Genomic DNA, 72089 nt, shown 5'->3' on the forward strand with positions numbered 1-72089 from the left:
CTAGAGGTTACCCCAATTCCCACCCCCAGTGGCTGTGTATTTCCATTCATTCTCCTGGCCCTCTGGACTTCTCTACAATCTTACCCACATACCTGATCCTGCGCCACTTTTCCCTCCCCCCTCCCACCTCCCACTCAGATACTTCCATCTCTCTACCCCCATGATTATTTTGTTCCCCCTTCTAAGAGGGATTGGAACATTCTTGCTTGGGCCTTCCTTCTTATTTAACTTCTTAGGGTCTGTGGGTTTTATCATAGGTATTGTGTGCTTTTTAAGCTAATATCCACTTACCAGTGAGCACACACCATACATGTGCTTTTGAGTATGGATACCTCATTTGGGATGATGTTTTCTAGTTTTATCCAATTGCCTGTGAAATTCATGATATCCTTGTTTTATTGGAGCATGTATCCTTGTGATATTGTAGAGCATCTTTTGGGTATATGCCCAGAAGCAGTGTAGCTGGGTCTTCAGGTAGAACCATCTACAATATTCTGAGGAAATGCCAGATTGATTTCCAGAGTGGTTGTGCCAGTTTGCAATCACAGCAGCTATGCAGGAAGAGTGTTCCCCTTTCTCCATAATCTTGCTAGCATGTGCTGTCACTTGAGTTTTTTATCTTAGCCATTCTAATTGGTGTAGGGTGAAATCTCAGGGTCATTTTGATTTTGCTTTACCTCATTACTAAGGTTTTTGAATTTTATTTAAGTGTTTCTTGAGATTCCTCTATTGAGAATTGCCAGTTTTGTTCTGTACTCTATTTTTAAATTGGGTTATTTGGTTTTTTTGAAGTTTAAGTCCATCAGTTCTTTATGTATTTTGGATAATAGCCCTCTATCAGATGTAGGGTTAGTGGAAATCTTTTCCCAATCTGTAGCTTGTCATTTTATCCTATTGACAGTGTCCTTTACATTACAGAAACTTTTCAGTTTCAAGGTCTCATTTATCAGTTGTTGATCGTAGAGTCTGAACCATTAGTGTTATGTTCAGAAAAATTTTTTCTGTGCCAATGTGTTCAAGAATATTTCTTATTTTCTCTTCTCTTTGATTCAATGTATCTTGTTTTAAGTTGAGAGTTTTGATCCACTTAGACTGGAGATATGTGTGTGTGGTGATAAATATGGATCAGTTTGCATTCTTCTACATGCAGACCACTAGTTAGACAAGCACCATATTTTGAGGATTCTTTTTCCCCCACTGTATGGTTTTGGCCTGTTTACCAAAGATCCAGTGCCCATAGATGTGTGAGTTTATTTCTGGGTCTTTGATTCTATTCCAATGATAAACCTGTGTGTCTGTAACAATATCATGCAGGTTTTATCACTATTGCTATGTATTACAGCTGGAAGTCACAGATAGCAATTCCTCCAGATGGTCTTTCTTATTGCTCTGAATTGTTTTGGCTATCCTGCTTTTTGTTTTTTCTTTTTTTCTGTGTTTAGTTTCTTAAATGAAGGTGAGAATTGTTCTTTCCATGTCTGGGAAAAATTGTGTTGGAATTTTGATGGGAGTTACATTGAATCTGTGGATTGTTTTTGGTAAGATGGCCATTTTCACTATGTTAATCCTACCAGTCCATGAGTTTGAAAGGTCTTTCCATATTCTGAAGTCTTTTTCGATTTCATTCTTCAGGGACTTGAAGTTCTTGTCATACAGATCTTTCACTTGCTTGGTTACAGTTTCACCAAGATATTTTATATTATTTGTAGTTATTGTGAAGGGTATCGTTTCTTGACCTTATTTCTCAGCCCATTTATCATTTGTATAAAGGAATACTACTGATTGCAGTTAATTTTTTATCTACCTACTTTGCCCTGGAGCTTTAGTTTACAAAGAGATGATTCTGCTCCTGCAGCTTTGCTGCATCCAAACATGCATTTTCCTGAGTTGTTTCTTCTCCCTTTATGTATCTCTCCTTGACAGATTTCTCATGGCTCAGGCATCTCCATTATCTTGAATTTCTAGTGCAATTCAATCTTTGCTTGCACAGCTTTGTGCAAAGGTCACTCAGGGATTCCTTGTACTCTCAGGGTTCTTTTAAAACAACCTCAGTCATGTCACACACTCCATGTTATCATTGTATTGTTAACACCCTGTAGAACTAGTCTATGCTTTTTCCACTCTTAACATTTTCATGTCTCCAAAGCCAGTATCAGGTAAGTGACAGTGCCAAGTTTGTCTGCCTACTTGAGACAGATCCTCATATCTTCAAATTACATTAGCTGCAGCTTTGGTATGCAATTTCTCTTTAGAAGAATATTCTTAGACACTCTTAGAAAATTTGAAAGTTTAGCCGAGTAAGATGTTGCTTTCAGTGTACCGTTCTTAATGTTCCAATGCAGAGTAGGAGGTCTCTCCTTAATGGTACTAACATTTTTAAAACAATTACAAGCTTATGTTTAGTATATATAATATTATGTTCATAGTGTTCTTTTGCTCTCCAAACTATAAATTTTGTACTTCTTTTTGTCCTACTTGTTTTTCTTAAATTTTATTCCTGTATAAGTGTAATTAGTAATAACTACTCCACACACTCAACATTATGCTGTCTTGCAATTCCTTCCACTAAGTAAGCTAGTCCATTAATTTTTAACACAGCCTATGTTAATTCACACACATGGGCAGAAAAGGTATCTTTCTAGAATACAGTACATATCCTCACTAACCCAGTTGCTAATACAGTGTTTACTCCCTATTAAAATGTGATAAGCCAGGTCCCCACAGTAAACAGTATTTCAGCACTACTGCTTCTAGGCTGTAGACCTCATAGCCAAAGTTAATAATATGCCTTGAAATCACTTAAGACTTATGACTGCTAAGTACTTCTCCTGTTTGTTACGCCATATTCTAAGAGAACTATGTAGCTATCAACACTTATTGCCTTGCATTTCCTATCTATACATAGGCGTATCTTAAATTATGTACTCTTCCATATCTCTGATACAGAATAATGCACATGTGACATTTGTTGAAAGCAGTAAATACAAATGTTAAAAGCAAAGTTCTAATGTCCACCATAAAGGTTAAACTCATCTTTTATGGGAATTTGGATTTAAACAATGATGTTTGTAGTACTGCTTGTTATCTGGGTCAGTTGGGATCAGTTGGAGCCACTGAGTTAATCACTTACAAAATTCTATCAATGATTTCTATAAAATATCACTTTCCATTCTTCTACTTAAAAATTCTATTAATTTATATAAAATACCATATCCCTCCATTCCACTGAATGTTGGTGTCCTTGCTGTTGAAAAAAGGAGAGAGCAGAGTCCTTTTTTATGGACAAACAGATGCAGACCTACATAGATATAGACAACATACAGATATATGAAGGGCAAACACAGACAGAGACATAGGGCAACCTTCTTCAAATTCACATAGTAGAGAGTCAGAAGATAGAAGTCACCAGGAACATGAAACAGATAATTCAAATCTGGACTTGCTCTTTTAAAAGACCCCAAAGATAAGTGCTTTCAATTCTTTCCATAATGCGGCACGGATGCATTAAGGGAGACTCAAAGTTAATCATTAGTATGTTAAATCCAAGTACTGGGCTTCTGCTGTAATAACCTGCTAATCTCCGCATTTCACCACTTTTATATTCAAAAGTTTGAAAGTCTTACAGACTTATAAGAAATACAGATGGTCAGGTTCTTTACATGGATACCCCTTGTCTGGTTCCACCTTCCATATTAGTTACAGAAGTATTGCTGTGATAAAACATCATGACTAAAAGCAACTTATGGAAGAAATGGTTTGCCTTGACTTACAGTTCCAAAGGGTCAGAGTCCATGATATCTCGGTAACCAGAAACTGAAGCAGAAAGCTAGCTGATCACATTTTGTCAGCCTACCAGGAAACAGAGAGAACAAGCTGGAAGTAGAGCAAGACAACAAATTATCAAAGTTCATCCCTAGTGATTTATTTTTTCCAGCAAATCTGTTGTCCTAGAGATTCCAGGATACTTACAGACAGTCTTCTCAGCTGGGTATCAAAAGGCTTAAATACATGATTTTGGGGGGCCATTTTTATTCAAATCACCATAGAAAACAATATTAGGTATTTTTTAAGTAAAATCATCTTAAGTCATAAAAATGATTGAAAATTTTATTTGGCCATTGTCAAAGGAAGATAAGAAAATTAAAATTCAAAATTCTTTGAACAATTTTTAAAGCATTAAAAAAAACTTACAGAGAAAAATGTGACATTTTTAATACTAAATCAAACCTCTGTGAGGGCTAAGCCTTTTTCTTTAACACCTTTTTCAGAGAATCCATTACTTGCTTGTTTCTCAGGCTGTAGATAATTGGATTTAACACAGGAATTATTACCGTGTAAAACAGAGAGTCTATGATATCTTGACCATCTGCTTCTTGGGACACGGGGAAAATATACATGATGAGAAGAGGCCCATAGTACAGAGACACAGATAAGAGATGGGCACCACAGGTAGAGAAAGCCTTCTTCATGCTTTGGACAGACTTCCTTTGCAAAATCGTCAATAGCACTAGTGTATAGGACACAAGAACAATCACAACGGTGAGGACTTGAATTATTCCAGCTAAAACAAATATCAGTTGAAAATTAAGAGTAGTGTCAGTACAGGAAATCTTTAGCAATGGAACGATGTCACAGAAAAAGTGATGTACTATATTGGAATTACAGAAGTTTAGTAGTAATAGAAATCCCTCATGTATTGAAGAATGAAGAATTCCACCTACAAAAGACAGGACTAAGAGACATATACATAGTCTCTTAGTCATAATCATTGGATAAAGTAAAGGTTTGCATATGGCTACATAGCGATCATATGCCATAGCTCCCAACAAGAAACATTCTGTAGTAGCACAGATTGCAAAGATAAAGAATTGTGTCATGCATTCAGAGTAGGAAATCATCTTATTCATCTGTAAGAAATCGAGTAACATCTTTGGTGCCACTGTGGATGATAGGGAAGCATCCACAAAAGCCAGATGGCCAAGAAAGAAGTACATAGGGATATGTAAGTGAGGGTCATTCCAGATAAGAGCAATTAGACCAAGGTTCCCTACAATAGTAATGAGATAGATCACCAGAAAAAACAAGAACAAGGGCACCTGTAGCTCTGGAGACTCTGTGAGCCCTGTAAGCACAAACTCTGTCAGCACAGTTGAATTTTTCATTTCTGAATCCTCAATGGATAATCACTGAAACAAAACACAGGAAAAAGAATGTTGATCATGATTTGTAAATCAAATATCAGGAGAGTACATTTGATACCATGTATGGTTATAGACTAATAACCATATCAATATAACAATTTACTTCTATATTTTTAAAAATGGCATTTGAAGGATTTATGGGGAAGAAGTCAAAAGCATCTATAAAACTAATTTCTTATCCATCTTGTACTTAGTGGTTCTTGACTAAAGACAGAGTATTTGTCTCACAAATTTGTTCACTCAATCTTACATTTCTTAGATTTTGTTATGAAAAGTTAGAAATGAAAAACATTTCACATAGACTAAAACAAACCTCCTAGCAAAAACATGAATAATTTAGCCCCTGCATACTGCATCTCCAGAATATTCTACAACATTATTAACTGCCTTCCTCGATAAAGAATTGGGGGTATGGTGTTTCTTCTTTAATGGAATTTTTGAATCCTTTTGGTCCTTTCATGTCATCCAACTGGATTCTAACAAGTTCTGTAAGACATTCAAGTTAGAATCAAAAGGAATATAAGAAAGAAAACCTCTGAGAGGCTCTGCCTAGCAGCCAATGGAAAGCAATGCAAAGACTCACAGCCAAACTTTAGAGAGAACTTGGGGAGTCCAACAGAAGCATTGGAAGAAGGGTTGAAGGACCCTAAGAGGACAGGGACTCAACAAGAAGACCAATAGAGTCAATTAACCTGGACCTTTAGAGGCTCCCAGATACTGAATTACCAACCAAAGAGTGAGCATGAGGTAGACATAAGACTCTGCATATATGTAGCAAATGAGCAGCTCGATCTTCATGAAGCTCATCCCCAAAATTGTAGGAGGGGCTGTCCCTGAGCCTGCTGTCTGCCTGTCTACTTGTGGCTCTCACACCCTGAAATAGCCTTATCTGACTTCAGTGGGAGAGGATGTGCTTAGTCTTGTAGCAACTTGATGTGTGGAAGTAGGGATAGGGTGGGAATTGGGGTGGAGGATAATAGTGTGTAAGGTGACACGCAGACAAGAATTACCTGACTCAAAAGAGAAGGGGAAGGTGGAATGTTGGGGAGGACTTTCTTGGGTGGGTACTGAGAGGAGAGGCTGACATTGGGATGTAAAGGGAATAAATGAATTTTTAAAATGACTGAAAAAAAAAATGAACAGAAAACCCCTGATCCAAGTCATACATACCTGTATTCCCCACACTCAAAGGATGGGAGAATGAAAATTATACCTGGGATATGTAGAAAGACACTGCTAATTTAAAAAAAATAACTAATCAGTAAAACAACCTAATCTAAATTCAACTAGAGTGTTGAGAATTGTGACCCAAAAGAAAAGACAGGCATTAAGAATTACCAAATAAAATTATACTGTCAGAAGTCAAAACCAATGTTCTAGTAGGATAAGCAATAGAGATCCCTGAGTGCTGAAATTAAGAAACTTAGAGGCTTTGTGAGACTGTAGGTAATGTCAAAGAGTAGCAGAGACTGAGTGGCATCAGGAACTCCACAGTGAAGAAAGATGCTCTCCGGGAGCCAAAGAGAGTGGGACAAGCTGTGGACAGCTTGTTTGCCCTTTCACAATTTGCAAACTGATATCTGTGGAACATGTTTGATAAAAAACATCAGAGTGGATAAAAGGAAGTTATCAAGAAGAGAAAAAGTCCAGGAAAGGGAAAATTGGATGAAAAGGAGGAAGAGAACTAGAATTTCTTCTGCCTGTTGTTCTTTGATTTCTCGATTACTGCCAGTTCTGAGTATTTTTATTTTCCTTTTTAAAAATTTAAAATATATTTCTCTATAAATTTTTGCTTCAAAAAGGCATTGGATTTAAATTTTTTGTCCCAAACTGTGTGCTGCAGTAACACACTTACATGTTTGACTGATAGTTCTTTGCATATTTAAACCATACTTTATGATGTTAAAACTAAAGTTAGAACTTTTTCTCTAGGTATCTCTCTGGATTTATTTGATAGCATTTTCATCTCTAGTGATTTTTTTTCTGGCAGAGTAGGATTCAGCCAACCATTGAATATTTATACAAGAGATACATAGGGTGTCAATATGTTCAGTCATTAAATGAATGTGTTTCTTTACATGTAGTCACAAATGTGCGTATTTATATATCAGTTGTGTATGCCTTCGTGAAACATACATCCTCTACTGCTACCTCTCCCTTACATATGTGCATCTTTCTCTCTGTGTATATACATATTTCTTTCAAATAAAATATTCTCAGAACTTGATAATATAGGGTAATTATATTTAAGTAACCAGTCTGAAAGATTTTAATTAAATAGGCAAAGTAAACATTTTTATTGGAATTATGAGAAAAAAATTCATATACAAGAACAATAGCTACTTAGGTCTTTAAAATCAGTATCTTAGTTCAAGAAAACTGGATTTACTGTTCAAGTTATAACATCACTAGCACAACAAATTATTTGAAACTACTGTATTTCTTCATATTTGTAACCAAAAATTAAAATATCAAGACATTATTTATTGTTCTTATGTTATTTTATACCAAGCTGAGTTCTGGTAAGCTAAATATAAAAGAATCACAACTTAAACATCATTTAACTCTTTACACAATACATTCATATTACTGCATAAATTATCCCTCTTACCCATATTGTGAGAGATGTGGTAGAGGTCTTTAAAAAGTGTTGGGAATTTGAAGGCAGCCAAGAACTTAGCAGTGTATATCTATTGGAAGGCTGGTAGCAGTTCTTATGGCAGTGGGTTGTTTCGAAGCTTTTTATTCCATAAACACAGGGAGAAAAGCGTTAACTGTGTATTTTCCTTGGACCTGATATCCACCCAGTGGCAGCCCTGAGCAGAGACCTGAAAGTCCCCTCTGCGATCACAAGCTTTCCCAGTAGACAGTGCAGCACTGCCCTGCTGTCCACTGTGGGTTGGACACATGTGAGGAGTCCTTAATGGCTACATGAGCTCCACACACTTTTATACTATGAATACCCATGCAGTGCCCGAGTCTAGCTTGAAAAGATGGAATCACTGCTCATACTACCTCTGATCACTAGTAACACTCCGGATAGGTTTAGACAATAATTAATTTTTTTTTTGTCAGTACACAAACGATACAGGAGAGTTGGGCTGTCTACTAGAGGAAAGGAAGCTTTCTTTATTTCTTTTTTTAAAAATTAGATATTTTCTTTATTTACGGGCATATATCCAGAAGATGTTCCAACCGGTAAGAAGGACACATGTTCCACTATGTTCATAGCAGCCTTATTTATAACAGCCAGAAGCTCAAAACACAGACCGTGATATAGATTTTGCTACTTTTTGGTGTAAGGAAGTGCTGGATGCAGTAGGTCTGTCTGTCTCTATCTCTGTCTCTGTCCCTCTCCCCTCCCTCCTGTCCTCTCCCTCCTTCTCACTCTCTTCCCCTCTCCTCTTTCTCTGCTTACTTCACTTCTTTTCTTTCCTCCTCCCTCCATTGCCTCATGAACTCTCACCTACAAATATTTAATACTAAAATTTTCTTAGCAGTACAACTCTTTGGTCTCTGAATTTCATTCTCTGAGCTTTCTTGACCCAAACCTGAAAGCCCAAGGCAGTTTTGGAGACCGTTGAGTTTTCTAAAATCTACACTCCCAAACCAGGCTCACCAAGAGGTTCTGACTGAAGGGGTTTGAAATCCCATAGGAAGAACAATACCAACCAGGACCCCACCCCACCCCCCCGAGTTCCTAGGGACTAAACTACCAACCAAGGAGTACACATGAAGGTACCCATGGCTCCAGCCACAAATAGAGCAGAGGATGGCCTTGTCGGGCATCAATGGGAAGAAAGTCCCTTGGTCCTGTGAAGGCTCTATATCCCAGTGTAGGGGAATGCCAGTGCATGGAGGCAGGAGTGTGTGGGTGGGTGGGGGAACAGCTTCATAGAAGCAGGGGGAGGGGGATGGGATAGAGGGTTGGAGGGCAGACCAGGAAAGGGGATAACATTTGAAATGTATTCTTTTTTATTTTATTAATTAGGTATTTTCTTCACTTACATTTCCATGATACCCCATAAGTCCCTAAAACCCTCCTCCCTACTACCCCCACTCCCACTTCTTGGCCCTGGCTTTCCCCTGTACTGAAGCATATAAAGTTTGCAAGACCAAAGGGCCTCTCTTTCCACTGATGGCCAACTAGGCCATCTTATGATACATATGCAGCTAGAGACACGAGCTTCAGGGGTACTGGTTAGTTCATATTGTTGTTCCACCTATAGGGTTGCAGATCCCTTTAGCTCCTGGGTACTTTCTCTAGCTCCTCCATTGGGGGCCCTGTGATCCATCCAATAGGTGACTGTGAGCATCCTCTTATGTGTTTGCTAGGCCCCGGCATAGCCTCGCAAGAAACAGCTATATCAGGGTCCTTTCAGCAAAATCTTGCTAGTGTGTGCAATGGTGTCAGTGTCTGGAAGCTGATTATGGGATGGATCCCTGGGTATGGCAGTCTCTAGATGGTCCATCCTTTCGTCTCAGTAACAATCTTTGTCTCTGTAACTCCTTCCATGGGGGTTTTGTTCCCAATTCTAAGAAGGGGCAAAGACACTTTGGTCTTCTTTCTTTTTGAGTTTCATGTGTTTTGCAGATTGTATCTTGTATCTTGGCTATTCTAAGTTTCTGGGCTAATATCCACTCATCAGTGAGTACATATCATGTGAGTTCTTTTGTGATTGGGCTACCTCACTCCGGATTATGCCCTCCAGGTCCATCCATTTGCCTAGGAATTTCATAAATTCATTCTTTTTAATAGCTGAGTAGTACTCCATTGTGTAAATGTACCACATTTTCTGTATCCATTCCTCTGTTGAGGGGCATCTGGGTTCTTTCCAGCTTCTGGCTATTATAAATAAGGCTGTTATTAACATAGTGGAGCATGTGTACTTATTACCAGTTGGAACATCTTCTGGGTATATGCCCAGGAGAGGTATTGTGGGATCCTCCGGTAGTACTATGTCCAGTTTTCTGAGGAACCGCCAGACTGATTTCCAGAGTGGTTGTACAAGCCTGCACTCCCACCAACAATGGAGGAGTGTTCCTCTTTCTCCACATCCACGCCAGCATCTGCTGTCACCTGAATTTTTGATCTTAGCCATTCTGACTCATGTGAGGTGGAATTTCAGGGTTGTTTTGATTTGCATTTCCCTGATGATTAAGGATGTTGAACATTTTTTAAGTGCTTCTCAGCCATTCTGTATTCCTCAGGTGAGAATTCATTGTTTAGCTCTGAGTCCCATTTTTTAATGGGGTTATTTGATTTTCTGGAGTCCACCTTTTGAGTTCTTTATATATATATTGGATATTAGTCCCCTATCTGATTTAGGATAGGTAAAGATCCTTTCCCAATCTGTTGGTGGCCTTTTTGTCTTATTTACAGTGTCTTTTGCCTTACAAAAGCTTTGCAATTTTATGAGGTCCTATTTGTGGATTCTCGATCTTACAGCACAAGCCATTGCTGTTCTATTCAGGGATTTTTCCCCTGTGCCCATATCTTCAAGGCTTTCCCCCACTTTCTCCTCTATAAGTTTCAGTGTCTCTGGTTTTATGTGGAGTTCTTTGATCCACTTAGACTTGACCTTAGTACAAGGAGATAAGAATGGATCAATTTAAACCCTGATATAGCTTTCTCTCGTGAGACTATGCCAGAGCCTCGCAAATGCAGAAGTGGATGCTCCTGGTCATCTATTGTATGGAACACAGGGCCCCCAATGGAGGAGCTATAGAAAGAACCCAAGGAGCTAAAGGGGTCTGCGACCGTATAGGTAGAAGAAGAATATGAACTTACCAGTACCCCCAAGAGCTCATGTCTCTAGCTGTATATGTAGCAGAAGATGGCCTAGTTGGCCATCATTAGAAAGAGAGACCCCTTGGTCTAGCAAACTCTATATGCCCCAGTACATGGGAACACCAGGGCCAAGAAGAGGGGGTCAGTGGGTGGGGAGCTGGGCAGGGGGTGAGGGGGTATAGGAAACTTTCCGGATAGCATTTGAAATGTATACAAAGAAAATAATAAATTTAAAAAAATTTTAAAAGTAGCAAACCACAGAAGTATTAAATGTGGAAACAATATTAACCTCATTTGTTCTTGCTACACTAGCCGATTTGAAAAGTGATAGAAAAGAAACAGCTTTTATGTGCAGTTCAGAAAAAGGAAAAAAAATGTATAAAGCAAGCCCCTGTGACTCAGCAACTATTGTTACTCCAGGAAGCAACAGCTGAAGGAGGCACTGTTTGAGGTTACTGACAAGTCCTTGAGGATGAATGACAGTTTAGGTCCTCATACATTTGCAGCAAAGCCCTGAAATCTTTGGCAGGAATAGGCGGCTTTTGGGAAATATTATCCCCACTCATCATGGGCCTTCACCAAGCCTGAATGTACAACCTCAGGCTGCCATGTGACCATGTGACCTGAGTTCCCTGTCATGAATTAGGGGTTATCTGACATACAAGACATTTGTTGTACACCATAATTAGTTATAACTGGGCTAAGGTATATTCAGGTTACTGATAAGTATTATTTATATAATATCTGTGTCAATATTTACATAAAATATGAGCATCATCTTATATCTTAAGGTTATCATGAATGGTATTCTTTCCATGACTTCTAATTCTTTCTTGGTTTATAGAGGCATCATGATAATAATATTATGTAAATTATTGAACATTATATATTTTACATATAATGATACATATCATACCATATATATATATATATATATATATGAAAGATTGAGAGAAAGAAGAGAGAGAGAGAGAAAGAGAGAGAGAGAGAGAGACTTTAAGTGAAATACCTTATAATGGGGTAACAAGACTCCTATTAAATACCACAGGCTAATAAAAGTTCCAGTGGAGGAATAGTTTATCCTTTTTGGAGTTGTTGAACAGTGAGATCCCATAGGTCCGCAAAGATTAAAGGCTATTGTCATGGCTTCTGGCTAACCCCAGAATATGGTAAGACCCAACTGCTAAAATAGCACATATTTAAACCACTGAATATTGGGAAATTGAGCTGTTACTCCCCTGGAAGCTTCACCTCTTCCAGCGAGCCTTCACTGTTCTGAAAGGTGCTACATACACTGCTGTAGGATAAACATAATTATCAGTCTTGATCAGTGAACGTTTGGAGCTGTAGTTATATATTATAACTGATCTAGTAAGATATGCTCACCTATGCAATAATGGCCTGAATCACTTTTTAATTGTACCTAAGTAACATTCCATAATTCCTGTGTTGAAACTCATATCTGTCATTATTACCCTGAACCAAGTACCTATGGCTAGACAGATCATAGGCCCTAGAGGGAGAATCTACCACTAGTATTGTCCTAAATTGGCATAGTATTAAACTGAGTCAGAGTGAGTTGTTATACCTTCAGATTAGTGCCTCTCTTAATCCTCATCAAACAAAACATGTTTTAGCAGTGTATAGCAAGTATCAAGACACACAACTGCTTAAGGGATAAAGAATAAAAGACTACAAAATTTGCCACCTTACAAGGGGAATCTATAGCATACTCTGCTTCTTAATTCTCTGAGATTATTGCAGGTGAGGAAGTGAAGAGATTAAAGAGCCGAAGGTAGTGAATAACTTCAAGGTAACAATGTTTTCTGAATACAATAATGAAGTTGTATATGTGATATCAAAGCAATTTGAACATTCCTTTCCTGAGATTTCTTAATGTTCTAGTAGCTATTATAAAACCTGCTCTAGTATTGTAAACCTGAACTCCAAATTAAAATCAATAATAATACTTGTTAAAATGGTTTTTTATTATTCAGTATTAATATTGAATAGCTTCCTGATATATAAAATCAACATATAAAGGGGCACATTCAATTATAACAGGAATATTACTTTATCAGTGTATGCTGCTTTTGGTTACCAAAAAGACTAAAGACAAGTTGACAGGAAGCATCAATGCCAAGCCAACAGTCTGCCCATGTTCACTATGTGATACAGAGGAGCAATACACCTTTACTTCATTCTTCATATGTAGTATGAATTTTAATTTCATGAATACTTCTTTAAAGCTTCCTGTCTACAAACCACCGTACTGTGTGTTGCACAAGACAGAAAGTGTTTTAAGACTTTAAACTGTAATCTGAACAAGTTTGTAGCCAAAATTAAGTATTATATAAAGTCAAATGTGGTCCAAGAAGAATAAATAAGCTTTTAAAGACTATAAGTTAGTAAGATTCTCTTTGAGATTGTAGTAAGTGCTATATAAAATTTATCAAATCCTTAAAAGTATGTATAATTTCACTTTTAAATTAGACCCAGCTTTTCCACAATTGTAAAAAGAAAGAAAATAAGAAAAGAAAATAAGTCAACTCATAAAGAGAAAGGATCTATGTATCTTACAGTTTAGAGGTTTTACCAAGTCATTAATCAATCCTTTCTTATGAAAGTTGACACCATGGATCAATTGCATTTGGAAGCAAAACTGTTCATTCATGTCTAAGGAACAAAAATGGGGCAAAATGGTGTGATCAAAGTCTGTTTTTTTAAAAAATGCATTTACTTACAAACTCTTCCACATATTCCATATGTTAAAGTTCACACAACCTATTAATAATTCCAAATGGCAGAACAAGATGCTGTGTCTTACAAAAGGACCTCAAACAATTCCAGTGTGATCAAACAAAGGATGTGGGAAACTAATAGGTTTTAATATATCTAAAAATGCAATTATGATCACAGATAAGATCACATCACATATAAGCTCTAAATTCATACAAATACATATGTACATCTCTGTATCTTTACATCTTCACATAAATTTATTCAAGAAAGACTTATTCCAAAACCCACATGGTAAAAAGGTTTGGAAGGGAAAAGAGTTAACAACAGAAAATTATTACATTGCAAAAAAAGTTTTGCAGTGTATATATGTAAGAGGAGTAATGTCTGCAGTAAGGTTCTCAATAGCCAATTTAAGTGTATGGATAAAACAAACAAACAAACAAAATGTAACAGAGGTGAGATGAAGATGGTTTGTTTATTCTGCATCCGGGAAGTGTATGACATTTGCAATCAAGGTCATCCCAAATATAAAGCTCGCATGATTTTCTTTTTATCTCATCTGTCCAAAATAAGCAAACAGACAAAAAGACTAAAATGAAACAAACAACAAAAAAACCACAGGAGACTATGACATCATATCTTAACACTGTTTGAGCGTAGCTCATATACATTTATAATACAGTTTCTTCAATTCTACACTCTAATAACTCTTAGATAGCCCATTTAAATGCTAGTTAATTCACTATTTATAAATCTAAGCTATCGAGATACTTCTACCATCTTCTACCACTACATTTCCTCAATAAAGTCCCTCACATATTTATTTCATGAGAACTGTTAAGGTTTTGATTTACTGAAACTTCCTGGATGGTGATAAGAACGGAACTAGAGAGAATGTCAAAGACAGCCCAGATGGTGAGCAAAATGAGCCTCTCTTCACACTCCCAAGCACACTGACCACAGCACATCCTCTGACAGCCTGCCCAGTCTTAATCTTACATTTGTACTCCAGTGTCTTTACCCTTCTATAAAGAAAAAACAAGTAGAATTGTTGTATGAATCATCATTTCCCAACAAAATTTAATGAAAGACCTTTCATATTATTTGCAACAACCCCATAGTTTGCATATGTTTATAGAGACATAACACTGCCTCATCAGAACAAGGAAGTGTTCTGAGTCTCCAAGTTGTCAATGACATTATATTCATGTTATTTTTACAGGAACTACACTACTACAACAGCTAATGTACTTATGTCATAATAAATAATGTACAGACCTGTTAAAGAGTTTTCATTTGGTTTCTGTTGTATTTATTTTTACTATACTGTCTTTAGATAATTTAAAATTCATTTCAAATGTTTTTTTAAAAATGGATACATAAACAAGAGTTCATTTAGTGCTAGCTCTGGGGGACTGAAATATGTGCAGTGGGAAAGAGCACTTGCTGCTCAAGATCAAAATTGTAGTTGCAGTCCTAGCAACATGTTATTCAAATGTCAATAGGAAAGGGCTTCCAATGAAAAACAGATCATGGCTCCAAGTATAATTCCAGTGATGTGAATGGTGGAGAAGAGGATTACTGTGGTTAGCAGGTTAAAATTATAGCTCCGGGTTCAGGGAAAAACACTATCTCAAGAAAGTAAATAAGAGCGATTATGCAAGACATTTGACCTCCCTCTGGTCTCTGCACAAGTTTCCATGATCAATGTAACAATTCACAAAGAAGTATGCCTATATCACATACATACATACATACATACATACACATGTAAAACAACAACAACAATTCTAGGTTGGATTCATTTTCAAAATATTTTGACATGTTTGAAACATAGCCACATTAAGTCTGCACCTATTTGCCATGTTTTAATACGTGCATGACAGATAATAATGTGAAATCTAAGTATTTCTCCTTAAACATTTTGCCAGTGATTTTTTTACTTGCTCATTCCTCAGACTGTAGATAATTGGGTTCAGTACAGGAATTATGATGGTGTAAAATACAGAGTCCATCATATCTTCATCATTTACTTGTGGAGATGCAGGGCGCACATACATGAAGAGCAGAGGGCCATAGTACAAAGAAACAGAGAGGAGATGGGCTCCACAGGTGGAAAAGGCTTTCTTTATGCTTTTGAGAGATTTCTTCTTTAGGATAGAAAACAGAACAAGTGTATAAGAGACAAGGATAGTTGTAATTGTGAAGACCTGAATTGAGCCAGAGAAAATAAAGAGCATCAGGTAATTGATAGAAGGGTCATTACAGGAAATCTTTAACAGTGGCATAACATCACAATAAAAATGGTTTATTATGTGAGACCTACAGAAAATTAATCTGAATAAAAAGCCTTCGTGAATTAAAGCATGAATGAATCCACCTAAAAAGGACAATGTTAAAAGACTTACACAAAGTCTATTTGTCATGATCACTGGGTAGAGTAAAGGTTTGCATATGGCTACATAGCGATCATAGGCCATTGCTGCCAAGAGAAAACATTCCGTGGTTGCACTCACTACAAATGAAAAAAACTGTATCATGCATTCAGAGAAAGAGATCAGTTTACTCTTGGAAAAAATGTCTTGTAGCATCTTTGGTGTCACTGTGGATGATAACCAAGTATCCACAAAAGCTAAACATCCAAGAAATAAGTACATAGGAATGTGAAGGTGAGGGTCATTCCAGATGAGAATGATCAGACCAAGGTTGCCCACAATGGTGATGAGATAAATGACCAAAAACAGCAGGAACAGGGGGATTTTCCACTGGGGCAGATGAACAAGTCCTGAGAGAACAAACTGAATGAGCAGTGTTGTGTTGTCCGTTTCCATGTCCTCACTGGCTGTCTCTGAAATGAAAAATGACTGATGTCACACAGCACTCACTAAAATTCGTAGAGTAAAATGTTGAGTAGTAGAATTTAAAACACAACTCTGTAGTTATCAGGTTGGCCACAAAATTTCATTTCATATCACTACATATGATGAAAACTTTTCTTCAGAGTGAAGAAATTACTTCATTTTTCCAATAAAGGTTTGAACATGTTAATGTATTTAAAGAAAAGATACCTTTTAAATTTTCTGTGCAGTTTATGAAATTACAAATTGGCTAGGTGTAAAAGTTCTGTATGTATGTAATAGGGTCATAATCAAGGAAAGAAGTGTTTTAAGAATCTAGATTATACAATTAATTCAACTGAAGGGTCTTAGTCAATTCAAATACTTTGATTTAATAAAGTGAAAGCTTGGGAATTTCTTTCAAAATTTACTATAAGGAAGTGGAGAAAATCAGGATCTCGTAAGGAAAATAAAAGTCAATAATATAGAAAAATTCTTAACTTACATAGAGGCTCCTATGTACTACAGAGTTGTCTGGGAACATTTATACAATTTGTAGATCATAAGTTGGTTTAGGAGTATATTAACAAGAATATAATGGCCAACCTTTATAAAATTTCCCCAGGTGCTATTAAATGCAAATACTGTTATTGAAATGTCTGACTTGGCCTCATGGATAACTATAAACACAGATAAATTTGAAAGGACTTATAATATTAACCTACTATTATACAGTGACATACCACATACAAGCCTGATGTTCAATGGCATGAAAATAACATTTGTTGACTATGAATATGATCTTTTCAAAATGGGTTGCACCATTAAGATACACTACTCTCTTAGCCATTATCACTGAACATGAATGGTACACTTAGTAGTATTAGTTTACTGAAGGTTTAACACTAGTGACCAAGTATGACTGACTGTGTTTTGCCAGCCAATTACTCTGCTACCCCAGAATTTTTATGTTAAAACCAATGCTTTCCAGAGTCCATGTTACTTTAAAGTAAACAAAGGAAAGACACGGTAATTATACAAACCAGAACTGAACTAGATATTTGAGGAATGTAGTTTTAATGGGGATAAAGTTAATAAGAATAAAACAGATAAATATGGTATCAGAAGGCAAAATAAAGGATCTTTAGGGACAAATGGCAAGAGATCCCTGACTGTTGAAATTAACAAAATTTTAGTGGCTTGGTGAAAGTAGTTTTTTGAGTGTAGTCAGAAAATAGCAGGAAATGATGGGGAGGAGAGGGCCATGCAGTGCTGCTCTGGGTTCTGAAAAGTATGGGGAGAGCTGGCATTTATTTGTTGCCCTATCTTTTACCTGTAGAACATCTAAGGAAAAGCAATTATACAAAGTATAGAAAAGTGAGAGGAGAGAAGAGGAAAGCTCTAACAAGAGAAAAACCACAACCGACATGGAATGATAGATACACTTGGATAGATAAAAAGAAATAAAATGGAGGAAGAGAAGCAGGCAGTGCTTAACAAAGATAGATTTACCTAGAAAAAGGGAGAGAAAGTATCGTCAGAAAGCAACTTAGGACTAAAAATTTAGAATGCCTCTTTCTCTTAATAAGTAGACACACACACACACACACACATATATAATACACACATATATACTTAAATGCATATAAATATATACTCTCTGTATAATACATTACATAAACAACACACACATATATATATAAGTAATGCACACAGACATACACACAAGCATATATATGTGTGTGTGTATATATATATATGCATATGTATGTATGTATGTATGTATGTATGCATGCATGCATGCATGTATATACACATAAATATATCTCCTTAAACACATGAGACTATTTTGAGAGAGAACATGAGACTATTTGGAGAAAGAAGAGAAAGAGGAAATGATATAAATATAGTCCTCCGACTTAAAATTAAATAAGTAAATAAAAGCTTATTTAAATACGCACTTTAAATACATAAAAAAACAAGTTTCTGATGCTTCATTTTCAATGTTTGTCTTAGCTTTGTTGTTTATTAATTATTATTGATCTTGCCAAAAACATTTTTTAATAAAAATCTATGTATATTTTCCCTAGAGCATACATTTTAAAAACAGACACATTAAGTTTGAGTACATTATCTTTTTGTAGTTGGAGTATTTGAATGTATGTGGTCAGTGGATGAGATTTTTTTACCCTGTATTTATATGATGCATGATGCATTTTTTATGTCAAAACAACTAGAAAATATTTTTATGCAAATCTTAATAATTTGATTTAAGAACAAATATTCACATTACTCTCTAACAACTTTGAAGGCTCCATTCTATTCTTATTTTGATGAATAGAATAAAACTGATCCATATCAATTTTGCATACAGATTATATACACCATGCCAAAAATTTGTATTTTAGAGTAATTTTGTAGGGATAGTGTCTCTTTCATGGAGTTCAAAGCATACCAAGAGATATAAATTCTCAGATTGCTTGATATGTGAAGTTGAAATAAATCATTAATACAGGAAAGATTAGACAAAAATATCTTTGTCATCTTCCAATATGTACTTATTAATATGTACATAAACATATATCTAAATATATATCAAGGTATACTACATGATGAAACATATTCTATATGTAAAGTCTACTCTGCACACATTTATAAATAATATGCATTATATATAAATAAGTAATAATATAAATATTATTGTTATAAATAGTAGATGTAACTTAAATTGTGTACTTAAGTAATTGAACTTTAATGACATAGAAAGAAGCATAACTAAAGAATACCTCTCTTAACAAAATCATCATAATTGCTTATCCGAGAATCATTAAAATTTCATATTGAATTTTGAGTTAACACCCTACTTCAGGAGAATTTAAAAGTCATTATAGTCAGGAAAGATAGCCCAGCTGTTCAATACCAGGGTCACAGTTAAAAGTAAATTTAGTTAGGTAAAAAGATTTCTAAAATATATTAAAGAGAACAATTAGAGATAATTTACCCACTTATATTTAGTCATTAATTGAAATATATAGGCAATTTTTGTTGCTGCTACCATTTACACAAGCTATGTAAATTTTTATGAATTAAAATGGTTTATTAAATTTCTATGGAAAACATGGTGAACACTACACAACTTGTTTCTTACCCATTTCAAGTAAAAGTAAAAATGCAAAAGTCCTTGTAAATGGTTGAGTGTTCTAAAGCAGGGAAAAGCACAATGGTACAGACAATAGGATCCTGTGCAATGACCATTTGCATCACAATTTGTCTGTCAGTTTCGTGACTGAGCACATCAAACTGTGTTTATGTGACTTTTCATTCAATCCAGGAACCTTTATACCATTGCCTGATTTCTTTTTTCATGATCAAGGATTGAAGAACTAGAATTCCCACTGGGGCAACAGGGTTCCCTGGAGGGAAAGAGATGTCTTTCTACTGGACACTATAGGATTGGACAGAATTATAAATTGGCTCCACTGGGCACTGTAGATTTCAAAACCATAAATATTTATTTACTGTAACAGACTAATTTTGACACAGAAATTGTTTTACTGTGCTATTTCCTATCACACTGTGACAGGTTTAACCAAACTAATATATGATTTTATATTCTTAAGGCATAGGATAGTGTGCCTCTCTTGAGTGCATCAAACATGACAAGATCATGTCAATGATCACATTGCTCTCTCTTCCCCCCTCCTCCCTCCCTCCTTCCTCCTCCTGCCTCCCTCCCTCCTGTCCTCTCTCTTTCTCTTACAGTGTGAAATGTGATTCTTATGAAAAATTTGGTGGTTGTACTTGTTTTCTAAATGTATAATAACCCTAAAACCGATTCATACAAAATAAAATATGCAATGATTCCGAGGTAGCTGTGGCAGGGTTAATCCTGTTGCACTGGTTTTCACTGCAGCTTTGGTGAACACACTGGTGCAGTTTGCACTGCAAATGTCACTGTATGAAGCAACACAAAACTTTATTTCATATGCCTGATTTAGAGTACAGGTTACTGTTGGATAGGAATTGTAATTTTTACTATACACCCAATATATTTTTCTGTTACATAGAACATCAATTTTATTACCTAAAAATAAAAATTAAAAAATCCATATCATCATTTCATAGCAATATCAAGTTGCCCTGTGTTTTGATACCTTTCTATTCAAATGAGGCATTTTGGTCTTAAAAATTGAGCCCCTGACTCAAATTTCGTAAAAGTTATTAAATGAAGTTTTGCTTGGAATTATGATAGAATTTCCATCAATTTCTGAATTGGTCCTAAGCATACTTTGCCATTTTTTATTAAATGGATTTGGAAAGTGATGCTATTGGCATTGAGGGTGAGACAGTTATAACAGCAATCAACTCTGAAAAGTGTTCAAGATGATGTCCATATTGCAGTAGTAAATATTCAACCAAGACTTAATCAACACGTTAAAACAAATATTCATCATTATTGAAATTTTCTTTCTTCTTTAATCATGTATAACATTACATGTGTGTCAAAATATGTCTTAAAAAATTCTACTAATGGTTCATTAGTAATTGTATGACAAAGCTGAGACACAAAGGAAGAAAGAAAACTGTAAGCACAGGATTGCAGTAGAGAGAGGAATATATATATCCATCATTTCCAGACATCAAAGCCTGGAGTCTAAATTCCTGGAAGAGCTTGTTAAAATGCACATTCTGCTGAAGCAGATGTGGGTGGACTGAGGAGGACTGTACTTTAGAGCAAGGTGATGCCCAAGGGCACTCTAGTCAGCAAGCCATCACTGAAAGAACAAAATTATCAGAAAAAAACCTTAAATACTATGTATGTGAATTTCTTTAGTGAAAGAAACAAAGAAAAGGAAAAATTGACCACTATGGCAGTCCACAGGACTTGGAGGCTGGGTCACAAACAGTGCACTTCACTAATTTAGAAGATTACTCTGGTGGAAGATTAACAGGAGAGTAATACATTCCAATTTTTCTTCTTCAAATATAATTTTATTAGTTCTTTGAGAATTTTGTGGAACACATTTGTAATCATAGTCAACCCTTTCCCCTACCTCCTCCCAGATCCTTGGCCCATTGCTATTCATTCAATTTCATTCAATTTGTGTCAGTTTTGTTTGATTTGCACCCATCAAGTTCAATTTGTCTTGCCCATATATACTCTTGGATAAGTGGTCTCTGGTCGTAAAATGCTCCTGATGATGAAGAAAGACTTTGCAGATAGTTAGGGTTAATGGAATATAGTGCATGTATCATGAACAAATGAAGAGATTCTCTAATACAGAGCATACCTATACATTCTGCTCCTGGTCCTAGGTAGAAGCTATACACATCTATATTCCTGCACACTTTTGGTCAACCTGTGTAGACCTGGGATCTGAGAGGCTGAAAGAAATGGGCAGACTACATTTTAATGCTCTTGACAACCTTATTTAAGTTTCAATGCACTTTTATACACAAATATCATAAAGAAAGTTATGACGCAAGGAACGTGGTTTAAGTTCAGAATAGCATGATCAGAGAAACTTGTAAGTAAACATTGGTTAGCATATACTAAATATTGGCACATTGTGGGAAGCCAAATGTGCCGCTGCAGAGTGGCGCTGACTACTGCTGGCCACCATGCATAAGTTTGGACAAACAACAAATGTGTACATATGCAGTAAAGTTTTTTGCAAAGACATTGCCTGGCCCGGGCATGATAATGAGGCTTTGAGAGTATAACCAATCAGATATGAGACATGAAAATGAGGTGTGATAATGAGGCTCTGTGAGGTGCAGAGAGAGAGAGAGTAGCCAATCAGATGAGGAACATGCAAATGAGGCTTAGTGCATAACCAATCCAGGTGTGAGACATGCCTCTCCTAGGCCTATATAAGCAGCACCAGTTCTGGCCTCAGGGTCTCTTCACCTCTGCAATCAAGCTCTCCCAATAAACCTGTGCAGAAGGATCCTGTTGCAGCTTCATTCTTGCTGGTCGAGTCTGGCGAGCGCAAGAGCACATCAGCCCTTTCACAGAACTATCTCAAGACAGACCAATTGGAACACAGTTGCCTGGCACATAACTTTACATTATGTCTGGGAAATCACAGAAGCAAAGCAGAAGCTCATATCTGGATTCAGGGTACACTGAGCAGATTGAGTTCTGTAGCTATGAACTGACATCCAACAAGAATAAAAAAATCTTATAAACAAAATGCGAATGTACGTCATAGGAGGCACAAAGTCTGATCAAACAACAATCCAGGGGACAAAATGCAGACCCTTTTTCCTTTTTCCTGGAATTTCTCTCACAATTCCCCGTGGGCCCTAGGAGGAAAAGTACTACTGTTATTATGCTAAACAATCATAGAAAAAATGGCTCTAGCCAGGCAGTGGTGGTGCATGCCTTTAATCCCAGCACTTGGGAGGCAGAGGCAGGTGGATTTCTGAGTTTGAGGCCAGCCTGCCTGGTCTACAAAGTGAGTTCCAGGACAGCCAGGGCTACACAGAGAAACCCTGTCTTGAAAAACTAAAAAAAAAAAAAAAAAAAAAAAAAAGGATCCTCATGATACATTGTCATTTTCTTAGATCAGGGCATCACTCAACACTCCTCAAAGAAACTTCTTGCAATAGATTTTAATTGACACAGAGACCAACATGTGGAGAGCATCCATACAGTGAGAAACCTTGGAGCATTCAGACCAAAATGGAATGCTTTAATCAAATTTCTCCTCTCTATCAAATTCCTCCTTTCATGGTTCAGGAAACTACAAGATGGGAAGACTGTAAGAGCCAGAGATGGTAGATGGCTACAAGAAAACATTGTTTTCTATACACAAGAGGGCTAATGTACATATGTCCTCACCTATTTAAGCAAGACCAAATCCCATGGAATGGATCATAACCTGGGCCAGTCACTCATTGTCCATTTATTCAGTTGCTGCTTCATTTTTGTCCCCGTGTTTCTTTTAGACAGGAACAATTTGGGGTCAAAAAATTTGAAGGTGGATTATTATATCCAACCTTCCACTAAGGGTCCTGTCTAACCACTGAAAGTAGTCTCTTCAGGTTTCTTATTCCCATTGTTGAGCATTTCATCTGCTGTCACCCACAGAGTACTGGGAGACTCCTCCCCATCCCAGTTCTCTGGGACTTTCTAGAGGTTCGCCCAACTGCCACCCCCAGTGGCTGCTTGTTTCAATTCATTCTCCTGGCACTCTGGGCTTCTCTACAATCTTACCCACATACCTGATCCTGCCCCTTTTCCCTTCCCCTTCCCATCTCCCATTCAGATTCTTCCCTCTCTCAACCCAGTGATTATTTGGTTCCCCCTTCCAAGAGGGATTGGATCATTCTTGCTTGGGCCTTCCTTCTTATTTAACTTCTTAGGGTCTGTGGGTTTTATCATAGGTATTGTGTGCTTTTTTTAAGCTAATATCCACTCACCAGTGAGCACATATCATACATGTGCTTTTGAGTATGGATACCTCACTTGGGATGATGTTTTCTAGTTTTCTCCATTTGCCTGTGAAATACATGATGTCCTTGTTTTATTGGAGCATGTATCCTTGTGATATTGTAGAACATCTTTTGGGTATATGCCCAGGAGCAGTATAGCTGGGTCTTCAGGTAGAAATATTTACAATATCCTGAGGAAATGCCAGATTGATTTCCAGAGTGGTTGTGCTAGTTTGCAATCACAGCAGCTATGCAGGAAGAGTGTTCCCCTTTCTCCATAACCTTGCTAGCATGCGCTGTCACTTGAGTTTTTTATCTTAGCCATTCTAATTGGTGTAGGGTGAAATCTCAGAGTCATTTTGAATTTGCTTTACCTCATGACTAAGGTTTTTAAATTTTATTTAAGTGTTTCTTGAGATTCCCCTATTGAGAATTGCCTGTTTCGTTCTGGTACTCTATTTTTAAATTGGGTTATTTGGTTTTTTGGAGTTTAAGTCCATCAGTTCTTTATGTATTTTAGATAATAACCTTCTATCAGATGTAGGGTTAGTGAAAATCTTTTCCCAATCTGTAGGTTGTCATTTTATCCTATTGACAGTGTCCTTTACATTTCAGAAGCTTTTCAGCTTCAAGGTCTCATTTATCAGTTGTTGATCGTAGAGTCTGAACCATTAGTGTTATGTTTAGAAAAATTTCCTCTGTGTCAATGTGTTCAAGAATATTTCCTACTTTATCTTCCATTAGATTCAATGTATCTGGTTTTATGTTGAGAGTTTTGATCCACTTACACTTGAGCTTTGTGTTTGGTGATAAATATGGATCAATTTACATTGTTCTACATGCAGAACGCCAGTTAGACCAGCACCATATATTTTGAAGATGCTCTTCCCCACACTGTATGGTTTTTGACTTCTTTACCAAAGATCCAGTGCCCATAGAAGTGTGGGTTTATTTCTGGGTCTTTGATTCTATTCCAATGGTAAACCTGTGTGTCTGTAACAATATCATGCAGGTTTTATCACCACTGCTGTGTATTGCAGCTGGAAGTCACAGATAGCAATTCATCCAGATGTTCTTTCTTATTGCTCTGAATTGTTTTGGCTATCCTGCTTTTTGGTTTTTTTTTTTTTTTTTTTTTCTGTGTTTAGTTTCTTAAATGAAGGTGAGAATTGTTCTTTCCATGTCTGGGAAAAATTGTGTTGGAATTTTGATGGGAGTTACATTGAATCTGTGGATTGCTTTTGGTAAGATGGCCATTTTCAGTATGTTAATCCTACCAGTCCATGAGTTTGAAAGGTCTTTCCATATTCTGAAGTCTTTTTCGATTTCATTCTTCAGGGACTTGAAGTTCTTGTCATACAGATCTTTCACTTGCTTGGTTACAGTTTCACCAAGATATTTTATATTATTTGTAGTTTTTGTGAAGGGTGTCGTTTCTTGAACTGATTTCTCAGCCCATTTATCATTTGTATAAAGGAATACTACTGATTTCAGTTATTTTTTTATCTACCTACTTTGCCCTGGGGCTTTAGTTTACAAATACTTAGATGATTCTGCTTCTGCAGCTTTACTGCCTCCAAAAATGCATTTTCCTGAGCTGTTTCTTCTCCCTTGGTGTATCACTCCTTGACAGATTTCTCATGGCTCAGGCATCTCCGTTATCTTAAATTTCTAGTGCAATTCAATCTTTGCTTCCACAGCTTTGTGCAAAGAACACTCAGGGCTTCCTAGTACTCTCAGGGTCCTTATGAAACAATCTCAGTCAAACACTCCTTGTTCTCAATGTGTTGTTAACACCCTGTAAATCGAATCTATGCTTTTTCCTCTCTTACAATTTTCATTTCTCCAAAGCCAGTACCAGGTAGATGACAGTGTGAAGTTTGTCTGCCTACTTGAGACAGATCCTCACGCCTTCAAATGACATTAGCTGCAGCTTTTTTTTTTCCATTCATTCTTTCTTTCTTCTTATTTTTTTTTTCTTTTTTTGGTTTTTGGTTTTTGTGTTTTGAGTCAGGGTTTCTCTGTGTAGCCCTGGCTGTCCTGGAACTCACTTTGTAGACCAGGCTGGCCTCAAACTCAGAAATCTGCCTGCCTCTGCCTCCCAAGTGCTGGGATTAAAGGCGAGTGCCACAATACCCGGCTAGCTGCAGCTTTTGTATCCAATTTCTTTCTAGAAAAATACTCTTAGAAACTGTTTGAAAATGTGAAAGTTTAGCTCAGTAAGGTATTGCTTTCTGTGTACCATTCTTAATGTTCCAATGCAGAGTAGGAGACCTCTCCTTAATGGTACTAATATTTTCTAAACAATTAAAAGCTTACTTTTAGTGTATATAATATTAGGCTCATAGTGTTCTTTTGCTCTCCAAACTGTACATTTTGTACTTCTCTTTGTCCTACTTGTTTTTCTTAAATTTTATCCTCGTATAAGTGTAATCAGTAATAACTACTCCACACTCTCAACATTATGCTGTCTTGCAATTCCTTCCACTAAGTAAGCTAGCCCATTAATTTTTAACACAGCCTATGTTAATTCATGGACATGGGCAGAAAAGATATCTTTCTAAAATATAGTACAGATGGTCACTATCCCAGTTGCTAATACAGTGTTTACTCCCTTCTGAAATGTCATGAGCCATGTCCCCACAATACACATTACTTTCAGCACTACTGTCTTTTAGCCTGTGGACCTCACAGCCAAAGTTAATAATATGCTTTGAAATCACTTATGACTTACCACTGCTAAGTAATTATCCTGTTTGTTACGCCATATTCTAAGAGAACTACGTAGCTATCAACACTTATTGCCTTGCATTTCCTATCTATACATAGGCGTATCTTAAATTATATATTCTTCCATATCTCTGATGCAGAATAATGCACATGTGACATTTGTTGAAAGCAGTAAATACAAAGATTGAAAGCAAAGTTCTAAAAGCCACCATAAAGGTTAAACTCACCATTTATGGATATTTGGATTTAAACAATAATGTTTGTAGTACTGTTTGTTATCTTGCTCAGTTGGGATCAGTTGGAGCCACTTAGTTAATCACTTACAAAATTCTATCAATGATTTCTATAAACTATCACTTTCCATTCTTCTACTTAAAACTCTATTAATTTATATAAAATATCACATCCCTCCCTTCCACTTGGTGTTCTTGCTGTTGAATAAAGGAGAGAGCAGAGTCCTTTTTTATGGACAGACAGATGCAGACATACATAGATATAGACAACATACAGATATATGAAGGGCAAACACAGACAGAGACATAGGGCAACCTTCTTGAAATTCACATAGTAGAGAGACAGAAGATAGAAGACACCAGGAACATGAAACAGAGAATTCAAATCTGGACTTGCTCTTTTAAAAGACCCCAAAGATAAGTGCTTGCAATTCTTTCCATAATGCGGCATGGATGCATTATTGGAGACTCAAAGTTAATCATTAGTATGTTAAATCCAAGTACTGGGCTTCTGCTGTAATAACCTGCTAATCTCAGCATTTCACCACTTTTATATTCAAAAGTTTGAAAGTCTTACAGACTTATAAGAAATACAGATGGTCCGGGTCTTTACATGGATACCCCTTGTCTGATTCCACCTTCTGTATTAGTTATAAGAAGTATTGCTGTGATAAAACACCATGACTAAAAGCAACTTATGGAAGAAATGGTTTGCCTTGACTTACAGTTCCAAAGGGTCAGAGTCCATGATATCTCCGTAACCAGAAACTGAAGCAGAAAGCTAGCTGATCACATTTTGTCAGCCTACCAGGAAACTGAGAGAACAAACTGGAAGTAGAGCAAGACAATACACTCTCAAAGCTCATCTCCAGTGATGTATTTTTTCCAGGAAATCTGTTTTCCTAGAGATTCCAGGATATTTACAGACAGTCATGTCAGCTGGGTAACAAAATGCTTAGATACATGAGTTATGGTGGCCATTTATTATTCAAACCACCATAGACAACAATATTTTATGTATTTTTTTAGGGAAATCATCTTAAGTCATAAAAAAGATTGAAATTTTTATTTAGCCATTTTAAAATTCAAAATTCTTTGAACATTTCTTTAAAGCGTTAAAATTTTTACAGAGAAAAGCGTGACATTTTTAATACTAAATCAAACCTCTGTGAGGGCTAAACCTTTTTCTTTAACATATTTTTCAGAGAATCCATGACTTGCTTGTTTCTCAGGCTGTAGATAATTGGATTTAACACAGGAATTATGATCGTGTAGAACAGAGAGTCTATGATATCTTGACCATCTGCTTCTTGGGACACAGGGAAAACATACATGATGAGAAGAGGCCCATAGTACAGAGACACAGATAAGAGATGGGCACCACAGGTAGAGAAAGCCTTCTTCATACCTTGGACAGACTTCCTTTGCAGAATTGTAAACAGCACTAGTGTATAGGACACAAGAACAATCACAACCGTGAAGACTTGAATTATTCCAGCAAAAACAAATATCAGTTGAAAATTAAGAGTAGTGTCAGCACAGGAAATCTTTAGCAATGGAACGATGTCACAGAAAAAGTGATGTACTATATTGGAATTACAGAAATTTAGTAGTAATAGAAATCCCTCATGTATTGAAGAATGAAGAATTCCACCTACAAAAGACAGGACTAAGAGACATATACATAGTCTCTTAGTCATAATCATTGGATAAAGTAAAGGTTTGCATATGGCTACATAGCGATCATATGCCATAGCTGACAACAAGAAACATTCTGTAGTAACACAGATTGCAAAGATAAAGAATTGTGTCATGCATTCAGAGTAGGAAATCATCTTATTCATCTGTAAGAAATCGAGTAACATCTTTGGTGCCACTGTGGATGATAGGGAAGCATCCACAAAAGCCAGATGGCCAAGAAAGAAGTACATAGGGATATGTAAGTGAGGGTCATTCCAGATAAGAGCAATTAGACCAAGGTTCCCTACAATAGTGATAAGATAGATCACCAGAAAAAAACAAGAATAAGGGCACCTGTAGCTCTGAAGACCCTGTGAGCCCTGTAAGCACAAACTCTGTCAGCACAGTTGAATTTTTCATTTCTGAATCCTCAATGGATAATCCCTGAAATTAAACACATGAAAAAGAATGATCGCCAAGATTCATAAATCAAATATCAGGAGAGTACATTTATACCATATATAGTAATAGACTAATAACCATAAAAATATAGCATTTTACTTCTTTATTTTTAAAAATTGAATTTTGAACGAGTTATGTGGAAGATGTTAAAAGCATGTATAGAACTAATTTCTTACCCATCTAGTACTTAGTGGCTCTTGGTTAAAGACGGAGTATTTGTCTCACAAATTTGTTCATTCAGTTTTACATTTCTTAGATTTTGTTATGAAAATATAGAAATAAAAAACATTTCACATAGACTAAAACAAACAAACAAAAAAAAACCTCCTAGCAAAAACATGAATATTTTACCCCTGCACACTGCATCTCCAGGATATTCTGCAACAATATTAAATGACTTCCTCTATAAAGAATTGGGGGTATGGTGTTTCCCCTTTAATGGCATTTTTTTATACCTTTTAGTCCTTTCATGTCATCCAACTGGATTCTAACAAGTTCTGTAAGACATTCAAGTTAGAATCAAAGGGAAGATAAGAAAGAAAACCTCTGAGAGGCTCCACCTAGCAGCCAATGGAAAGCAATGCAAAGTCTCACAGCCAAACTTTAGAGAGAACTTGGGAATCCAACAGAAGCGTTGGGAGAAGGGTTGAAGGACCCTAAGAGGACAGGGACTCAACAGGAAGACCAATAGAGTCAATTAACCTGGACACTTAGAGGCTCACAGATACTGATTACCAACCAAAAGGCAAGCATTAGGTGGACCGATGACCCCTGAATATATGTAGCAAATGAGCAGCTCGGTCTTCATGAAGCTTATCCCCAAAATTGTAGCAGGGGCTGTCCCTGAGCCTGCTGTCTGCCTGTCTACCTGTGGCTCTCACACCCTGAAATAGCCTTATCTGGCTTCAGTGGGAGAGTATGTGCTTAGTCTTGTAGCAACTTGATGTGTGGAAGTAGGGATAGGGTGGGAATTGGGGTGGAGGATAATAGTGTGTAAGGTGACACGCAGACAAGAATTACCTGACTCAAAAGAGAAGGGGAAGGTGGAATGTTGGGGAGGACTTTCTTGGGTGGGTACTGAGAGGAGAGGCTGACATTGGGATGTAAAGGGAATAAATGAATTTTTAAAATGACTGAAAAAAATGAACAGAAAACCCCTGATCCAAGTCATACATACCTGTAATCCCCACACTCAAAGGATGGGAGAATTAAAATTATACCTGGGATATGTAGAAAGACACTGCTAATTTAAAAAAAATAACTAATCAGTAAAACAACCTAATCTAAATTCAACTAGAGTGTTGAGAATTGTAACCCAAAAGAAAAGACAGGCATTAAGAATTACCCAATAAAATTATACTGTCAGAAGTCAAAGCCAATGTTCTAGTAGGATAAGAAATAGAGACCCCTGATTGTGAAATTAAGAAACTTAGAGGCTTTTCTTAGAATGTAGGTAATTCAAAGAGTAGCAGAGACTGAGTGTCATCAGGAACTCCACAGTGAAGAAAGATGCTCTCCGGGAGCCAAAGAGAGTGGGACACGCTGTGGACAGCTTTTTTGCCCTTTCACAATTTGCAAACTGATATATGTGGAACATGTTTGATAAAAAAACATCAGAGTGGATGAAAGGATGTTATCAAGAATGGAAAAGGTCCAGGAGAGGGAAAATTGGATGAAAAGGAGGAAGAGAACTAGAGTTTCTTCTGCCTGTTGTTCTTTGATTACTCGATTATTGCCAGTTCTGAATATTTTTATTTTCCTTTTGAAAAATTTAAAATATATTTCTCTATAAATTTTTGCTTCCAAAAGGCATTGGATTTAAATTTTTTGTCCCAAACTGTGTGCTGCAGTAACACACTTACATGTTTGACTGATAGTTCTTTGCATATTTAAACCATACTTTATGATATTAAAACTAAAGTTACAAGTGTTTCTGTAGATATCTCTCTGGATTTACTTGATAGCATTTTCATCTCTAGTGATTTTTTTTTCTGGCAGAGTAAGATTGGGCCAAATATTGAATCCTTATACAAGAGATACATAGGGTGTCAATATGTTCAGTCATTAAATGAATGTGATTCTTTACACGTAGTCACAATATGCATATTTACATATCAGTTGTGTATGGCTTCGTGAAACATACATCCTCTACTCTTAACTCTCCCTTACATATGTGCATCTTTCTCTCTGTGTGTGTATATATATATATATATATATATATATATATATATATATATATATATATATATATATGTGTGTGTGTGTATATATATATATATATATATATATATATATATATATATATTTCAAATAAAGTATTCTCAGAACTTGATAATACAGGGGAATTATATTCAAGTAACCAGTCTGAAAGATTTTAATTAAATAGGCAAAGTAATCATTTTTATTGGAATTATGAGAAAAAATTCATATACAAGAACAATAGCTACTTAGGTCTTTAAAATCAGTATCTTAGTTCAAGAAAAAAATTTACTGTTCAAGGTATATCATCACTAGCAAAACAACCTTTTTTAAACTACTGTATTTCTTCATGTTTGTGAACAAAAATTAAAATATTGAGATAATTATTTATTGTTGTTATTTTATTTTATACCAAGCTGACTTCTGGTAAGCTAAATATAAAAGAATCACAACTTAAACAGTATTTAACTCTTTAGACAATACATTCATATTATTGCATAAATCATCCCTCTTACCTATATTGTGAGAGATGTCATAGAGTTCTTTAAAAAGTGTTGGGAATTTGAAGGCAGCCAAGAACTTAGCAGTGTATATCTATTGGAAGGCTGGTAGCAGTTCTTATGGCAGTGGGTTGTTTCGAAGCTTTTTATTCCATAAACACAGGGAGAAAAGCGTTAACTGTGTATTTTCCTTGGACCTGATATCCACCCAGTGGCAGCCCTGAGCAGAGACCTGAAAGTCCCATCTGCAATCACAAGCATTCCCTGAAGATAGTGCAGCACTGCCCAGCTGTGCAGTGTGGATTGGACACACGTTAGGAGTCCATAATGGCTCCATAGAATTTTACACTGTGAATATCCACGCAGTGCTCGAGTGTAGCTTGAAAAGATGGAATCACCCCTCATAATACTTCTAATCACTAGTAACACTCCTGATAGGTTTAGACAATAATTAATGTTTTTATGTTAGTACACAAATGATATGGGTGTCGGGCTGTCTACTAGAGGAAAGGAAGCTTTCTTTATTTCTTTTTTTTTTAATTAGATGTTTTCTTTATTTGCATTTCAAATGTTAACCCCTTTCTTGGTCTTCCCTCCAACCCTCGATCCAATCCCCCTCCCCCTGCTTCTATGAAGCTGTTCCCCCCACCCAGCCACCCACTCCTGCCTCCATGCCGTGGAATTCCCCTACAGTGGGACATAGGGCCTTCACAAGTCCAAGGGCCTCTCCTCCCATTGATGCCCGACATGGCATCCTCTGCTATATATGTGGCTGGAGCCGTGGGTCCCTCTATGTGTATTCCTTGGTTAGTGGTTTAGTTCCTATGTACTCGGGGTAGGGGGGGCCTGGTTGGTATTGTTCTTCCTATTTAATTGCAAACCCCTTCAGCTCAGAAGGAAGCTTTCTATCCTCTTGGTGAGCCTGGTTTGGGAGTGTAGATGTTAGAAAACTCAATGGTCTCCAAAACTGCCTTGGGCTTTCAGGTTTGGGTCGAGAAAGCTCAAAGAATGAAATTCAGAGACTAAAGAGTTGTGGTGCTGAGAGAATTTTATTATTAAATATTTGTAGGTGAGAGTTCACGAGGCAATGGAGGGTGGAGGAAAGAAAAGAAGTAAGGTAGACAGAGAAAGAGGAGGGGGAGAGGAGAGTGAGAAGGAGGAAGAGGACAGGAGGGAGGGGAGAGGGACAGAGTCCGAGATAGAAACAGACAGACCTACTGCATCTAGCACTTCCTTGCATCAAAAAGTAGCAAAAGCTATTATCAGAGTCCGTGATTGGAGCCTGATTATGGCATGGATCCCCGGGTGCAGCAGTGTCTAGATGGTCCATCCTTTCTTCTCAGCTCCTAACTATGTCTCTGTAACTCCTTCCATGGGAGTTTTGTTCCCAATTCTAAGAAGGGGTGAAGTGTCCGCACTTTGTTCTCCTTGAGTTTCATGTGTTTTGCAAATTGTATCTTGGGTATTCTAAGTTTCTGGGATAATATCCACTTATCAGTGAGTACATATCATGTGAGTTGTTTTGTGATTGGGTTACCTCACTCAGGATGATAACCTCCATTCATTTGCCTAGGAATTTCATAAATTCATTGGGTTTTTTTTTTTTTTTTACTTTTTATTAGGTATTTTCCCCATTTACATTTCCAATGCTATCCCAAAAGTCCCCCATAACCTCCCACCCACTCCCCTACCCACCCACTCCCACTTTTTGGCCCTGGCGTTCCCCTGTACTGGGGCATATAAAGTTTGCAAGTCCAATGGGCCTCTCTTTCCAGTGATGGCCGACTAGGCCATCTTTTGATACATATGCAGCTAGAGTCAAGAGCTCTGGGGTACTGGTTAGTTCATAATGTTGTTCTACCTATAGGGTTGCAGATCCCTTTAGCTCCTTGGGTACTTTCCCTAGCTTCTCCATTGGGGGCCCTGTGATCCATCCAATAGCTGACTGTGAGCATCTACTTCTGTGTTTGCTAGGCCCCAGCATAGTCTCACAAGAGACAGCTATATCTGGGTCCTTTCAGCAAAATCTTGCTAGTATATGCAATGGTGTCAGCGTTTAGAAGCTGATTATGGGATGGAACCCTTGATATGGCAGTGTCTAGATGGTCCATCCTTTTGTCTCAGCTCCAAACTTTGTCTCTGTAACTCCTTCCATGGGTGTTTTGTTCCCAAATCTAAGAAGGGGCAAAGTGTCCACACTTTGGTCTTCGTTCTTGAGTTTCATGGGTTTAGCAAACTGTATCTTATATCTTGGGTATCTTAAGTTTTGGGCTAATATCCACTTATCAGTGAGTACATATTGTGTGAGTTCCTTTGTGATTGGATTACCTCACTCAGGATGAAACCCTCCAGGTCCATCCATTTGGCTAAGAATTTCATAAATTCATTCTTTTTAATAGCTGAGTAGTACTCCATTGTGTAAATGTACCACAATTTCTGTATCCATTCCTCTGTTGAGGGGCATCTGGGTTCTTTCCAGCTTCTGGCTATTATAAATAAGGCTGCTATCAACATAGTGGAGCATGTGTCCTTCTTACCGGTTGGAATATCTTCTGGATATATGCCCAGGAGAGGTATTGCAGGATCCTCCGGTAGTACTATATCCAGTTTTCTGAGGAACCGCCAGACTGATTACCAGAGTGGTTGTACAAGCTTGCAATCCCACCAACAATGGAGGTGTGTTTCTCTTTCTCCACATCCTGGCCAGCATGTGCTGTCACCTGAATTTTTGATCTTAGCCATTCTGACTGGTGTGAGGTGGAATCTCAGGGTTGTTTTGATTTGCATTTCTCTGATGATTAAGGATGTTGAACATTTTTTCAGGTGCTTCTCTGCCATTCGGTATTCCTCAGGTGAGAATTCTTTGTTTAGCTCTGAGCCCCATTTTTTAATGGGGTTATTTGATTTTCTGGAGTCCACCTTCTTGAGTTCTTTATATATATTGGATATTAGTCCCCTGTTTTAGGATTGGTAAAGATCCTTTCCCAGTCTGTTGGTGGCCTGTTTGTCTTATTGACAGTGTCTTTGCCTTACAGAAAGAAGCTTTCCAATTTTAGGAGGTCTAATTTGTCGGTTCTCGATCTTACAGCACAAGCCATTGCTGTTCTATTAGGGAATTTTTTTCCTGTGCTCATATCTTTGAGGCTTTTCCCCACTTTCTCCTCTATAAGTTTCACTGTCTCTGGTTTTATGTGGCATTCCTTGAACCACTTAGACTTGACCTTAGTACAAGGAGATAAGAATGGATCAATTCGGACCCTAATATAGCTGTCTCTTGTGAGGCTATGCCGGTGCCTGGCAGACACAGAAGTGGATGCTCACAGTCATCTATTGGATGGAACACAGGGACCACAATGTAGTTGCTAGAGAAAGTACCCAAGGAGCTAAAGGGATCTGCAACCCTATAGGTGGAACAACAATATGAACTAACCAGTATTCCAAAAGCTCGTGTCTCTAGCTACATATGTAGCAGAAGATGGCCTAGGCGACCATCATTAGGAAGAGAGGTACCTTGCTCTAGCAAACTCTATATGCCCCAGGGTGCGAGGAAGGTATAGGAAACTTTTGGGATAGCATTTGAAATTTATATATAGAAAATAATAAAAAAATTATAAAAAGTAGCAAAACCACAGAAGTATTAAATGTGGAAACAATATTAACCTCATTTGTTCTTGCTACACTAGCCGATTTGAAAAGTGATAGAAAAGCCACAGTTTTTGTGTGCAGTTCAGAAAAAGGAAAAAAAAATGTAAAGAATAAGCCCCTGTGACTCAGCAACTACTGTTACTCCAGGAAGCAGCAACTGAAGGAGGCACTGTTTGAGGTTACTGACAAGTCCTTGTGGATGAATTACAGTTTAGGTCCTCATACATTTGCAGCAAAGCCCGGAAATCTTTGGCAGGAATAGGCAACTTTTGGAAATATTATCCCCACTCATCATGGCCCTTCACCAAGCCTGAATGTACAACCTCAGACTTCCATGTGACCTGAGTTTCCTGTCATGAATTAGGAGTTATCTGACATACAAGACATTTGTTGTACATCATAATAAGTTAAAACAGGGCTAAGGTATATTCATGTTACTGATAAGTATTATTTATATAAATATCTGTGTCAACATTTACATAAAATATGAGCATCATCTTTTATGTTAAGGTTATCATGAAAGGTATTCTTTCCATGACTTCTAATTCTTTCTTGGTTTATAGAGGCATCCCAATGATAATAATAATAATAATTATATGTAAGTTATTGTAAATTGTATGTTTTATATGAATGACAGAGTGAGAGAAAGAGGAGAGAGAGAGAGAGACTTTAAGTGAGTTCCCTTATAATGGGGCAAAAAGATTCCTATTAAATACCACAGGCTAGCAAATAAAAGTTCCAGTGCCAGGAATAGTTTATCCTTTTTGCAGTTGCTGAACAGTGATATCCCATAGGTCCACAAAGATTAAAGGCTATTGTCATGGCTTCTGGTTAACCCCAGAATATGGTAAGACCCAACTGCTAAAATAGCACATATTTAAACCACTGAATATTGGGAAATTGAGCTGTTACTCCCCTGGAAGCTTCACCTCTTCCAGCGAGCCTTCACTGTTCTGAAAGGTGCTACATACACTGCTGTAGGATAAACATAATTATCAGTCTTGATCAGTGAACGTTTGGAGCTGTAGTTATATCATTATAACCAATCTAATAAGACATGCTCACCTATGCAATAATGGCATGAATCACTTTTTTATTGTATCTAAGTAACATTCCATAATTCCTGTGTTGAAACTCATATCTGTCATTATTACCCTGAACCAAGTACCTATGGCTAGACAGATCATAGGCCCTAGAGGGAGAATCTACCACTAGTATTGTCCTAAATTGGCATAGTATTAAACTGAGTCCTAGTGACTTGTTATACCTACAGATTAGTGCAACTCTTATTCCTCACCAAACAAAACTTGTTTTTTTGCAGTGTATGACAAGTATCAAGACACACAACTGCTTAAGGGATATAAAATAAAAGAGCACAGAATTTGGCACCTTACATGGGGCATCTATAGCATACTCTGCCTCTTAATTCTCAGAGATTATTGCAGCTGAGGAAGTGAAGAGATCAAAAAGCCAAAAGTAGTGAATAACTTCAAGGTGACAATGTTTTCTGAATACAATAATGAAGTTGTATATGTGATCTCAAAGCAGTTTGGACATTCCTTTCCTGAGATTTCTGAATGTTCTAGTAGCTATTATAAAACCTGCTCTAGTATTATAAACCTGAACTCCAAATTAAAATCAATAATAATATTTGTTAAAATATGTTTGTTATTATTCAGTATTGAGATTGAATAGCTTCCTGATATATAAAATCAACATATAAAGGGGCACATTCAATTATAACAGGAATATTACTTTATCAGTGTATGCTGCTTTTGGTTATCAAAAAGACTAAAGACAAGTTGACAGGAAGCATCAATGCCAAGCCAACAGTCTGCCCATGTTCACTATGTGATACAGAGGAGCAATACACCTTTACTTCATTCTTCATATGAAGTATGAATATTAATTTCATGAATCCTTCTTTACAGCTTCCTGTCTACCAACAACCGCCATATGGTGTGTTGCACAAGACAGAAAGTGTTTTAAGACTTTAAACTGTAACCTGAACAACTTTGTAGCCAAAATTAAGTATTATATAAAGTCAAATGTGGTCCAAGAAGAATAAATAAGCTCTTAGAGACTATAAATTAATAATATTCTCTTTGGGATTGTAGTAAGTGCTATATAAAATTTATCAAATCTTTAAAATTATGTATAATTTCACTTTTAAATTAGATCAAGCTTTTCCACAATTGTAAAAAGAAAGAAAATAAGTCAACTCATAAAGAGAAAGGATCTATGTATCTTACAGTTTAGAGGTTTTACTATGTCATTAATCAATCCTTTCTTATGAAACTTGACACCATGGACTACTTGCATTTGGAAACAAAACTGTTAATTCATGTCTAAGGAACAAAAATTGGGCAAAATGGTGTGATCAGAGTCTCACAATCTTTTCTTAAAAAATGCATTTATTTACAAACTCTTCCACATATCCCATATGTTGAAGTTCACACAACCTGTTAATAATTCCAAATGGCAGAACAAGTTGCTGTGTCTTACGAAAGGACCTTAAACAATTCCAGGGTGATCAAACAAAGGATGTGGGAAACTAATATTCTTTAATATATCTGAAAATGCAATCATGCTCACAGATAAGATCTCATCACGTATAAGCTCTAAATTCATATAAATACATATGTACATCTCTGTATCTTTACATCTTCACATAAATTTGTTCAAGAAAGATTTAATCCAAAAGCCCCATGGTAAAAAGACTTGGAAAGGAAAAGAGTTAACAACAGAAAATTGTTACATTGCAAAAAAAAGTTTTGCAATATATATATGTAAGAGGAGTATTGTCTACAGTAAGGTTATCAATAGCCAATTTAAGTGTATGGATAAAACAAACAAACAAACAAAATGTAACAGAGGTGAGACTGAAGATGGTTTGTTTATTCTGCATCCGGGAAGTGCATGACATTTGCAATCAAGGTCATCCCAAATATAAAACTCGCATAATTTTCTTTTTTTCTCATCTGTCCAAAATAAGCAAACAGACAAAAAAAAATGAGACAAACAACAAATAACACGGGAGACTATGACATCATATCTTACCACTGTTTGAGCTTAGCTCATATACATTTATAATACAGTTTCTTCAACTATACACTCTAATAACTCTTGGATAGCCCATTTAAATGCTAGTTAATTCACTATTTATAAATCTAAGCTATCGAGATACTTCTCCCATCTTCTACCACTGCATTTCCTCAATAAAATCCCTCACATATTTATTTCATGAAAACTGTAAACGTTTTGATTTACTGAAACTTCCTGGATGATGATAAGAACGGAACTAGAGAGAATGTCAAGGACAGCCCAGATGGTGAACGAAATGAGCCTCTCTTCACACTCCCAAGCACACTGACCACAGCACATCCTCTGGCAGCCTGCCCAGTCTTAATCTTACATTTGTACTCCAGTGTCTTTATCCTTCCATAAAGAAAACACAAGTAGAATTGCTGTATGAATCACCATTTCCCAACGAAATTTAATGAAAGACCTTTCATATTTTTAAAAACAATCCCATGATTTGCATCTGTTTACAGAGACATAACACTGCCTCATCAGAACAGGGAAATGTTCTATTAGTCTCCAAGTTGTCAATGACATTATATTCATGTTATTTTTACAGGAACTACACTACTACAACAGCTAATGTATGTATGTCATAATAAATAATGTAGAGACCTGTTAAAGAGTTTTAATTTGATGTCTTTTTTTTTTTTTTACTATTCTGTCTTTGGATAATTTAAAATTCATTTCAAATATTTTTAAAGAAATGGATACATAAACAAGAGTTCACTTAATGCTATCTCTGGGGGACTGGGATATGTACAGTGGGAAAGAGCACTTGCTGCTCAAGATCAAAATTGTGGTTGCATTCCTAGCAACACAAATGTCAATAGGAAAGGGCTTCCGATGAGGAACAGATCATGCCTTCACATGTTATTTCAGTGATGTGAATGGTGGAAAAGAGGATTGCTGTGGTTCGCAGGATAAAATTATAGCTCAGGGTTCAGTGAAAGACACTATCTCAAGAAAGTAAATAAGAGAGAATATGCAGGACATTTGACCTCCTCTGGTCTCTGCACAAGTTTCCATGACCAATGTAACAATTCACAAATAAGTATGATGACATCACATACATACATACATACACATATAAAACAACAACAACAATTCTAGGTTGGATTAATTTTCAAAATATTTTGAAAATGTTCAAAATATAGCCACATTAAGTCTGCACCTATTTGCCATGTTTTAATAAGTTCATGACAGATAATAATGTGAAATCTAAGTATTTCTCCTTAAAAATTTTGCCAGTGATTTTTTTACTTGCTTATTCCTCAAACTATAGATAATTGGGTTCAGTACAGGAATTATGATGGTGTAAAATACAGAGTCCATCATATCTTCATCATTTACTTGTGGAGATGCAGGGCGCACATACATGAAGAGCAGAGGGCCATAGTACAAAGAAACAGAGAGGAGATGGGCTCCACAGGTGGAAAAGGCTTTCTTTATGCTTTTGAGAGATTTCTGCTTTAGGATAGAAAACAGAACAAGTGTATAAGAGACAAGGATAGTTGTAATTGTGAATACCTGAATTGAGCCAGAGAAAATAAAGAGCATCAGGTAATTGATAGAAGGGTCATTACAGGAAATCTTTAACAGTGGCATAACATCACAATAAAAGTGGTCTATTATGTGAGAGCTACAGAAAATTAATCTGAATAAAAAGCCTTCATGAATTAAAGCATGAATGAATCCACCTACAAAGGACAATGTTAAAAGACGTACACAGAGTCTATTTGTCATGATCACTGGGTAGAGTAAAGGTTTGCATATGGCTACATAGCGATCATAGGCCATTGATGCCAAAAGAAAACATTCCGTGGTTGCACTGATTCCAAATGAAAAAAACTGTATCATGCACTCAGAGAAAGATATCATTTTATTCTTGGCAAAAATGTCTTGTAGCATCTTTGGTGTCACTGTAGATGATAACCAAGTATCCACAAATGCTAAACTCCCAAGAAAAAAGTACATAGGAATGTGAAGGTGAGGATCATTCCAGATGAGAGTGATCAGACCAAGGTTGCCCACAATGGTGATGAGATAGATGACCAAGAACAGCAGGAACAGGGGGATTTTCCACTGGGGCAGATGAACAAGTCCTGAGAGAACAAACTGAATGAGCAGTGTTGTGTTGTCCATTTCCATGTCCTCACTGGCTGTCTCTGAAATGAAAAATGACTGATGTCACACAGCACACACTAAAATTCTTAGAGTAAAATGTTGGGTAGTAGAATTTAAAACACAACTCTGTAGTTATCAGGTTGGCCATGAAATTTATTTCATATCACTACATATGATGAAAACTTTTCTTCAGAGTGAAGAAATTACTTCATTTTTCCAATAAAGGTTTGAACATGTTAATGTATTTAAAGAAAAGATACCTTTTAAATTTTCTGTGCAGTTTATGAAATTACAAATTGGCTAGGTGTAAAAGTTCTGTATGTATGTAATAGGGTCATAATCAAGGAAAGAACTGTTTTAAGAATCTAGATTATAGAATGAATTCAACTGAAGGGTCTTAGTCAATTCAAATACTTTGATTTAATAAAGTGAAACCTTACAATCTATAGTAGCTTGGGAATTTCTTTCAAAATCTATTTAAAGAAGTGGAGAAAATCAGGACCTTGTAAGGAAAATAAAAGTCAATAATATAGAAAAACTCTTAACTTACATAGAGGCTCCTATGTACTACAGAGTTGTCTGGGAAATTTTATTCAAATTGTAGATTGTAAGATCATAAGTTGGTTTAGGAGTTTATTAACAAGAATCTAATGACCAACCTTTATAAAATTTCCCCAGGTACTATTATTAAATGCAAATACTGTTATTGAAACGTAGATGTAACTTAAATAATCTACTTAAGCAACTGAACTTTAAAGACATAGGAAGAAACAGAACTAAAGAATCCCTCTCTTACCGAAATCATCATAATAGTCTCTTATCTGAGAATCATTACAACTTCATATTGAATTTTGAGTTAACACCCTACTTCAGGAGAATTTAAAAGTCATTATAGTCAGGAACGATAGCCCAGCTGTTCAATACCAATGTCACAGGTAAAAGTAAATTTAGTTAGGTAAAAAGATTTCTAAAATATATTAAAGAGAACAATTAGAGATATTTTACCCACTTATATTTAGTCATTAATTGAAATATATAGGCAATTTTTGTTTACACAAGCTATGTAAATTTTTATGAATTAAAATGGCTTATTAAATTTCTATGGAAAGCATGGTGAACACTACACAACTTACTTGTTTCTTACCCATTTCAAGTAAAAGTAAAAATGCAAAGGTCCTTGTAAAGGGTTGCGTGTTCTAAAGCAGGGAAAAGCACAATGGTACAAACAATAGGATCCTGTGCAATGACCATTTGCATCACAATTTGTCTGGCAGTTTTGCTACTGAGCACATCAAACTGTGTTTATATGACCTTTCATTCAATCCAGGAACCTTTATACCATTGCCTGATTTTTTTTTTTTTCATGATCAAGGATTGAAGAACTAGAATTCCCACCGGGGCAACAGGGTTCACTGGAGGGAAAGAGATGTCTTTCTACTGGACACTATAGGATTGGACAGAATTATAAATTGGCTCCACTAGGCACTGTAGATTTCAAAACCATAAATATTTATTTACTGTAACAGGCTAATTTTGACACAAAAATTGTTTTACTGTGCTATTTCCTATCACACTGTGACAGATTTAACCAAACTAATATATGATTTTATGTTTTTAAGGCATAGGATAGTGTGCCTCTCTTGAGTGAATCAAACATGACAAGATCATGTCAATGATCACATTGCTCTCTCTTCCCCCCTCCTCCCTCCCTCCTTCCTCCTTCTGCCTCCCTCCCTCCTGTCCTCTCTCTTTCTCTTACAGCGTGAATTGTGATTCTTAAGAAAAATTTGGTGGTTGTACTTGTTTTCTAAATGTATAATAACCCTAAAACCGATTCATACAAAATAAAATATTCAGTGAATCTGACATAGCTGTGGCAGTACTTAATCCTGTTGCACTGGTTTTCACTGCAGCTTTGGTGAACACACTGTGCAGTTTGCACTGCAAATGTCACTGTATGAAGCTACACAAAACTCTATTTCATATGCCTGATTTAGAGTACAGGTTACTGTTGGATAGGAATTGTAATTTTTACTGTACACCCAATGTGTTTTCTGTTACATAGAACATCAATTTTATTACGTAAAACTAAAAATAAAAAAATTCATATCATCATTTCATAGCAATATCAAATTGCCCTGTGTTTTGATACCATTCTATTCAAATGAGACATTTTGGTTTTAAAAATTGAGCCCCTGACTCAACTTTCATAAAAATTATTAAATGGAGTTTTGCTTGGAATTATGATAGAATTTTCATCAATTTCTGAAATGGTCCTAAACATACTTTGCCATTTTGTATTAAATAGTTTTGGAAAGTGATGCTCTTGGCATTGAAGGTGAGACATTCAAAACAGTAATCAAGTCTGAAAGTTGTTCAAGATGATTTTCCTATTGCAGTAGTAAATATTCGGCCAAGACTTAATCAACACATTAAAACAAGTAAGTACAACTATTCATCATTATTGAAATTTTCTTTCTCCTTTAATCATGTATAAAATTACATGTGTGTCAAAATACGTCTTAAAAGCAATTCTACTAATGTTTCATTAGTAATTGTATGACAAGACTTAGACACAAAGGAAGAAATAAAACTCTAAGCACAGGATTGAAGTAGAGAGAGGAATATATATATCCATCATTTCCAGACATCAAAGTCTGGCGTCTAAATTCCCGGAAGACCTTGTTAAAAACGCACATTCTGCTGAAGTAGTTGTGGGTAGACTGAGGAGGAGTCTACTTTAGAGCAAGGTGATGCCCAAGGACACTGTTGTCAGCAAGCCATCACTGTAAGAACAAAATTATCAAGAAAAAAAAAAACCTTAAATACTAGGTATGTGAATTTCTTCAGTTGAAAGAAACAAAGAAGGGGAAGAATTGGCCAGTAAGGCAGTGTGTTTGAGATTGCACAGGACTTGGAGGCTGGGTCACAACCAGTGCACTTTACTAATTTAGAAGATTACTCTGGTGGAAGATTAACAGGAGAGTAATACATTCCAATCTTTCTTCTTCAAACATAATTTTATTAATTCTTTTGAGAATTTTGTGGAACACATTTGTAATCATAGTCAACCCTTTCCCCTACCTCCTCCCAGATCCTTGGCTCATTGCTATTCATTCAATTTCATTCAATTTGTGTCAGTTTTGTTTGATTTGCACCCATCAAGTTCAATTTGTCTTGCCCATATATACTCTTGAATAAGTGGTCTCTGGTCGTAAAATGCTCTTGATGATGAAGAAAGACTTTGCAGATAGTTAGGGTTAATGGAATGTGGTGCATGTATTGTGAACAAATGAAGAGAGTCTCTAATACCGAGCATACCTATAGATTCTACTCCTGATCCTAGGTAGAAGCTATACACATCTATATTCCTGCACACTTTTGGCCAACCTGGGCAGACCTGGGATCTGAGAGGCTGAAAGAAATGGGCAGACTACAATTTAATGCTGTTGACAATCTTACTTAAGTTTCAATGCACTTTTATACACAAATGTGATAAAGAAAGTAATGACCCAAGGAAGGTGGTTTAAGTTCAGAAAAGCATGATCAGAGAAATTTGTAAGTAAACATTGGTTAGCATATACTAAATATTGGCACATCAGCCCTTTCACAGAACTTTCTCAAGACAGACCAATTGGAACACAGTAGTTGCCTGGCACATAACTTTAGATTATGTCTGGGAAATCACAGAAGCAAGGCAGAAGCTCATATTCAGATTCAGGGTACACAGAACCGATTGAGCTCTGTAGCTATGACCTGACATCCAAGAAGAATAAAGAAATCTTATAAGCAGAATGAGAATGTATGTCACAGAAGGCACAAAATCTCATCAAACAATAATCCAGGGGACAAAATGCACCTGAGGTAAAAGGCCCTCTGCCTTTTTTCCTATAGCCTCTCTCACAGTTCCCCTGGGGCCCTAGGGGGAAAAGTACTACTGTTATTATGCTAAACAATCATAGAAAAAAATGGCTCTAGCCAGGCAGTGGTGGCACATGTCTTTAATCCCAGCACTTGGGAGGCAGAAGCAGGTGTATTTCTCTTGGACATAGATGCCTCGCTGCTGTACTCTGTATGGCCTTTAAGTCAAGTTAGCTTCCAATCCATACTGCTACTGCCTGGGTCACTGCCCAAGTCCCATTCAGGGGTTGGGGAACAGTGAATTTTCATCTCAGGTTAGTTGAATTTAAATCAATACATTGGGTGCCATTTTGTTGAGGCAAATCTTCTCCCTAATAAGCCCTGGCAATGAAAACACAACACAGTTAATATGAATACATACTGTGTGCCTAGATTGGGCAGATTTACCAATACACTAGGATCTTCCACATCAGACACCTTAGAATTTCTGGTTTCTCCAGGCCATGTGCTTCTACTCTGCTTTTCTTGCTCTTCCATTTTCTCCTTCTTCTCTCTCCTACCTTCTGCTCCACATTCTCTTTTATCTGCCCAATCATCAGCTCTCCTTTATTTTACAAATTAAGGTGGGTAGCAGGTTTACAGGAAATCACCTGAGTGCTGACTCACTCCTTGTTCACAACCACTCAGAGAAGAAAGGAATTAACATGAAATATAATTGGCCCCAGCTCTTTGTTATTTTCCTGTTGTTTTATGAGAAAAACACCATAAGGTTGGGTAGGTATGGAGGTGAGAAATATCTGGGAAGTGTTTAAGAGTATGTGACAGAAATATAGACATTTCCAGAAGTCCTATTAAACCTCACATAAATAGTCATTTTAGGGCTGCAAAGATGGATCAGTGGCTAAGACAATTTGCTGTGCAAGCATGAGGAACTGAGTTTAAATGCCCAGTATCCATGTAAAAAGTCAGGATCAGGGAAAAGCAAGCCTGGGATTAGATGACCCCCATCTGGTTCCACAGAGGCACAAGCAGGAAGGGACTTCTATTTGAGACAACCCCTGATGACCACAAGTCCGGTGCCAAGCAGGCAGAGGTGGAAATAGCATACCCAAGATATCCTTGCCTGGTGCCACACTGCATGAATGGGCATTGCACTCTTGAGACCACCCCTGAGACAACCCCAGACACTCACAGACCCCAAGTACCACTAAGATGTGTAAGAAATGTGATGGTAAAGAAGTGGAAGATTAAAAGAAGCAGAAGGATATATGCATAATGAAGAGAGGCAGAACTTGAGGGTAGTGAGGAACAGCCTGATGTGAGTAGATAGTGATGTCAACTCTGGCCATGGTGAGGTCCTGGTCTGCATTGCCACTAAGAGACCTATCTATGTCTGTGGCCCTGCAGCAATAAAGGTCTAATATCACCAAATTCCAGGCAGATGTCCCTGGTCTGGGTTTTCACCCAAGGCCATGTTGATGCCTGAGGGCTGTGAAGAACTGGCCCCACCCCTCACCTGGATATTATGGGAGATTTGGTCCTGATGGCATGAGAGCAGGAGAACTGCCCCAGCCCTTTGCCAACTGCTATACTAAGGAGATCAACTGCAACAACATTCAGAAGAGCAGGCCCTTCATCTCTCTGGGGAAGCACAGTAGAACTGACCCTGGTAGCAGGGTGACCAGTGACAGGTCCCAGAGAGTGAGCATCCAAGGTTTTGAAAGAAGAAACTTGCTGTGCAACTTGTCTGATGGGTGGTACATTGGTAGAGGGAGAGAAATCTTTCCCCTCATTCCACCACCTTCACCACCTATAGTGGGCAGAGGAGCTGGCCCTGGGATTATCAGAGTGGGAGACCTAATCCTATCTCTTACTGGCTGCAACACTCAGGAGAGTGAGTCCTGCACCTTACCTGTGCAGGAAAATAGAGCTTGCCCTGGTTGTTGGGGTTGCAAGTGAGACACTTCCAGGGACATCAGAGAGGGAGAGATTTCCTAATGCATTGTTTGCTGCAGCACTTAGGAAAGTGGTCCCTGCAACTCATCCTGGGCAGCACAATAGAGCTGGCTCTGCTGGCATGGGTATGGGTGAGCTGGATCCAGGACACTAAAGATACAGAGTTGGCTATACCCCTACTGGCTGCAGCATTGGAGGAGCTAGCAGCAGCAAGGCTGGAGAGCTTAACAAGGTAGTATGGGTTTAGGATAGCTGGTGAGCTGATCAGGTCAAATACTTCCAAGTCTCAGATCAAGGGCTTTGAATTGGTCCACTCCACCAATGAACTGTAGGCTAAGATTTCTCAAAACCTACTTTAATATGGGTGCTTAAATACTTCAACCTTCCTTATCACCCACTGACCAAAGGTAGGGGAGAAAAATGGTTAATAGGACAAGGAACTTGTGGACCTGTTTAGAAATAGTTCTTTGAGGGCAATTCCAATGTTCACTCTCAGGATATCAGCAGTCCAGTTCAACAGTGTCAACATACATGAATCAGCAGCAGAGGCTTCATCCAGAAGAAACCACAAGGCTCTGCAAGTCCAAGGAAGTGGCAAGCAACAGCCAGAAAACCTTCAGAAGTTCTTTGGTGCACTTTTCTCTATAAAGTCACACGTGAATATCAGCGAAGACCAGTGTAGACCAATGAAGTGTTGCAAGGCCAACCAAGGCAAGGAAACTGTCAGTGAAGATCAGTGAAGTGTTGCAAGGTGGACCAATGCAAGAGCATCCTCATACTTTCTGTGGGACTAGATTTATATTCTTTCTAAACATCATTTACCCTCTCAAATGTTAGCAAAACATTACATGCTCTTTTACAAAACAGCCTCCAACAAAACACCACATGTCTTTTCTATAAACATCCTCTCATATGTGTGCTTTAGCAAAGATTCCCTCATAAGACAGCTTCCAAAAAATCTTATGACACAGCTGAGTATCCAAAGAAACCAGACATTTCCACTTATCATCACCCTTTCTGTTACAAAAAGGCCTTGTCTCTAACATTACCAATCCACATACAATAGAAATAATTATAATAGCCATTAAGCTAGACCATCACATTTTAAATAAACAGCTTATGCACAATATAATCAAACAAAATAATATTAAATTTCTACCAATATACAATACTTCAAATGAAGCTACCTTAAATTTCTATCAATATGCAATAATTAAGCAAAGCAACCTTAAATATTTCTATCAATATACAATAATTAAACAAAACAATCTTAAATTTCTATCAATATATAATTCAAGCAAAACAACCTTACATTTCTACCAATCTCTGATCATAACCAATAATAACCTACTACCCTAGATATAAACTATAACATATCAAACAACCAAACCATCCACCCCAGCTTAAGAGACTGGGACATGTCTTTTTATAATTGCTTCCTGCTGAATTGAAGCAAAGAATTTCTGGTTAGAGCCCAAGGAGGTAAAAGTCTGAAAAAGGTAGCTATGGTATTCATTGTCTAATCCTTGTGCTGTCCAGTCTCTGTGTTGTCTGTCCAGTTAATGTGTTGCCAGTCTCTGTTTTCTGTCCAATCTATGTGTTGTCCAGTATTTCTCTGATCAATCATTTGGGCTTTTAAAGTTGATTTGCATGCACATTTTGGAGAAATCAGTAACTGAGACAATCTAGGGAAGCGAATTACTTGGGCTGTTTGTTTTATGAAGACATTCATGTCTCCATTGATAAAAGGGTTTCCCTTGTCAGATCTAATCTTTATAAGTTTTGGTGGTAACTATATTTTTTTTTCATTTCCTGTAGATACATAAGTATAACCACATTTCCATCTTAAAACTATTATAGATTTCCATTCTAAGGTCAACAAGCCCTTATTCTGTATTGCTTGGCCTGGTTCCTTGGTTCTTTTGATAACCCAGTGTCTCTCAGCTGTTATTGTTCCTTTTTCACCAACATTCAGAAAATTTAGAGTTAACAAGGCATTATTTAGTCTGTCCCTGGAGTTTTTACACTTGCTTTTTGATTAGTAAGTATCACTTTTAAAGTATGATTGGTCTTTCTATAACTACTTGTCCTGTAGCCTTATGTGGTAGACCAGTAACATGTTTTATATTGTATTCTGCAAAGAATTGTTTCATCTTCTTGGATGTATATTCAGGAGCATTATCAGTTTTAATTTGTGCAGGTGTAATTGCCATCAATCCCAATTAAATGTATAATTACACAATCATACATTAAAGCAGCTTTCCATTGAAACCCTGAGTACATGATGGTGGGATGTTGTATTTACCATTATTTTCCATCTTCTGCAAAAAGAAAAACATTCATCTGACAAATATCATTTCTTTTGATGTGCTTACAGTTGCAACCAACAGGTACCTTAAACAAGGTACTTATAGACATGTAGAATTTCTTTAGGGAATAAATATTCAATGCACTATTAAAAATTACATAGTATATATAAAATTTATCTGAAAGAATTTGATTGTGCTATAAATATTTAATTTGCTGATGTAATATTAGTTTATCATTATGGATTTAGAATACCAAACAATTGAAAACTGCCATTAAAGTGCACATTTATGATTTAACAATCTTTCTATGAAAATTATATAAACTAAAGATTATACTTCACCATTTAGCAATATATCAGCTTCCTAAATTTGATAACTCAAGATCAGAAATTTTGATGTGTTTAATAAATGAACACCAAAAGTTTTCTGAAAAACATTTATGACTTTATGATTTTTCTCAGAGCCCCTAAAACTTCCTTGTTTCTTAAGCTGTAAATGAAGGGGTTTAGTAGAGGAATCACAATGGTGTAAAACAGAGAATACATCTTATTCTTATATTTACTTGGTCCAGACCCAGGGCTCACGTACATAAAGAAGAGAGTTCCATAGAACAGAGAGACAGAGAGTAGGTGGGCACTGCAGGTGGAGAAGGCTTTTCTTCTGCCCCTCTCAGACTTTGTTTTCAGGATGGAAAAGAGGACGTGGGCATAGGAGACTGCAATACTCATGAAGGTAACAGCTTGTATCACAGCAGAAAAAATGAAGACCACAAATGCATTAATAGATGGGTCGGTGCAAGAAATTGTATAGAGTGGCAGGATCTCACAGTAAAAATGATCTATTATATTGGATTTACAGAATGTCAATCTAAATAATAAACCTACATGAATAAGTGGATGCAGAAAACCGATTATATATGAGCCACTTATCAGGCAAGTACACACTCTGTTGGACATCACCACAAGATAGAGCAAAGGATTGCATATGGCTACATAGCGGTCATAGGCCATCGCTACCAGAAGGAAACATTCTGTAGTTGCACTGGATCCAAAAACATAATATTGGGCCATGCATTCAGAGAGGGAAATCATCTTACCATTGTCTAAGATATTAACAAGCATCCTGGGAGTCACTGAGGATGAAGTACAGGCATCAGCAAAAGCTAAACTTCCAAGGAAATAGTACATGGGTGTGTGAAGATGAGGATCCTTCCAGATGAGAAAGATTAAACCAAGGTTGCCCACCATGGTGGTGACATAAATGAAGAAGAACAGGAGAAACAGAGGGACTTGCAGCTCTGTATGATCTGTTATTCCTTTGAGAACAAAATCAGACACCTGGCTTCTGTTCACCTCCATGACATCTCTTCTTGCTGTTCACTGAAACGAGATTTAGATGAAGAAAACATTACCAAGTTTCAAACAAGATGGAGTGAATGTTAATATCACATCTTCTCTCTTATATGCTCTTTAATACTTATGAATATAGAATGTTTCTCTTTTTACAAATACATCTAGCATACAAAGATTTTTTTTAGAATGGTTTTGAGATATAAAAATTTTAATGATATGTTTTTATGAGAAATATTGAGGAATACAGTATGTCATAGTAATTCTAAGTTGTATAGATAGTTATATTTTATGCACCAGTAAAAATCAAAATTATTTAATGCATTATGCACTACAGTTATTTTAAATAATACTGAAAAATGTTACATTAGTATCAGAATATATTTAGTTATTTAGTTAATAAATATCCAGCAGACTGGCTCTGTAGCATCTTCTAACATAAGCCTTTTTCTTTTTAATTGCAAAAATTTTGACACTCAATTATATCTGCGAATTACTGGGTTATCTGCTGTTTTAAATTTTTCTCTTCAGTGTTGGACTCACCAAGAAGCACACTCTCAGGAGTCCATAAGACTATGCTTTTTCATTGACGTCAATAAGCAGCGTAGCTGAAAGACTAACCAGAGAGGTCTTCATGAATTCACATGACTGAGCTCCAATTTCTGGTCTATAAGCACCTAACTGTGTTTCCATAAGGACTGAGAGTATCAGACCAGATATTTCATAGATATTCTTTTCAAATCAGTACTGCTTTTTACTGCATTTTGAAGATAAATCCTCTCAACAGATATATTCCTTGTATATTAGCACTTTTATGAAAAAAATAGTATTAAACGATTCTACTTTAAAAAAAATTACCTTCAAATAAAGTACTGTACCCTCACCTAATCCTGGTACAGAGATGGGTGGATGTGTATATGCAATGGAAATTAAAACATCATGAAGAACTCTTAAGATGAAGGACAAAGATAGCACAGACAATTGCTCTCTTCAAGTTAATCTTCTTTAAGAGAGGTTGGGATAGAAAGATATTTTTTTCACATCTTAAATGCTATCTGTGATGTTAACAATGAAATTCCCTCAATGCTATGAAAAGAATCCCAGTAGAATAGCCAGTCCCCAGGTATTTTGCAAAAATTAAGAAGTTACTGCTAGGGAGCCTATTATAACAATTGTTTCTCATGTTTTCTTTCTTTCAAAAACAAAAGCATTACAAATTAAAAATAATAAAAATGTATTTCATTGAGATCCTTCTGGACTTTTAGATGTAACTGACTTTCCAGGTAAATTTGGTTTAGGATAAAAACAACTGACTACAAGTTCTGGAGGGAGTGTGGGACAAAGGGAACCCTCCTTCACTATTGATGAGGTTGCAAACTTCTTTAGCCTGTGTGTAACTAACTATGCTTGTAGAGCTTAAATGATTATTTTCCATATGAGATTTTGACACTTCCTTCAAGAGCCAAAGACCATCTAACAAAAACCTCAACATCAGACAGGAGATGCCTTCATTTGAGTTATTGGTCAGAGTTTTCTAAAATTTTCCAAGAAAAAAAAAACATTTTAGGCTATTACTGTTGCTCTTTGTTGCATCCAAGAGGTAGAAGGTAAGCCCCTATCACTGAAGATACCGTGCCTGAGCTAGAACTGACCTGAAAGCCTCCTCCCCTGAGAATAGGAAATCATGATTCCAGAAGGTAGCATGTAAGTTTCAAAAGGAGGGAAGCAATCCATAATCCTACGTAGGAATGATGTCTATGAACCACAACAATGACCAGCATGGTAAAATAAGGTAATAGGGAAGTACTGGGAACATGTGTACCTTGACAGTACCTAACATTTCTCTAATTGGACCTAAGATGTTATTAGACGCGTTCTCACGACCGGCCAGGAAAGACGCAACAAACCAGAATCTTCTGCGGCAAAGCTTTATTGCTTACATCTTCAGGAGCCAGAGTGCAAGAAGCAAGAGAGAGAGAAAACGAAACCCCGTCCCTATTTTAGGAGAGTTATCCCTCGCCTAGGACGTGTCACTCCCTGATTGGCTGCAGCCCATCGGCCGAGTTGACGTCACGGGGAAGGCAGAGCACATGGAGTGAAGAACCACCCTCGGCACATGCGCAGATTATTTGTTTACCACTTAGAACACAGCTGTCAGCGCCATCTTGTAACGGCGAATGTGGGCGCGGCTCCCAACATCTCCCCCTTTCCTTTTAATAAGAGCAAATAGGCCACCCATATTAATGAGAGTGGAGATAGAGGTCAAATCCCCAGTGTGTAGGTAAAGGAGCCATGTACAGGATTAGCTCTTAGGCTCACAAGCTTTTACCCAGAGCAACCCTGACCTGCTCCCGTGTCGTTTTGCCTGGGGGAAGGGAACTAGGACACTGAACCTTCATGAAAGATGACATGTCTCCCTAGAATAGGCTCATATATGCCGCAGAGCCTTTCCATTGCAGTGCTTAGCCGTGCAACTCTCTCGGGCTGCTGAAGCACACTCACTCTATCCCGTGCAATGAGTCTAGCCTCGTGAGATGTAAGAGCTGAGTGGCCAGCGACCTATTGCCTAAGCATAGATAACCATATATCAGGGGGAGCTCCATGTTCTAGTCCTGCAAGCGCCTGGGCAATAACCACCTTGTCTCTCCTAGTTTGGGCCTTAAGCTTACAGACCAATCAAAGAAGCAACACTAATCCACAGCAAAGTGTATCTCCAAATAATATTAATCCCACCCATTTTTTAAAGAAGGAAAATGCTGAGGAGATCCAATTGGGTAATCCTTTGGTCAGCGACAGGTCCAAGCGCGTGGAGTTGACCTGAAGTCTCAATTCCCGAAGGATCTGTTCAAATTCAGCCATCCAATTCTGTAACATATACTGAAAAAGACTTTTTGACAATTTAGCTGCCCTAGTAAATTTAACATACTGAATGGAAGTAACACACAATCCCGGAAACTTTTGTTTACACCCCAGCTGAGCTATTTGCCATAATACATCTAGTTGTTCCTAGACAAGATCTATGAGTTGATTAACCAGCATGAGACCTCTCTGTATCTTGACATTAGCTGAGGCCTGTTTATCTATGACTGTAGTCACTGAGGCTGACAAAGTGTTAATGGTGTCAGTTGTCTGGACCTGTCCAGACAGAGCCAAGGCTGTCTGAATCAAGGCTAAACCCAGTTCCTAGTTAGTGTAAAAAGGCAGGAGAATACTTGAGCATTATACATCACCGTCATTGGGAGTGGAAATGTCGACATTATCCCCCAACGCTGCTCTCTTTTTATTATTGACGCCCTGGACATCACCAAGACGAGGGACATCAGTATTCCCTTGGTCAGTCTGGATTTTTCGGGTGAGTCTTTCTGGTATCCAAAATGGGTTGTCTTCATTCTGTGGGAAAACACAGATAGCTCCCCTGGATCTTATCAAAATAGGATCCGGGCCATACCATTTATTATCAAGGACATTTTTCCATTTAACCATCTCATTGGGCCTATCTGGCTCTGTACAATGACGTTCAGCCGCAGTATGGCCATGAGCATCAATATTTAAAAAATTGAGTGTAAAGAGTGCCAAAGACACAGACACTCTTGGTGCTCGGGGTACAGTCTCCTCAAAAGTTCCCCTCTTCTGTTTTATAAGATAGGCTTTGAGGGTGCGATGCGCACGCTCAACAATACCCTGTCCTTGAGGGTTGTATGGAAGTCCAGTCAGGTGGGTTACGTCCATCTGACGGCAGAACTGCTGAAATTTTTGAGACGTATAAGCTGGTCCATTATCAGTCTTAAGGAGTCTGGGTTTCCCCCAAGCACTCCATGCCTCAAGACAATGTTGAATCACATGTGAGGCTTTTTCTCCAGTTAACGGAGAAGCAAACATGATGCCAGAACATGTGTCAATGGACACATGGAGATATTGAAGTTTTCCAAAGGAAGAAACATGTGTAACATCCATTTGCCAGACCTGTAGAGGTCGAACACCGCGTGGGTTAATTCCCACATGAGGAACTGGCAAGAACTCACAGCAGCTTTGACATTGAGTAACAATGTCACGGGCTTCTTTTCTTGTCAAGGAGAAACGACTGCGTAATGTTTCAGCCGTCACATGAAAATTGTTATGAAAATTTCTTGCAGCCTCTACCGGGGATGATAGGGCAGCAGCCACCACTTTAGTGGCCTTATCTGCCAAATCATTTCCCAGAGCCATGGGGCCAGGTAGGCCTGAATGGGCTCTAACATGAGTAATATAAACAGGAAATCTTCTAGATAACAAAACTAATTGTATTTGCTGAAAAATATTGGCAACTCTACTGGAAGGCTTAATCACTCCAGCCACTTCTAAAAGATTTACTGCATTAACCACATAACAGGAATCTGACACAATATTAAGGGGTTCTAAAAAGGTTTTTAAAACTTCTAAAACCACTAAACATTCTACCACTTGAGGTGAATTTTCATTATATTGTTTGGATACCACTTTACCATTAGCCACATAGGCACCTATGCCAGTTTTTGATCCATCAGTATATACCACAATCCCATTTTTAAGTGGGTTTCTTACTGTTATTTGTGGAAACACAACAGATTGATTTTGGGCAAACTGTAAGATTGGATGCTTTGGATAATGGTTATCTATTTTTCCTGAAAAGGAGGTAACTAAAACTGCCCAATCATTAGATGTGGCTGCCAAGGTTTGAACCTGTGCAGCGGTATAAGGTACAATTAAAAGATATGGACTTTGCCCAAAGTGGGTGATTGCTGCTTTTAGACCTTTAAGGGCAAGCTGTGCAATTGCATCAGGATACCAATCTATTATTTTAGCTGGGGATACGTTTGGATGGATCCACAACAATGGCCCATTCTGCCACAAAACTGCAGTTGGCAATTGTGCTGTCTTAAAGACACACAAACTGAAAGGTTGCGAATCCTCAATACGTTGTAATTGTGCATTCTGTAAGGCCTTTTCCACTTTTTGTAAGGCCTGGTTAGCAGCTAGAGTAAGAGTCCTAGGGGAGGAGATATGAGGATCTCCTTCTAAAATACTAAACAAAGGCCTTAACTCAGCGGAAGGAATCTTTAAAAAAGGTCTGAGCCAATTAATATCTCCCAACAGCTTTTGAAAATCATTTAAGGTATGGAGGTGATCTCTTCTTATCTCTACCTTTTGGGGCACAATCTTATCTGGGGACACCACAGAGCCCAAGAATTGTCCTGTATCAGAAATTTGGACCTTTTCTGTGGCTATCTGTAAACCCCACTGACTTAAAGTTTTAAGTAGAAAAGGATATGCCTTTTGTAGCATGGTAAGGTCTTTATGGCACAGGAGGATGTCATCCATGTAAAGGAGCAAAATTAAAGAGGGGAATTGTTCCCTCACTGGCAAAAGAGCTTCTTGTACATAAAGTTGGCACATTGTAGGACTATTGGACATTCCCTGTGGTAAGACCTTCCATTGATACCTCTTATCAGGTTCCATGTGATTAATAGAGGGGATGGTAAAGGCAAATCTGGGCCTATCCCTTGGACACAAAGGTATAGAAAAGAAACAATCTTTAATATCTATAATAATTAAATTCCAGCCACGTGGTAAGGCGGAAAGTACAGGGAGACCCCTCTGTACTGGGCCAAATAAGTTCATTTGCTCATTAATGGCTCTGAGGTCATGGAGCAGTCTCCACTTTCCTGACTTTTTCTTAATTACAAAAATTGGAGTATTCCAAGGTGAGGTAGATGGCTCAATATGGCCTAGTTTTAATTGTTCCTCTACCAGTTGAATCACAGCTTCTAGTTTTTCAGAGGATAGGTGCCATTGAGGAACCCACACTGGGTCCCCTGTTTTCCATGGTATGGGTCGTGCTGCCCCAATGGCCGCTAAGGAAAACCCAGACCCTGTCTGTCTTGGTTTCCATTAGGTGAGATGGGCTCTATCCTTCCCTGTTCTTGATGTCCTAACCCTTTTCCTTCTTTATAACCCATCTTTGCCATGATATTTTTTGCTTTAGTTGAATACCCTCCCGATGGGGCGTTTTCATTGGACAAAATAAGGCCCAAATGCTGCATAATATCCCTTCCCCAGAGGTTAACCGGGAGTGGGAGCACATAAGGTATGAATTTCCCTTGCTGTCCTTCAGAGGATTCCCACGTCAAGGCAATGGAGCTTATAGTGGGACATGATTGATATCCTAGGCCCTGTAATGAATGAGATGACTCTGTGGTGGGCCATGCTTTGGGCCACCAATGTGTAGAGATTATACTTTTATCTGCTCCGGTATCAAGGATGCCTTCAAACTCTTTTCCGTTAATCTTAAGGCGGAGCTTAGGTCTATCATTTAAAGATACAACCAAATAGGCAGAATCATTTCCTGAGGAGCCCATTTTCTTTATCTCAGGTCCTGCAGATTTCTCCCTGGTATTATCAGGGAGGAGCAGCAGCTGAGCTATCCTATCTCCTTTACTAATAGAAAAAACGCCCTTAGGGCTTGAGCACAGGACCTGTATTTCAGGGGAATGTTGACAATCCATAACTCCAGGGTGGACTACTAAGCCCTGCAAGGTGAGTGAACCCCGGCCGAGAATAAGGCCCATGGTTCCCGGGGGCAAGGATGGTATAGGCTCCACTGGCACCGGCTGAATACTCATTTGAGGCATTAATAGGAAGTCGGAGGCGGCACGCAGGTCCACCCTTGTGGGTCTTCCTGGGTCGCCTCTCTGACTGCTTCCTGGGTCCTGACAAACCGGTTCCCATATCTTTGAGGGCCCTGGGACCGAGGGCCCGATGACCCGTTTTTTGGCACATCAGTTGATTGACTATCAGGTGGGGGAAGAATTCTGCCCTTTATATCCCTCACAGAGCGACACTGGTCAGCTCTATGATAACCCTTGCCACACTTAGAGCAAAGAGTGAGAGTCCCTCCCTGTTTATCTGGAGCTCTGCAATCTTTCTTAAAATGCCCAGGCTTTCCGCAATTAAAACATGTCCTCTGATCATTTCTGCTCATGGAGCGGTTCTGAGATTGGAGGATGGCGGCCGCTAAGCCTGCATTGGTGAGAGGTCCCCCAAGCTCTCGACAGACCCTGAGCCAGTCTTGTAAGCCTTTGTTCTTTCTTGGGGCTATGGCCGCTCGGCACTCCTTTGTGGCTTGCTCATAGATTAGCTGTTCTATCAGAGGCGCAGCTTGCTCTGACTCTCCAAAAATACGCTCTGCTGCCTCTGTCATTCTGGCCACAAAATCTGAGAAGGATTCCTGAGGTCCCTGGATTATCTTTGTTAACTGCCCAGTGGTTTCACCTGCTCGAGAGAGCGCCTTCCAGGCCCTAATAGCCGTGGAAGAAATCTGGGCATAAGCTCCCCAATGGTAGTTTGTTTGATCAGCAGAATAAGCTCCCTGACCCGTTAACAAGTCAAAAGTCCAATCTCTCTGCTCTGGAGTCAAAGCAGCTGCGTTTGCTCGGGCCTGCGCTTGTGCAGCTTCGTGCCAAAGCGCTCTCCATTCCATATATTTGCCCATACTAGGGAGAGCGGCTTTTACAACCGTTTGCCAGTCAGCAGGAGTTAGTGCCATGCCGGCGAGCCTGTCTAACTGCACCAAGGTAAAATTAGCATTGGTTCCGTATTTACGGACCGACTCGGCGAGTTCTTTAATTTGTAAGTATTCTACCGGAGCATGGACACGCCCACCCTCGGCTCCTTCAAAGACTGGAAATGCCTGTTGTATTTTCCTTTGTTCCTCTCTGGGAATGAATGAGTCTGCGCACTGCCTCTCTGCGCACTGCCTCTCTGCGCATCTCTCTGCGCATTGCCTCTCTGCGCATTGCTGACGCACTACGCAGGGCGGGGACTCCGCATAGGGCGGACCTTGAAGCCGACTGCCCTGAGGCCAATCAGCAAACTGGCCTTCGCCAGCCGCTTTTGGCTTCCTTAACTGATTAGCTAGCACTTTACCTGGCTGGTACCCTTTTTTCTCATAATGAGCTGCTTCTTCCTCCCAGTCTGTTTCTTCAGAGGAGAATTCTTCATCTGCTTCAGAGCTACTAAGAGCTGGCTTCCTGAGCTCATCTAGTGACGAGTATCTCCTAGAGACCTCCGCTAATCGATCTTTTTTCTTTTCTTTTTTCTTTTCCTTCCTTCTAATCTCTCCCCAGGTATTCTTACCTGACCTAAACTTTTCCTCGGGTTCAAGACCCTTGGAAAGGCCTGTATACTTATTTTGTGTACCATATTTTCTCTTTGCTCCTACTCTCTCTCCCCGCTTTACTTCTGATAGATTGTCCTGAATTTCATCTAGAATCCGCCCTGCCTTAACCACTTGATAACATGTGAAAAGGAACAAAAGGGCTCCTAACACCAGAAAAAATTCAAGGCCAAACATATTCCACTTTACTTCTGATAGACTGTCTTGAATTTCCTTAGAAAGTTCAAGGCCAGGCTTACCTCGTAAAGCTATACTCACTGGTACTCTCGTTCCCCAGCTGAAAAGTTCTGAATTCATACAGTTGAATCCTTCTTAACAGTCTGTGTTGTGGGAACACTTCATAACCGCGACCCGCAGTTCTGGTTCTGGAATGAGGGATCTTCCTTGCACCGGTGATGGTAAACTCTCGTCCCGAGTTTTTTCTCGTCCCGGAATTCGGCACCAATTGTTATTAGACGCGTTCTCACGACCGGCCAGGAAAGACGCAACAAACCAGAATCTTCTGCGGCAAAGCTTTATTGCTTACATCTTCAGGAGCCAGAGTGCAAGAAGCAAGAGAGAGAGAAAACGAAACCCCGTCCCTATTTTAGGAGAGTTATCCCTCGCCTAGGACGTGTCACTCCCTGATTGGCTGCAGCCCATCGGCCGAGTTGACGTCACGGGGAAGGCAGAGCACATGGAGTGAAGAACCACCCTCGGCACATGCGCAGATTATTTGTTTACCACTTAGAACACAGCTGTCAGCGCCATCTTGTAACGGCGAATGTGGGCGCGGCTCCCAACACTAAGACATGTCCAACAATAGGGAAACCATGCTTAATACTGGAAACCTAGCTAAATACCCAGTGCTAGTGAAGTCATGGTTCTTGAAGAACCTACAACTACCACTTTATTAAATGAGCAGAATGCCTAACTAAACTCTAAACATTTGCCGGCATAACCACAGGTAAGTGTAGTCTCCGTCCCTCAAGAACTTATATTTGCAATAGACAGAGACCACTACAGAAGACCACAACCAATCAAAATGCAGCTGTGGTGACCAGCCAACACATCTACAAAACACATCCACAGCTAAAGCTCAGGAAATATTATAGAAGAGGGGGCTAAAAGAGTACAAGAGCATGAGTATCAGGGAGTGTACTGTGAACGTGTGTCTCCTAGTAACATCAGAAGCTACAGCCATAATGTCTCAGTAACATGACTGGGTAAGCATGAGCCAAACAAGAATAACAGGCATTCCGAAGTGGATGGAGGACAGCCCACAAGGCCTCAAACCTACACAAAGAATTACAGCAAATAAGGAATACTAAGTCCCACTGAAATCACCTTTCCCATTAATATCAATTAATGAAAACAGAAGGCATGGATCTGAATGAGAGCAAGGGCAAGTTTATAGGAGGGATTCGAGGGAGGAAATGGAGGGAGCGACAATACAATTATATTATGATTTTGAAAGTAAAAGAAAAAAAGAGAATAAAAAAGAAATAGAATCAGAGTAGAAGAAATTAAACCCTTCTTCTATTACTCTTAGGTTTGGTATTTTCATGGTGTCTCACATTTCTTCCATGTTTTATGTGTGGAACCTTTTAAATATAACATTTTCTTTGACCACTATATTGGGTTTGTTTTGGGTTTTTTTTTTTTTTTTTTTTTTTAGTCCTATCTTCTATGCCTGAGATTTTTCTCTTCCATCTCTTGTATTCTGCTGGGGATGCTTGCTTCTGCAGTTCCTGTTCTCATTCCTAGGTTTTCCATCTCCAGGATTCCCTCTGCTGTTTGCTTCTATTCCTGTTTTTCAGGATTTGAACAGTCTTGTTAATTCTTTTCAACAATTTGATTGCGTTTTCCTGTATCCTTTAAGGGATTTATTCATTTACTCTTTAAAAGCCCACATCATCTTTATAAGATTAAATTTATGGTCATCTTCTTGTGCTTTGGCGGTGGTAGGATAACCAGGGCACTCAGTAGTAGGATAGTTGGGCTCTGGTGGTCCCACACTGCCCTGGCTGTTGTGTTCTTATGCTGGCCTTTAGCCTTCTGGCTGTCCCTGGTGTTGGCTGGAGCTCCTAACAATGGAACTCAGGGAACTGAGCACTTCTCACCTATTCTGGCTGTGTCCCTGTTGGACCTGAATGTTCCAAGGGCCTCCTCAGGAAGGCAGGAAGAGCTCTGGGCCCAATGATAGATCTCAGGGGATAGAACTCAGTTCACTACTACTAGCTATGTCCCAGGGGGAACTCAGCAGGTAGTGGATTGACTGGGAGAAGATCTCACATGGATGTACCTGAGGCCCAGCAGGTCTTCTTGGAAAGGCAGGCAGAGCCATGGCCTGGAAGATGGGATTCAGGGGACACCTCTGCTGGCTGTGCCCCATGAGTAACCTTCACTGTGTTTTTAATATCACATGGTGTCAACACATGTGTTTTTCAGGGTTCTGCTTTCTCCCTCAGTGCATCCAAGTGCCACTGTACACCAGGTTGGAAGGATGAAGCAAAATTTGGAATGTATGGGGTCTGTAGAATTCCAGTCTTGCTGGGTGTGAGGGCCAGGGTGTTGGTGGTGGTGGGAAAGGCCTTTTCCAAGGAGTTTAGTGTCATACCTCTTTTAGATGAAGGACTTCTCTGAAGATTTTTCAGTGAAACAGCTTGTGCACCTACACTTTATTCAGGGTGAACAAAAGCTATATATGAATCTTGAAGAGTGGGAAGGTGTTTTCCCAGTGAATGTAAATCATTGACTAGAGTTGAATGGGAATGGTTCATTTGCATGGGGAGGCACTCCAGGAATCTCAGCTGCTTGCTGATCAGGTTCTTATCGGGAGAAAGGAAGCTGATCAGGTAATCTAACCAAAGCCACATGACAATCAGAAAGTAAAAAGGTATGGGACTTTTGAGCTCTCAAGACAAGTTCAGAGAAGAAGCCCTGATAGTAAAGGGAGTCCCCCATTTTGTGCCAAGCTCAGAAGGTTATCCTAGCAATGGAAGACTTCAACCTTAATTATCAGGGTTTCGGCCCTGTTTAGTTTTTAAAGGACAAATGTCACCAAAGTCCTCAACCTCTATAATGGGGATTAGCATGATACTTTTTTTGTAAATTGTTTTTATTTATTTTTTTTTTCTAACACTATTATCTGAAGTTTTAAAAGTTGGGTGGGGCAAGGTATAAGCATCAAGATAAAGCACAACATGAGCCAGAGGGTTTGATGGCAGGGGTAGCCAGGAAGACAAGAGATTATTGGACCAATTTAATTGCTTAGTGGATTGAAATCTTGAGTACAAGTATGCACAGAGGATTTTAAGGGTATATACATTGGTCTCAAACATTTGATTCATTTACATAGACATACATATTTTTTTTCCTAATACTATGTAAGTTCTCCCGAGTTTAGTTGTCATTAGGCGCTGGCAAGAGTGTTCATATGTTGCTGGAGGGACCCAAGGCTGTTATCTGTGGATACCTCTATAGACCTAAGAGAAAGGTAAGTAAGGGTGTAAGTGTGAGAGGAACCTGAATCCTGGTTTGGCATCCTTTAAGTGGGAAGTCACCTGTGTCGCATTAAGGAAAGCAGAGGAAAGGATCATCTTATGCTTAAGATAGCTAAGAAAGCAAATGCCATTGTGTATCTGGAATAGTCAGTAACAGGTTGTCTGTGAAAAAAATTGGCTTAAGCATATTCTTTTATTATTTGAAGATAACATAACAGTTATTAATGTAGATCCCTTGAACTATGAGGGATGGCTCAAAGATGATTCTCTAAAGCTTAAGAGAATTTTCAAGGTCTAATAGATGTGGATACCATTCATTTTACTTGAAATTTTGTTGTCTACTTTAAGTGTATTTACCATAAATGTTACTTATCAGCAATTAGAACTTTTGCAGTTATAGAAAGAAAGTCTGGGCAATGTAGTTATTGGCAAGGTGACTGGAGAAAGATGGAAGATAAATACACAATTTATATCAAGGAGAAGACTGTGTGTTTAATACTTGATAACATTGATTTTGATTAATAGGAAATATGTAGCTGTTGCTAAATAATGTCACTTTCATTGGTTTAATCAATGCACAAATTAAAAATTGGAGTAACATTCCCAAGATGAGGTAGGCTATATTTATGGCAGCTGCTCAAGGTTGGACAGAGGACATGAAATAAAGAGGTTATTGTGTAAAAGCCTTGACTTAAAAACATTGATATTTCAGAATATGTTAAACAAATCAAGGCATAGTAAGATAGCCCTAAATGTGATAAAGATGATGATGTGGGTGAATAGACATGGAATGTGTGTCTTGTTTTTAGTTCTGCTTTAGATCATGCTGTCATAGATATGAGTTCCTAATCTGTTATACTGAAATCTGTTGGCCAGATGTCAGGTGAGATGTGTGCACCACCATAGGCTCTAAGCACTGTCACATAGATAGTCACTTTTCAATTTGATCTGTAGAAGAGTTCTACAGTAGAAACACCAGTAAACAGCTTTTCTACCATTACAAGGCTTTTCCCTTCCTAGATGATTCTATTGGACCATAGCACCTTGCCCACTAAAAAGTATCTTAGGGACCATGTGCCTCTGTTTCTACCGTGAGGTTGATTATTGTGGTCTCACTGTTCACTGTGTGTAGAGCTAGTGCGATACCATTTAAATAGAATGTTCAGTTTTTAATATTAGCCACAGCACTGGATATTATCCCTATACTTTCATGAACCATTTCCTGTGTTCCTTAATCTATTTTGAGAAATTTGTGGTCCTTTTTCTTTTTTTAAAAAAACAAAAACAAAAAACAAAAAAACTGTCTTAACAGTTCAAGTTTGTAGATTCTAACATGCAAGTTTAAAAAGATGCAGTAGTCTTCCAGCTGATATTTGTCTCTCCTGGACCAAGAATCTGAATTTTTAAATCCAGAAGAAAGTCTCCTTAAGTAGCATACTTTCCTGACTTCCAAGCTTAGAGATAAAGAAGAAGCACACACACACACACACACACGCATGCACGCACGCACGCACGCACTCACACACATTTTCAGTAGAATACAATTTTTATCTTGTGAACACTATTGTATTAAACTTCCTATACATTAAAGCAAATAATATATATTTTTATTTGAATGGTATATATAAATTAGATGTTATAACTAGTGGGGTGGTCTTCATTTCTTTTAAGACACTTCCACTGAACAAGGTCAATTGGTTACCTCAATATTACAGCCAATATAACCCAAGGGACCATTTCTCCCTAAGTCTGTGTTATTTTTTATTCTGTGAATTCTGCATTTTTGTGATTCCTAAAACTGTTGAAGAGATGAGTGAACTTGCTTCCTGTGGCAATAAAGGATTTCTCACACACACACACACACACACACACACACACACACACACACACACATACACACAAAGAGAGAGAATTTTCAAAGGCAGTAGAAATCTATCTCTGTGTCCTTGTAGAGTCTTGGGAACAAAATCTTGAGTTAAAAGGATGAACACTCATTGTTTTAATTATTTTTGTTATTAGGGAAGGATAAACAGTTATTCCTGTTATTAGGAGAAACAAGAATGCAAACAAAACTTTTTTAGTTATTCCTATTATTAGGGAGAATCAAGCACTAAAACAGTTTTCTTTAGTTATTCCTGTTGCTAAGGAGGAATAAGCATTTTTTAAATCATTTATTTATTCACTTTACATCCCAATATCAGCCCCCTCCTCCCAGCAGCTGATCACACAGATCTTCTCCCATTGCCCCCTCCCCTTCTCCTAAGAAAAGGGTGAACCCCTCACAGACTTCCAACCCCCTGCCCCCACACACATCAAGTCACTGCAGGACTAGAGTCATCATCTCCCACTAAGGCCAGATAAGGCAGCCCAGTTAAGGAAGCAGGATCCACAGGCAGGAAACATATTCAAGGACAGCCACCACTCTAGTTGTTGAAGGAACTACATTAAGACCAACCTGCACCTTTGCTTCATTTATGGGGGAGGAGGACTAGGCCCAGCCTCTGCTCAAACTTTGGTTGCTGGTTCAGTCTCTGGGAGAACCCAAGTGTGCAGGTTGGTGTTCTCTGTTGGTCTTCTGGTAGAGTCCCTGTCATTTTCAGATCTCTCCTTCCTTCCAACTCTTCAAGACTCCCTGAGCTCCATCTAATGTTTGGCTATGGGCCTCTGCATCTCTTTCCATTGGCTGCTAGGTGGAGCCTCTGAGAAGACAGTTATGCTAGATTGTCTGCAAGGATAACAGAATATTATTAACAGTGTCAGGGACTGATTCTTGCTCATTGGATAGTTCTCAATTTGGTCCAGTCATTGGTTATCCATCCCCTCCATCTCCTGGCCTCCCACCATCCCAGATCTCTGGCATGTCCTAGAGATTGCTCCCCCACCACAGACTCGTGTTCTCTCTCCCTGTTCTACCTACACCTGATCCACCCTGCCCTGCTTCCCTCTCTATCCCTTCTCCCACACAGTTCCATCTTTTCATTCACCTCTGATATCTATTTTATTTCCCCTTCTGAGAAAGATTCAAGCATTCTCCCTTGAGCCCTCCTTGTTATTTGGCTTCTTTAGGTCTGTGGATTATAACATAGTTATCCTGTATTTTATAGCTAATATCCACATATAGGTTCATACCATGCATATCTTGTGGGTCTGGGTTGCATCACTTAAGATGATCATTTCTAGTTCCATCCATTTGCTTGGGGAAATCATGATGCCCTTTGTGGGGCAATGGGCTATGCACAGACAGCCTGGTCTCCAGTTGAGCTGAGGTCTTGAACCCACTGGGACCCGATGGGTGGTAATTTCCACCTACATGGGATGGTAGGTGTTCGATCATGTCTCCTGGACCCCCAGATCCTGTCAAAGTTACCACCCCCCCGCCCCATGCTGGACACAGCAGAGAAGCTGAGAACAGAATAGGGGCCCTAGGGTGGCACTAGGCCCCGGAGATAAGAAAAGGGGAAAGAGGGAGAAAGGGGGTACTGGGTGGTTCCGAGGCATGTGAGTGTCTTTAGTCCAGGCCTTGATGAACAGAGACAGTCTATGGTTTTAGAGCTTTATTGTAGAAAAGCAGGGGGAAAGAGAGAAGATAAAAAGAGAGAGAAAGACCAGCCATGGCCAAGAGGAGAGAAGGGGGAGGGAAAGAGAAAAAAAAGAATTAGATAGTAAGAAAGGTAAAGGCTTAGAGAGAGAGAGGTAAAAGCTTAGAGAGTAAGAGAGTGAGGAGGGACAAAACAGCCCCTCTTACAGTGGGCTTGTTATCTTTCTGTTACTAGGTAACTGTGGGGAGGAGTCTAGACAGAAGGCCAGAAGCTTGGAACATTGTCTGCATGACTAATATCCACATGCCTCTCCAGTGGGGGCTGTGGGGACAGTAACTTCAACAGGAGCTAGGGGTCCAGGAAACATGATTGAACACCGACCATCCCATGTAGGTGGAAATTACCACCACTGGGTTCCACTGGGGTTCAAGAACTCAGCTCAACTGGAGACCAGGCTGTCTGCACATAGCCCATTGCCCCACAGCCCTTGTTTTTAGTATCAGAGTAGTATTCCATTATGTAAATGAACCACATTTTCTTTATCCACTTTTCAGTTAAGGGACATCTAGTTTATTTCTAGTTTTTGGCTATTATGAGTGAAGCTTCTATGAACATAGTTTATCAAGTATTCTTATGGGATGGTAGAGCTTCTTTTGGGTATATATGCCCAGGAGTGGTCCAAAGTAGTTGTACAAGTTTGCATTCCCACCAGCAATGGAGGAGTGTTTCCTGTGTTCCGTATTCTCACCATAATGTGCTGTCCCTTGAGTTTTTGAACTTAGCCATTCTGAAGGGTATAAGATAGAATCTCAGACTCTTTTTGATTTGCATTTCCTTGATGACTTAGGACATCGAACATTTCTGAGCATTTCTGATTCCTCTGTTGAGAATTCTGTTTAGCTCTATAACCCATTTTAATTGTATTATTTGGATTACTAATGTCTAATTTTTGAGTTCTTTATATATTTTGCATATTAGTTTTCTGTTAAATGTACAGTTGGAGAAGATCTTTTTGCAGTCTGTAGCCTGTTGTAGGGTATCTTTTGACTTACTGAAGGTTATTAGTTTCATGAGGTTCCATTTATTAATTTTGATCTCAGTGCCTGAGCCACTGATGTTGTGTTCACGAAGTCATCTTCTGCACCAATGAGTTCTAGGTGATTCTCCACTTTCTGTCCTATTTGGTTTATTGTATGTGGTTTACATTGAGGTCCTTAATCTACATGGACTTGAGTTTTGTGCAGGGTGATAAATATGGGTCTATTTGTATTCTTCTACATTCAGACTGGCAGTTATACCAGCACCATTTGTTGAAGATTCTTTCTGTTTTCTATTGTATGGTTTTGCATTTTTTGTTGGGTATGTGGGTATATTTCAGGGAAATTGATTGGACTCCATTGACCCACCTGTCTGTTCCTATACCAATACCACGCAGTTTCTATTATTATTGCTCTGCAGTATAGCTTGTGGTCAAGGATGATGATTCCTCCAGTAGTTTTTTATTGTTCAGCATTTTTTTTTTTTTTTGCTATCCTGGGTTTTGGTTTTTCCATGTGAAGTTGAGAACTGTTCTTTCAAGGTCTATAAGGAATTGTGTTGGAATTTTGATGGGAATTGCATTGAATCTGTAGGTTGTTTTTGGTAAGATGGCCATTTTCACTATTAATCCTACCAATCCATGAGCATGGGAGATCTTTCAGTCTTCTGTTGTCTTCTTCAATTTCTTTTTTCAGAGACTTAAAGTTCTTGTCATATAGGTCTTTCAGTTGCTTGTTTACAACAAGAAATTTATATTATTTGTGGCTATTATAATTGGTATCTTCTCTCTATCTTCTTTCTTAGCCTGTTTGTTGTTTATATAAAGGAGGGCTACTGATTTTTTTGAGTTAATTTTGTATCCAGCCACTTTGCTGAAGAAGTCTATGAGCTGAAGGAGTTCTCTGGTGGAGTTTTGGGGGTCACTTTTGTATACTATCAGATATATCATCTACAAATAATGATACTTTGACTTTTTACTTTCCAATTTGTATTCCCCCAATCTCCATTAGTTGTCTTATTGCTCTAGCTAGAACTTCAATTAGTAAACCGTTCCTCATTTTGCTCCCCATTTAGTGGGATGTTTGCTATTTGCTTGTCGTATATTGCCTTTATTGTGTGCAGATATGTACCTAGTATCCCTGATCTCTCCAAGATTTTTAACCTGATGGGTGATGGATTTTGTCAAAGGTTTTTTTTTAGCATCTAATGAGATGATCATGTGTTTTTTCTTTTAGTTTGTTTATATAATGGATTGCATTTATGGATTTTCATATATTGAACCACTCATCTATTTTTATATAGTGAACCAAGTAGGATGAAGCCTACTTGATCATGGTGAATGATGTCTTTGATGTGTTCTTGGATTCAGTTTGTGAGTATTTTATTGAATATTTTTGTGTCAGTGTTTGTAAGGGAGATTGGTCTGAAATTCTCTTTTGTTGTTGAGTCTTTATGTGGTTTAGATATCAGGGTGACTGTGGCCTCCTAGAATGAGTTTGACAATGTTCCTTCTGTTTCTATTATGTGGAATAGTTTAATGAGTAATTGGTATTAGCTCTTCTTTGAATGTCTGGTAGACTTCTGCACTAAAACCATCTGCTTTTTTTAGTGGGAGACTTTGAATGACTGCTTCTATTTCCTTAAGTTTTATAGGGCTACTCAGATAGTCTATCTGATCTTGATTTACCTTTGGTAATTGCTATCTGTCCACGAAATCATCCATATCATTTAGATTTTCCAATTTTGTGGAGTAGAGGCTTTTGAAGTAAGGCCTAATGATTCTTTGTATTTTCTTAGTGTCCATTGTTATGTGCCTTCCCCCTTTCATTTTTGATTTTGTTAATTTGGATTCTCTCTCTCTCTCTCTCTCTCTCTCTCTCTCTGCCTTTTTAGTTAGTTTGGTTAAATATTTGTCTATGTGGTTGATTTCCTTAAAAAAAAAAACAGCTCTTGGATTTCTTGATTCTTTATATTATTCTCTTTGATTCTAATTGATTGATTTTAGCCCTGAGTTTGGTTATTACCTGCTGTCTACTCTTAGATGTGTTTGTTTCTCTTTTCCAGAGCTTTCAAATGTACTTTTAAATCATAGTATGAGAACACTCCAATTTCTTTATGAAAGCACTTACTGCTATAAACTTGACTTTTAACACTGCTTTCACTGTGTCCTGTAAGTTTGGATATGTTTTTTATTTCATTTTTCTTTAATTCTAGGAAGTCTTTAATTTCTTTCTTTATTTCATTCCTGACCCAGTGACCATTGCACAAAGTGTTTTTCAATTTCCATGAGTTAGTAGACTTTGTGTTGTTTCTGTTGTTGGAGTTCAGATTAGATGTAAGGGCTATTTCAATCATATCTGTTGAGGCTTGCTTTGTGACCAATGATATGGTCAGTTTTGGAGATGGTTCCATGAAGTACTAGAAAGATATATATTCTTTTGTGCTTTGGTGAAATGTCCTATAGATATGTTAGGTCCATTTGAAACATATCCTCTATTAGTTTCATTATTTCTCTGTTTAGCTTCTGTCTATATGATGTGTCCATTGGTGAGAGTTGGGTATTAGCGTCTCCCACTACTAATGTGTGGGGTTAGTATGTGATTCAAGCTTTAGTAATGTTTCTTTTATGGATGTGGTTGCACTTGCATTTTGTGCATAGATGTTTAGAATTGAGAAAATACTCTTGGTGGATTTTTTTCTTTGATGAATATTATATGTCCTTCCCCATCACTTTTGATTATTTTTGTTTAAGAGTCTATTTTATTAGATATTAGAATGGTTATTCCCTCTTATTTCTTGAGTCCAATTGCTTGGAACACCTTGTTCTCATGCTTTACTCTTAAAGTAATGTCTATCTTTGTTTCTGAAATGTGTTTCTTGTATAAAGCAGAATGATGGATTTTGTTTATGTATACATTCTGTTAGCTTGTGTCTTTTTATTGGGGAATTGAATTTATTGATGTTGAGAAATATTAATGACCAATGATTTTAAGTCCTGTTATATTGATATTCCTGTTATTTTGATATTTTTGTGTGTCTGTATGTGTTGTATTTCTCTACTTTTGATTTTAATGGTGTGAAATTATTTCTTGTGTTTTCTTGAGTGTAGTATAGTTTGCCTCATTGGGATGGAATTTTCCTTCTAGTAGCCTCCATAGGGAGTAGCTAGTGGAAAGATATTGTTTATGTTTGGTTTGTCATGGAATATCTTGTTTTCTCCATTTAAGGTAATTGAAAGTTTTACTGGGTTTAGTAGTCTGGGCTGACATCCACAGGGAGAGAGATCTGTCCAGGTCATTCTAGCTTTTATAGTCTCTGTTGAGAATTCTGGTGTGGTTTTGGTAGGTGTTACTTGGCCTTTTTCCTTTGCTCTTTTAATATTATTCTTTGTTCTGTACATTTAATGTTCTGATATCATGTGGTAGGAGGATTTTCTTTTCAGGTCTAATTGATTTGGTGTTCTGTAGGCTTCTTGTGTGTTTATAGGCATCTCTTTAGGTTAGGAAATTTTTCTTCTATGATGTTATTGAAGATGTGTTCTAGGCTGTTGAACTGGGAATCTTCTTCTTCTGTTCTTATTATTCTTTTTTACCTTCTTTTTTATTAAATTGTTATATTTATTTATATTCCAAATGTTGTCTTCCTTTTCCATCTCCCTCCCAGAGTTTTTCACCCTATCCTCCCTCCCCTTGACCTCTGAGAGTGCCCCCCACCCACTAACCTACCCCTTTTACACACCACCTTTCCTAGCATCCTCCTTCCCTGGGGTATCAAGTCTCCACAGGATTAGGCACATTCTCTCCCACTGAGGCCAAACAAATGAGTTCTCTGCTACATATTTGCCATGGGCCAAGGACCAGCCCATGTATGCTCTTTGGTTGGTGACAGTCTCTGGGAGCTTTGAGGGATCCAGATTAGTTGATATTATTGAAATTCCTATGGGGTTGCCATCCCCATTCAGCTCCTTTAATCCTTTCCCTTGCTCTTCTATCAGGGTCCCTGACCTCAATCCAAGGTTGGCTAGAAGTATCTGCATCTGTCTCAGTCAGCTGCTGATAGAGCCTCTCAGAGGACAGCCATGCTAGACTCCTGTCTGCAAGCAGAACATAGCATCAGTAATAGTGTGTATGGGATGAATCCCAAGTTGGGCAGTTCACTAGATGACTATTCCTTTATCATCTGCTCTATTTCCATCCCTGCATTTCCTTTAAACAGGAATAATTCTGGGTCAAAATTTTTGAAGATGGGTGACTCTTTCCACTGAGTCCCTTGTCTATCTAGTGGAGGTGGTCACTTCAGTTTTCATCTCCTCATTGTTAGGCTTTTCAGCTAAAGTCATCTCCATTGAGTCCTGAAAGCCTCTCACATCCCAGGTCTCTGTGACTTTCTAAAGGTTCCCTCTGTCCTCCCACCCCCCACAGCTGCATATTTTCATTTATTTCCTGGCCCCCTGAGTTTGTTTCCTCTTTACCCCATACCTAATCCTGCCCCCCTTTTCCCTCTCATCACCCATCCAGGTCCCTCCCTCCCTTTGCCTCCCTTGATTATTTTGTTCCACCTTCTCAGTGGGATTGAAGCCATCCTCACTTGGGCCTTCATTGTTAAACTTCATAAGGTCTGTGAGTTGTATCATGAGTGCTCTGTACGTTTTGGCAAATACCCACTTATCAGTGAATACATACTACACATGCCCTTTTGGATCTGGGTTACCTTTCTCAGGATGATATTTTCTAGTTTCTTCCATTTGCCTGTAAAAATCCATGATGTCCCCATTTTTAATAGGAAACTAGTATTTCATTGTGTATACATGATGACATTCTAGGATCAACTTTAACCATGTTGAATAATGGGCTATATAGTTTTGGGGAAGGAAGTAGTAATATCCAGGGTTGGGGATAGAGGCTAAGGTACTGAAATACCTCATTAGCATGAATAGGAATTCCAGGAATCTCATGTGCTTGCAGATCCAGTTCTTAAGGAAGCAGGGTATGGGGGAAGGGAGGAGAAGGTAGCAGAACCTGTAATCTAACCAAAGCAACTTGACATTCCACAGATAAAGGGTTTGGGTGTTTAGTTCTCCCCAGACAAGGTCAAAGAAGTATAAGCCCTGCTGATAAAAGGAGTCCCCCATGTGCTCTGAGCTCAGAAGGCATTTCAGACAATGGTAGACTTTGACCTTAATTAGCAGGATTTCTCCACACCAAACTAACCAAAAAGCAGAGAGAGAATATCCAAGCTAACAAACTGGAAATGAAGAGGAGTACATAGTAGACACTGAGGAAATGCAGAGAATCAGAAGGACAGACTTTAAAAAGCAGTACTCCCTAAAATTAAAAACAAAATAGATAATTTTCTAGGTAGATATCACTTACCAAAAATGTCACGATCAGGTAAACAATTTAAATACTACAAATGTAATAGAAGCATTAAGTCTGCCAACCAAAAAGGACCCAGGGCCATACCATTTTTTTTAGCAGAATTCTACCAAACTGTCAAAGAAAAGTTAATGTTGATAGTCATAAAATTATGTAAAAAAAAAAAAAACAGAAATAGAAAGAATATTGACTAATTTATTTCATGAGGCCACAGTTACTCTGATAGCCATACCAATAAAGACTCAACAAAAGAATTTTCAGACCATTTTCCCTTATGAATATGGATGAAATAATACACAATAAAATACTTGAATACTG

At 38.1% G+C, this 72089-nt stretch overlaps 4 protein-coding genes and 1 pseudogene across 5 annotated transcripts; all 5 read right to left on the reverse strand.

The window, feature by feature from the left end:
• Nucleotides 1–4238: 4238 nt before the first annotated feature.
• On the reverse strand, nt 4239–5162 carry Olfr190 (olfactory receptor 190). The gene has a single exon (NM_146397.2). The coding sequence runs from the start codon at nt 5160–5162 to the stop codon at nt 4239–4241; it is 924 nt and encodes a 307-aa protein (NP_666509.2).
• Nucleotides 5163–15635: 10473 nt separating this feature from the next.
• Olfr191 (olfactory receptor 191) lies at nt 15636–16565 on the reverse strand. Its single transcript, NM_001011807.2, has one exon. It carries the CDS (start codon nt 16563–16565, stop codon nt 15636–15638), a length of 930 nt encoding a protein of 309 aa, NP_001011807.2.
• Nucleotides 16566–28149: 11584 nt separating this feature from the next.
• Olfr192 (olfactory receptor 192) lies at nt 28150–31937 on the reverse strand (annotated as a pseudogene). Its single transcript, NR_157091.1, has 2 exons — nt 31831–31937; nt 28150–29098 (listed from the first exon to the last, which is right to left on the reverse strand). The product of NR_157091.1 is annotated as an olfactory receptor 192, transcript variant 2 (transcript).
• Nucleotides 31938–39708: 7771 nt separating this feature from the next.
• Nucleotides 39709–40717, reverse strand: Olfr193 (olfactory receptor 193). The gene has a single exon (NM_001011791.2). It carries the CDS (start codon nt 40690–40692, stop codon nt 39763–39765), a length of 930 nt encoding a protein of 309 aa, NP_001011791.1. The 5' UTR covers nt 40693–40717; the 3' UTR covers nt 39709–39762.
• Nucleotides 40718–49231: 8514 nt separating this feature from the next.
• On the reverse strand, nt 49232–50152 carry Olfr194 (olfactory receptor 194). Its single transcript, NM_001005524.2, has one exon. The coding sequence runs from the start codon at nt 50150–50152 to the stop codon at nt 49232–49234; it is 921 nt and encodes a 306-aa protein (NP_001005524.2).
• Between the last annotated feature and the right edge of the window lie 21937 nt (nt 50153–72089).

The sequence above is a fragment of the Mus musculus genome, chromosome 16 (genome assembly GCF_000001635.26).
Source record: "Mus musculus strain C57BL/6J chromosome 16, GRCm38.p6 C57BL/6J".
NCBI classification, from domain to species: Eukaryota; Metazoa; Chordata; class Mammalia; order Rodentia; family Muridae; genus Mus; species Mus musculus.

Bases quoted from the DNA above. Each gene is read 5' to 3' on its own strand.
- Olfr190 (NM_146397.2), bottom strand. From the start codon at position 5,162: ATGAAAAATTCAACTGTGCTGACAGAGTTTGTGCTTACAGGGCTCACA.
- Olfr193 (NM_001011791.2), bottom strand. From the start codon at position 40,692: ATGGAAATGGACAACACAACACTGCTCATTCAGTTTGTTCTCTCAGGA.
- Olfr194 (NM_001005524.2), bottom strand. From the start codon at position 50,152: ATGGAGGTGAACAGAAGCCAGGTGTCTGATTTTGTTCTCAAAGGAATA.
- Olfr191 (NM_001011807.2), bottom strand. From the start codon at position 16,565: ATGGAAACGGACAACACAACACTGCTCATTCAGTTTGTTCTCTCAGGA.